The sequence below is a fragment of the Leptosomus discolor genome, chromosome 9 (genome assembly GCF_034619465.1).
Source record: "Leptosomus discolor isolate bLepDis1 chromosome 9, bLepDis1.hap2, whole genome shotgun sequence".
NCBI lineage: Eukaryota > Metazoa > Chordata > Aves > Leptosomiformes > Leptosomidae > Leptosomus > Leptosomus discolor.
The window spans coordinates 35,654,849-35,721,479 of record NC_141399.1 but is presented as its reverse complement, the minus strand read 5'-3'; the positions used below and the strand labels follow the sequence as shown (position 1 = coordinate 35,721,479).

General features: G+C 42.1%; 2 protein-coding genes and 1 long non-coding RNA gene across 9 annotated transcripts; 2 read left to right on the top strand and 1 right to left on the bottom strand.

Moving 5' to 3' along the window:
- Window positions 1-18,328: 18,328 nt before the first annotated feature.
- ZNF711 (ZFX family zinc finger ZNF711) lies at window positions 18,329-39,903 on the top strand. Of its 6 annotated transcripts, none has more exons than XM_086470210.1 (10): window positions 18,329-18,418; window positions 19,976-20,506; window positions 28,060-28,218; window positions 31,607-31,753; window positions 32,346-32,483; window positions 33,889-33,936; window positions 34,505-34,648; window positions 35,119-35,876; window positions 38,702-38,787; window positions 39,825-39,903. In XM_086470210.1, exons 1-10 carry the CDS (start codon window positions 18,340-18,342, stop codon window positions 39,901-39,903), a joined length of 2,169 nt encoding a protein of 722 aa, XP_086326336.1. In that variant the 5' UTR covers window positions 18,329-18,339. The 6 variants fall into 6 exon arrangements, with proteins under 6 accessions (XP_086326336.1, XP_086326335.1, XP_086326334.1 ...); XM_086470209.1 differs by having other exon boundaries at window positions 38,699-38,787; XM_086470208.1 differs by lacking the exons at window positions 38,702-38,787; window positions 39,825-39,903 and having other exon boundaries at window positions 34,505-34,540; window positions 35,119-36,411.
- A 1,878-nt stretch (window positions 39,904-41,781) lies between these two features.
- On the top strand, window positions 41,782-48,300 carry LOC147414908 (uncharacterized). Of its 2 annotated transcripts, XR_015183777.1 has the most exons (5): window positions 41,782-41,815; window positions 42,983-43,051; window positions 44,553-46,188; window positions 46,549-46,660; window positions 48,193-48,300. It is a non-coding gene; the product is annotated as an uncharacterized LOC147414908 (long non-coding RNA). The 2 variants fall into 2 exon arrangements; XR_015183776.1 differs by having other exon boundaries at window positions 44,553-46,660.
- Window positions 46,650-64,914, bottom strand: POF1B (POF1B actin binding protein). The gene is made up of 14 exons (XM_086470211.1): window positions 64,507-64,914; window positions 58,718-58,756; window positions 58,143-58,244; window positions 56,029-56,241; window positions 54,567-54,697; window positions 53,518-53,545; window positions 52,436-52,510; window positions 49,867-49,959; window positions 48,803-48,916; window positions 48,489-48,641; window positions 48,259-48,369; window positions 47,496-47,624; window positions 47,138-47,211; window positions 46,650-46,785 (listed from the first exon to the last, which is right to left on the bottom strand). Exons 1-14 carry the CDS (start codon window positions 64,912-64,914, stop codon window positions 46,650-46,652), a joined length of 1,806 nt encoding a protein of 601 aa, XP_086326337.1.
- Between the last annotated feature and the right edge of the window lie 1,717 nt (window positions 64,915-66,631).

The window sequence follows — 66,631 nt, the reverse complement described above, 5'->3', positions numbered from 1 at the left end:
AGTTTGGGGTCCCACTTGTCCAGCTCAGTCAATTGGTGACTTAGATGCTGCTGGCTAGAAGTGATGTATTGAGAGTACTACAGGAGATTACCCTGTTTGCATGTTTTTTCTTTATGCTTCCATTACTGGCTGTTCTTAGCGTGTTATGTGGCTGGACTCAGTCTCTTCCTATATTCTGTTTCTGTGTGTGCAAAAGTAAATTTTGCAAGTACAAGATGTGTCAGAGTACAGGTAGAGGCGCCTAGTAAAGGTTTGAGCTATGTCATTTACTTTAGAGACTAGAAATCAGGCTTATTTTTGTAATGAAGATGTATGTGGTCACCAGCTGGCACAGAGCAGCATAATTGCACAAATCAGTTAAGACAAACCAGGTGGTACTAGCTGAAAGTCTGACCCTTGGTGAGCCACACCCCACAGTTTGGCAGGCCCAGAGTCTAAGATTTAAACTTTATGAAAATCAAAAGCGTTTGTTTCAAATACGTTTTATTCAATTGGAAGTGGAATGAAAATTCACTGAACGGGTTAAATTGCAAGAATGTGACCCTTCTTTCCTTTTCGTGTGGTGAGCGATGCTTTCCAATGACATTTTTGGAGGCTAGAGGGATCAGCGTAGATGATCAGAAGGATATGGCTGTACCAAATGTATTGTTAATCTTTGTCATCTCTCAGCTGCATAATCTAGGAATGATAGTACATAACTGCTTGTAGTACATGGCATAAGCATTGCTGGCAGAGTTCTAGCCCTCTTTGTTTAAAATGCACTGCCTACAACTGAGTTAGGTTTGGGGCTAGAATATTTAACCATTTCCTAGCTTATTAATTTTTTTTTAGAAAGGAGAAACTCCCTAAATCAAATCTGAAATTAAATTACCTTTGTATCAGAATATTTCACTGGGACCTTTGCAACATTGCTGTGAAACAGAGTAGGCAGACTCATTTATAGGATTGCAAAGGTAATCTGTAACAGAGCTGGGATTTGAACTTTGGTTCCCAAAGGCCGGACGTTGCCTTTTCAGCTAGGCTAACTCTCTGCCGTGACAGTCTTCTCCGTTACGCAAGATGTTCTTTATAGTAGAAATCGTGCCTTGAACTAGGGGGTATCACAAGAAAAGATGGATAAATGCATTTGAAAAACAGATCAGGAAATACGAAATACAAGGAAACATGAAATGAAATATATTTGCATGTGTCGATTTCCTTGTTTGGTACCTTAAGTGATTATTTTACATATTAAGAAGTGCATAGTGTTGGAGAAGGCTGTCTGAGAAAAGAAAGAAAATAACCTAGTCTTATATGTTATTTCCTATTAAATATATTTGTAAAGTATTAATATCTTGGAAATGCAGTGGGGAAAAAAAAATGAGGCATGAGCCTACCTTCACCAGGAGATGGTGCTGTTTAATGTTTAACTAATTCTCAATTCCGCTCAACTGATCCTGTCATTTTCAAGGTGTGAATTAGACCAAATCCTGCACACTTCGTTAGGGAGGAAAACTTACTGTAGAAGGAACTGCTTTGGGTAAGGACTGCAGTATTTAATACTTTCTCATGCTCCAGACTGCAAGTTGCAGCCCAGTCTGTGTGACATTTCTGCCCGCCTCATCTCCTGGCTAGATGTGGTGGTCATGAAAATGTGAGCTTGCAGCAAGCCCGTTGTTAATTGTCTGAGCTTTTGCTTCCATGCCAACAAGGCAGGCTGCTGCTCATGTCACTGTGCAGTCTGCAGAGCCCTCACCAAAGCTGTCTGAGAGAGGCAAGAGAGGAGACCGAAATCTGCATCTGATAGCATCAGCTCCTGCACAGGAGCTACCCTGAACATTGCTTCTCTCCTGAGGGTACCTTAATTTGAAAATTACTTCAGGGCATTATATGTTTAAATAAAGATACCTTTAGCAAATGAACATCACTCAACAGTTTTATGAACAATATAGAATATTTGTTCTGTTTCTTCATGATGTTTTCCTTCTTCCTCTAGCAATATGTTTGGCAAGACAGCAGCCAGTCTTTAAATGACGATATTCAATTGATCTTAATTGTTGAGCACTGTATTTAGTTTTATTTTTGACTCAGTCTTGCGTAGATCAGAGGTTATTTATGGAGTGGCATCTTTCTGAAATGTTTGATCATGAAAGACTCAGCAAAACTTCTGAGCCTTGATAAGACCCCTAATACCTGGTTTACTTAATTGTGCAGAGACTTACCTGGGTGGGTGTTTCTCTGTTATGTCTCAGAGGTACATTTTCTGCATATCTAAATATGTAAAGTCTTTTCTTCTCCTGAGTCTTTTAGACGAATTGAATGTATACATTTGAAAATGTATCTATAACAAACAATGTATTTTGTAGCTGATAAATCGCTTTATACAATTTTTTACACCAAAGACAAGTGCTAACATGCTGTAACCTGGTGAGCTGGTTTTGTAATTTGTTGTTGTCTTGCTCTGTATAACCACCTGATCCCCTACATATAAGATGACTGGGTTGGACAAATTCCAAAAGCTGTAATGAGAAGACTAGATTTTGATGATGTCCCAACCCCAAGTCAATTGGAGGATTACAGGCATGCTGCTGTTTTTTCTCTTTTTTTGCTCATTTTCACCTTATACTCTGGTTTGGAGACTAAGGATCACTTTGTAGCTTTGCCAGTGACACAACAACTACAGATCCAGTAACTGGCTAAGCTTTTGACTGGATTATTCACACGCATTCTGCGGCTTGAGTCTTTGATAGAAAGAGGTTGTTTTTCTGATTTTTTTCTTTATTCTCCTCTACCTTGCATAATTCTAACAACATTGCTGCAAGAATCTAGGACTATTTTGTGCATTATTACTTAATGTGAACTAGCACACAGGACTAAATTTATCAGCTTGGTGTCTAAGACTTAGCCTGTTTTCCTAACAAAAAGTCAGCGTGTCTTTCTCTTGTTTCTCAAGCTAGATCCTAAAATTGTGATTTATCCAGACTTGTATGGGTTTCCTCTAATAATTACAAATATATTCCTTTTCATTATTTTTAGATACACAGTTTCCTTAATTGTGCTTCCACACTTTAATCCTGGGCACTAGCACTAGGCAACTGTTGCAGCTCCTACCCCAGCTTTTGCAGGGAACTCCTTTACTGTGAGGCAACTAAATGATAGCAGAACGTTTTCCTCACAAGTACTAGGGTTCCACTGCAGAAACAGACTGGAGCTTTCTGATATTTTGGTCCATCAAGAAGTTCTGATTTTTTTTATATAAACATTGAAAATGTGGAAGGTAAACCTATCATGAATTTAACACTTTTTCAAAATAATCATAGGAATATAGAAAATAAGATATTACTACACTGTTCAGTGTAACAGTGACAAAAAAAAACCCTCAAAGAATATGTTTCTTCTTTAAATTCACTTTTATCTGTGCTTGCAGGATGAGGGTTTGACAGTAAAGTGAACTTGGAAGACAGAACATGTAGATGTCTTAATGTTATTGCGTCAATGTCATGCATGCAGTAGTGAGCTTTATTTGTTTTATATTTCCATTTAAACACTTTAATGTAATTTGCAGTATATTATTAGGCATATTTTTAATAACCCCCTTTTTTTTTTTTCTTTTTTGCATAGTCCCATGGATACTCAGCCATTAAGGAGACCAGCTGTAGCAACAGACCATTTTTCTAGCCAGTGACCTCAATAGGAGAAATTTGGCTATCCCAGGAGTAATTTGCCTTATGCAGGTTACGCAGGGGACAGACAGCATCGGGTATGTATTAATAACATCCCTGTGCGTGTACATTATATAATCTTCTGTCTTGGTACTAAGTTCAAATTATCATAATTCCAATCGGTAGTATTTATGTCACTAAGTAAAGATGTGAGCTAATAAAAAGCCTAAACCCACCTTTTACTATACGGGTGTTTTCTTCAGGAATATGACATACCTGCTAATTCCATTCTAGACTGGATAAATTTTGCAATGTTTTGATAATTTTCTGAGTCATTTACAGTTAGATGCTACAACTCATATAAACAGGGTTTTCACCAAACTGAGGGATGGCTGCCCAAGACAGCCCCTTAAGAACAGACACTGCAGTCAATATAGAGATATCCCTCCAGCTCTGGCAGAGGAGTTACTGGAATTCTGTGTTCTAACTTTCTGTACAGTGAAGGGAATTTATGTGGCTGACATGAAAAAATAAATGCCTGAAAGCTCTGTGCCCGTATCACCAATACTGCTTTTTCATGCCAGCGTGTCTTGTGATTTCACTGGAATACTGTGTAAGATGAAGGTATTAGTTTCCAGCCGTGCTGAAAACCTCCGTAATGGTAACACAAGAGTGCTAAAGCTCATATAACAACTGTCTGGTTACATTTACTGACAATGGAAACTTTGTAAAATCAGAATAATTTTCCAAACTCTATCCTGAATAATGGTACAATCAAATTTCCACTGATGCATGAAAAATATGACTGTTAACAGTTCTGTTAGTACTTTCTTCTTACAAAGCACCTTTCCTTTGAGAATCTGGGGTTCCTGTTCCCCTCCCTCCACCACTTCATAATTCAAACTTGTTAAAGCTTCATCGAAAGTTGCTATTACATGTTTCATGTATGATGTATGGAGAAATATTTATTCTGGAACTGTGCCTAAAAAATCAGCCTCATCAAAATTGCTGAATGCATTAGTCAACTACCAACGTCTTTCTGGCCCAGAGCTTGATAGATCAGTATTTTGTGATTATAGTTGGTTTATGTAAATGAGTCTTGTGTGCTATTTCTGACCAATAATTGGTATAAACTCAGTGAAAAACAGACATTTCTCTTCATAATGGAGTTTAAAAAAAGATTAAATGGGTAAAGTTTATTGTAAAAAGAAAAATGTTAACATTTTATAAAAAGAAAGCTCGCAGTTCGGAATGGTATGTTTCGACTGCAGAAAAATATTAGAAAGATGGGCCCTTCAGCCTAAGTGAAAAAGATTAGGTAAAAAGGAGTTGTGACGTGCTTTCATTGTCCTTAATGAAGGTGAGAATATTACCTGTGTATTTTATTGTACAAGTCAATCTGTTGCCAGTTATGCATTATATCATAGCCTGCAACCTATTGTACTGATCTGAGGTGGTTTGGGTTTTTTTCACCATGTCATGTAATAGCTACAAAAATAATTTTATGAGTAGAAAAATTTTGTAAGTATTCCAAGAACTATATGTGTGTGCTTGTGTATCTTAGAGTCCTGCATTCCTCGTTGTTTGCTGTTAACTCAGTTGAAAAATGATGAAGGAAAGAAAATACAGCATTTTCCCTACAGAGTAGTGGTTTTGGTTGATGGATTACTTGCAAAGGATCACTGCAGGGTCAAGAGAAATGTAAGTGGCCGTGTCCGGCCGTGTTTTATCTCCCACAGTAGCCCTGTGATTTCTTTGGCCCTCCCTTTTAGGCCACAGAAACTTGCTTAATTTTTTTTAAAAAAACCACCTCAACAGCAGCAAAATGTTCTGCTGCTGCTTTCTAGCTGGCCCTGCTGAGACGTTTTTAAAGTGTTTCAAAACCTGTTTCAGCTTGTGTGCACAAAGTCTTGATATGTTCAGTTATTTGCATGAAAATCATCTCCCAAAGCTATGGATGAGTACACAGTCAGAAGCAGCACATACATTCAGATACTAATAAAAGAAATATATAAATGTAGTTTGATTAGATACAGATTATTTTAATAGCAAGCATGCTGGAGAGCATATGTCGTGCTACTGATTTAATCCTAATCTCTTCACAGAAATACTAAGTACCAGTGCTTCTTGTGTCTGAAATGTCTTGGAATGCTGCCTGATCAATGGACGATCCAAATGCTGGGAGATCAGTAAGACCTTGTGGGCTCGGACATAGAGGAAATAGCCACAACTATTAGAAAGCACTAAAAGTTATTGCAAAGAAGAGGTATGGAAGATAATTATAAAACAAAACATGATAATAGCATCTAATTTGTTTGTTGTGTAATTGATGACAACGTTTTGTGAATACCTGATTTTACAGTTTATATGACTGCTTCTAAGTATTGCTTAAGTTGTGGCACATCTGCTGGGACACAGGGTTCTTTTGTGATTCACCATACGTCGTGTGCCTAAATGACAAGAAGTACCTATTGCAGAAAGCTGCCTTTCCTCCGCAGAAACTCATGAGAAAGGAAGAAGTCTCAAACTTCAGCATGAGAAATGACATATATTCATGCTAACCATTTTTCTTCCTTGTTTGCTTCCCAGGACAGTTTAAATCCATATTGAAGGGAAGGGGGCTGGGGTCAGGAGTTAGTTGCGTTTTTTCGTATTTCTGGGGAAGGCTTGTCAAAGAGAGCTTTCGTCAGGTACAGCTTGCGTTTCTTCGTGCCCATTTGGCTCACCCATTTATTGGTGATGTTTGGTCCACTCTGTGTCTCCCTCTGCGTGCTGGTAAGCTCTGGTTCCAAATCTGATGCTGTTAGTAGGACCGTGAATTTCTCTGAACTACAGTGATGGAAGATTTTTCAGGGCGTTGTAGGATGTAGAGGTTGTTGTGCCCTGACTGGCATTGCTTTGTTTTTCCCCTTAAAGAGCCAATATTTAAAGAAAGAGAACAACAAATGACATAAAATTTTGAACTGTGCAGTAAGAATCTGTATTCTTGTTAACGGCAGTTACCAGAATTACATAATACCTGCAGAATTAGGTAGTATTGACCAATGCAGCAACTTCAGCTTATGAACCCATTCCGTTGTCCCTTGTTTCTTTTCCACTTTGTCTTCCTTTGTCATCTTGTTGATCCTAACAGCTGAAATGGTTTGCTTTTAAAAATGCAGAGGCTTTCTCTGCAGCTTGTTTTGTAAATAATGAAAATAAATGAAGCTATGGAAAATTGACTACCTTACCACTAACTAACCAATTAAGATACCGAAGTCCCGGATATATTTCCAATTTTCCAAAAAGTCTCAAGTGCATTATTTTAACATTTATATTAAATTACTTATTTCCTAAGTATTAGATAATATGTGAAACTGTAAGACAAAACCCGACTCTTAAGGTTTTTTTGAAAGGTGAAAATATTGGTGTTTCTTTTTCATAAATCAGAATGTTCTCCTTGCAACAGCTCTTGCCTTAACTGCGTCCTGGCACTTGCCATGCTCTCCACAACTCTGTTATTGCCCTGACTGCATTGGCTTTCCTATGCAAGTACAGTAGTAGAGAAGCCATAAACTTCAGACCCTTGCATTTTACTTCCTATTCCTTGCAAGTATTTAGTGAATTTCCTGCTGGGGAAAAAAAAGGAAGGCTGGCTCCAAAGCTGGCAGTTTTTCTTGACTCTGTAGCTTAGCTGCCATCCTAGCTGGTATTCTCTAATCTTCAGTCACGATTGCCTTTTTTTTTTCATTTCTCCCCCAATGTAACAAATATCTAAATTATATAAGTTTCACAGGTTTAACTTCTACTGCTGCAAGATACCTGTGGGCATTTAAGTCGTACCTAGCACCTATTGCCAACTGTTGAATCATCCAATGCTGGCAGAGGAATTTTCCATAGGTAGTTGAAATCACAAGCACCAAAATTCATCAAAAAGAACCTGAAGATTTTCTGAATGTGGTCTGCTTGCAAACCTACGTGACAATGCACAGATGAATACCATTTGTTTTACTTGCTTCACCCGCTGTAGGGCATGTTCTGTAAAAGCATCCTACTGTCATCCAGTTATTTTCCAATTTCTATCAGAAATAAGAGAAGTGAAAGTGGTTCTCTGTTATCTTCAGAAGCATACAGAAATGGTGTTAGCACATCTGTTTAGATCCTAAGCTATCCGTTTAAACTATTTTGACCCCTGAAAGTCAGATCCTAATGTGTCAGTGAATTCTGTCAGTGAATTGCTTTTTTTCTGCCACTTCTTAGCCTCTAGTAGTGGCCTAATTTAATGAACTCTGGTTGTTGTTGACCTCTAGCTCTGTTTACCAACCTGAAAGTGATCAGAGAATGTGAGGGTTCAATTCGATATTCCACCACTCCTTTGAAAAGGAACAGAGAATGAGATAAGGCAATCCTGTCAAATATGCATGGTGCTGACAAGAAAAGAGCTATCTGGAAGGTGTGCACTCATGCTGTTTAAATCGAAAGGAATAAAGTTTCACAGAGAATGAAGCTTTTCTCATCGAGACTTTTGCTGTCTGCTGTTCAGTCTCAGGCAGATCGAGAGTTGCAGGGCATCAGCCCCATGGATAGGCACTGCTCCTCGTGTACTTAACCGCTTGTGGTCATGTCATCAATATCAACATCAGGCAGTTGGACGTGAAAGAAAACTGAAGAAACTGAAATACTCTAGTGTGGCTCCTAACAATGACCATAATATTAAGGAACACCTTTTTGAATATGCCATCTGCCAGGTGTTGTGCTTTGGTTGTTGGCCTCTTACCTGGAGAGCAGAGAGGCTCTGCGATGCTTTGAAATCTTTGTGTTCTGAACTGAAGGCTAAGGAGCAATTCTGGCCATTTGCTGGGTATCAGGGTTATGATGTGCTGCTGCCCCGTCAAGTATAAACCGTTTAAGCTGATACACAGTTTGGGCTTTTGTGCATTATTTGTGATTCACTGCTGCCGGTTTTGGTATTTGGATTCCTGTCATCTTGGTGTCTTGGTGGTTTTGTTTCATTCTGTGCTTCTGACCAGTGGTTGGGGTTGATTTTCCTTGTAGTTGGTGCCTCGCTCTGCAAATTTGCATGTTGGGTCTGATGTCGAATGTCGTGTCACAGTGTTGGCAATAGCATTGTTGTTGCTCACTGCTATTTTATGCTCATTTTGCTTTTGAGATTTCCCTTGATAATACTCCAGAAGACAGAACCCAGCACAGAAGGGGTTTTGTTGAAGAAAGGGATAATTAATTTCTCTGTATTTCTGCTTTTCTGATTGTATCACCTTGTGAGATCCTCCGTGACCATTTCCCCAAGTTTTCAGGTATTTTTTCCTCTCATTCCTTAATTATGTTGATCAGTTTGAAATTATTTTCTCATTGGAATGTCTATCTTTTTGCAAGACTTGGAAGAACTGATTAGAATATTCTTAATACTTCTTCAGTGTGTGGCATGTTATGGACAGCTTTACCCCACTATTCTATCATTTACCCCTTAAAAGAGAAAAAGGGGAGGAGGGTCAAATGTAGGAGAGGTCTCCAAGTTCTGTGCTAAGTAGGTGAAAGTCCAGGAGTAACAATCTTTTCAGAATTCCAGAAGAAAAAAACCCCTATAACTCTGGATTTAACTGAAAATTATAGTTGTGTAGTGCAAAATGAGATTTACTTGCATGATTTCGGTATCGAAATATAGGTGCTTGGTGCCATTTTTGACGCTCTGTGGCGTTCCATCCGATGTCCCGCTGATGTTTGAGAAGAAGGCAAGTCTTCTGTAGGTTGTCCTATCTGCCATACCCATTTTGGACATCCAGTGGGACATTCAGGTGACTGAATCCCACTGTCCATGAACAAAATTAATTTCAAATGTAACTGTGAAGGCAAAACTTCATAACGCAAAGATTCATTTCTATGAGTTACCTGCATTTCAACCAGAAAAAGAAAACAATTGCTTGTGTTTCTGTAACGATGTTTCAAATGTGACCATTACAGTACTGTGATCTATTCAGCACAGTACACGTGCGGATTTAACAAGTCAGTTTCAACACCAGAGGTGTGCGTGTGCTGAGATGCTCTTAGCAACAAGCAGGTTTAGGAAAATTAACAGTTACAACCCATTCAGTTAAATCTGAGAGCAGACCTTACGGGCTTCTCTAGCCCAAGTTTTTTGTGTATTTACATGTGTAAATGTATGCCATTTTTAGGTGTTGAACGACTTTACTGATGTGGTTGCTAAGGTATATTCATGCTGACGCTTTAGAAGACTTTTCTTCCTTTTTTTCTTCTTTTTTGCTAGACCTACCAATGTTTTATTAAGGGAACTGCTTGGGCAGAGATGCTGATATTCACACAGACATACCCAAAACGATGAAGAAAAGGTGAAGAAAATGCTGTGGCCAATTTGCCGTCAGTGTTGAGGTTTTCTTTGTTAATTGTATTCTTGAGACTGGCAATACGGGCAAGAATGCATCTTAAATACCAAACCCCGTGTTGTTAATGTCACGGAACAGTAGAGTAACGAAGCAAAGACAGTCACAGCTGCCTCCATCTTTCTTACAGAACTGACGGTGGACGGGAGGGCAGTGACGCTGCACCAGCTCCTTTGGCGTGTCCAGTAACCCTGCTTGAAACCTGTAACGTTCGCACGTGCTTTTGCATTCGCTCGAAACGTCGGTGTAGGTGCAGAAACACTTAACATTCAGTCCCCGCGCCTTCCTGCCGTCGGGGTAGCAGCCACCCTGCCGGTGACACCGGCTGTTCCCCCTGAAAAGGGGGGCGCTGCCCTTTCTCCGGAACCCGAGGCCGGTTCTGGAGAAACCTACGGGAGCGAAACGCGGGGCTGCGGGCCCGCGCCGGCCGCGGTGGCGGTGCGGGAGGCGGCGAGGGCGGCGGGGGGGCTCTCTCGGCTCCATTCCCCCCCTCCCCGGCTCCGTCCCCCCCGGCTCCCCCCTCCCGGCTCCATCCCCCCTCCCCGGCTCTCCCCCGCCGCGCACAGGCGCGCTCGGCGGCGCGGGCAGAGTGAGGGCAGCGGCCTCGGCGCGGCGGGTGCGCCTGCTCGGCGCGCGGGGCGCGCAGTGACGTGCGGCGGCCGCGGCGAGGCCGGCGGCGGGCGGGCGGGCGGCGGGGGGAGGGGAGCAGAGCAGGCCGCGCGCGCTCGCGCCCCGCCGCCCGGCCCAGCCCGTGATTGGTGCAGGCCCGGGCCCGGCGGACCCGAATGCCAGGCCGCGGCGGCGGCGGAGTCCTGCGGCCCGAGCCCCCCCCCCCCCCGCCGGGCCCCAGCCCGCGGCGCGGCCGCCCGGCGCAGGGACCCGCACAGGTGAGCCGAGGCGTCGGAGGCGGGCCGGCGGGGGATGGGGACAATGGAGGCGTCTAGGCCTCACCGCAGGCCGCGCCCGAGGCCTGGCAGCACCGCCGCGGACGCCGCCGTGCCCGGCCGCGGCCGTCCCTCGGCGGGTCGGCGAGCCTCGGCCGCCACCGGCTGCTGCCGCGACGGGCGGGCGCGGGCGGGCGTCGCTGACGGGCCGTGCGGCTGAGGGGCCTTTTCGGGTGGCCAGAAAATGGCGGAAAACAAGATGTCGGCCGGCGGGGCGGGGAAGGCTGCGGCCCCACGGGCCGTCGCGCCGCCGGGACAGGGGTTATCCCCGCCTCCCCGTCCCGCGGCCGCCGCGGGACACGCTCCCGGGCCCCAGGGCAGGAGCCTCGCGGCGGCCTGGGGCGCACAGACGAGGCCGCCCCGCCGAAGGGAGGCCGCGGGGTGCGGCGGCCCCTTCCCTGCGCCCCTGCTGCGGTCGGCAGCCCCGTCCGCGCCGCCGCCTTGCGCCCTCCGCGGGCTCCTTTGTCTCCGCGCTCCCACTCCTCCCTATGCCGCCTCCTCCTCCCGGCGCGGCGGGACCACTAGCCGCATCCCCAGCCGCGGCGGTGGGGCGCCCGGGGCCGCTGCCGGCCGCTTTACGGTTAAGTCAAGCGGTCCGCGGGTACGGGCGAGGTAGGCTCCGCGCCGGGCTGTGGGGCCGGCACCGCGGGCTCGCCCGCCGCGCTCCCGCCGCCCGGCGGCGCGCCCGCTCCTCGAGCACGCGCGGGAGGGCTGCGCTGCGCTGCGCTGCTGCACTCCGCCGCTGCGCTCCTCCGCAGCCGCGCAGTCCCCCGCGGTGCCCCTGGCGCCCGCCCCGCCGGCGGCGCGTCCTGTGGCGAGTGGCAGCCGGAGCGGCGGGTAGCCCCGGCCGTGCGCTGCCGCGGTGTCGCTGTCACCGTGCTCTGCCGACAGCTTTTGTTACGGGAAGTTTTGTTACTGCTGTGGACGTAACACGTAGATGTAAATTCATCCATTTTATTAATTTATTTAAGAGCCTTGAGCGCATTTCAGGCAGTAAAGCGAAAATCTCATTCGCTGGTTTTCTCTTGTCATTTTAAATGGGTTTGTAGTGCGGATGCTTTATAGGTGACCACAATAAAGGACTTCCAAATGGATATGTTATTTTTTAATACCCAGTCTTCTGCGAAGAGCTTGTGCTATTTTGCAAATTATTTTATGAATTGGATTCTTCTGAATAAGATTTCTACGTAAGCAGAAGGTTTCTCATTGCATTTTTGTTCATTGCTGCATTAAAAATCGGGGGGAAGAAAACCCAAACAAAACCCTGAAGTGTTTTCAGGGGCATATTCTCTTTTATTCTTCTTGAACTTGAATGTTAAGAGATAAGATAATTAGAAAACGTCTGGTTTGGATTTTTTGACCACATACAAGTTTATTTGTTGCGTCACATTGCTCTGTGTTGGAGCATTTTAAAGGAGTGCTTCAAGGCTCACCAGGCAAATGTGCTTTATGTCAAAATGTATCACCTGAACATATTGGGAATAGTTGTATGTGTAAACTGGGGAGATGCTTAGCATTTGCAAGACCACACTGTTCAGGATGTATCAAGATGTATTAAACGCTCATTATTTACATAGATTTATGTAGTCATAATTGGTATTTTGTAGAAATATCTTCTCGTTACAAAAATTTTAAATATGGCAAGAATGCCTGGAAGCCAGCATATTGATTGGGAACACCATTGTACCTCTGGGTACGAGAATGACACCTTTTTTCTTGGGAAGGCTAGAAGTTTGAGGCACCCATTTTTTTCACTTCCTAAAATACTTTGCTGAAGATCTGTCAGTGTAAGGTGTTTTCTGAAAGCTTTCTTAAAATTAAGATATTAATAGTTATTTTATGATACTTTTATGGGAAGAGTAAGGTAAGAATACATCAATGTGTATACTAAGAGCAATGTTTGTAAGGGCCTGGGCCTTTGCCAGTTTTTCAATTGAGTGTTGCTATTACATGTTCTTAGGTATTTCCAGACTGTCAACCACTATCTTTGATTTTAAATACCATTTGTAGTAGTAGTATATAGTAGTGTTCCTGCCTGTAGACAGAGAGGTCATCTGTGCCTTTTTTAACGAGCTTTGCTATAAAGAACTGAAATAGGTTAAAAGCAACCTTCTCCTGCAGCTAGTTAGAAAAAGAACTGTTTTCAAAAAAGCAAAACAATATCAGATACATACACATTTTAATAATTTAGCTTTGACACACTGTACTGGGAGTCCCAGTTCAGGTTTCGTGAAATTGTTGGGATCTGATGGTAATGTACTCCTTCCTGGTGCAAGATAGCATGCTGTAATCAAAAAATCAATGAAAATATTAATGAAATGTTGTAAAGTGATATTATTTTATTGGCTGATGCAAATAAAGCATTTTCACAGTATTTTCTTCTAAATACAGAGGAGAAGGGTAATTGAGAGGAGAAACTTGAGATCTTAATAGTTAGAGGCAAGACAGGTATGGATAAATTAAGGATTATGGCAGTATACAGAATTGTGCCTTTCTGCCTTATTTCTCCGTCCTTTCTTAAAACATATGATTGGACCACTTCTCTTCTGATTGTGCGTGTACATAACATGGTGTACTAGAGAAAGAAGCTGTACTACGTTTTTTGCTGTTTCAAGTAATCAGATTTGCACACATATGTAGTGTGTAAAACTAAATCATCTGCACTACTGAAATCTATGAGCAGAAATTGCGTGGCAGAATTGTGGGCCTTATCTCTTGTGATTGTTCCAGCATTAGCAGGAAGGGGTTTTCCTGCTGGCATGGCATTCCTTTAAGATTTGAAAGTGGATTTTTAAAAATTTGTCTGTGATTACATAGTTGGTGCAACTCTGTCCTTTGTCAGCATTGAGTGTTTATTCTAGAGTGTACTTCAGTGATGGTTGTATACCAGCTGCATCAACCGAGGTGCAGCTTCAGCATGCTTACTGCTAGTGTGTCATCATCCATCTCTGGGTTTAGTGGAAGTTTAAGGTACTCGCAGTGCTACGTACACGGAAGGTGCCATCCCATAACTTTGGTCATTTTTATAGTCCTATTAGCAACTGGGGAAATAGTCCTTTTAGTGATAATTTGCTTTCCTTGCAGAAATTTTAATTTAAATTAAAATTATAGTCTTACTTTGTATTGAATTTTCTGTCACACAATATGTAATGTATTTGGGCATCTAATTATATAATCTGAAAATAAAGTAAATTGCTTGTTGAGAAGAAAAGCATAGCATATTCCTCCTGTAATCTCAGTTTGATACAATTTAGGATAATTTTTCATATCCATTTACATTAAAAAAGAAGGCTTATCTGAGTATAAAAGGCTGTGGTCAGGAAATTGTAGAGTATTGCATTAATTCTGAAATTGCTATATTAAATTAGCCGTGTATGGTCTAGAGCTGTATCTTATTTTGTAATAGCAAGTTAGCTACCGTAAGAGTTTCAGATGGCTGTGATGGTAGTTTAGGAGTGATTGAGAGAGCATTGCATTAAGGTTCTGAAGCTACTTTGTAATTCTTACTGTGGTGAAAGAATTTGATTTTGGAGCTAAAACTTAAAAATACATTGAAATTTGATTGTATGGGTGGAATTGGGTTAGTTAAATCCTTGGCTACTTTCCTCCTTGATAACATTTGGCCTGTTTTTATAGTACTAGGTGGTCTGTGGAACTTACTCACTCTGTTATGGCATCATGGGAAATTCTTGTAGCTCTGCAAGAAGGTTAGATCGTTGACATCCCCAAGAATTAGTATTGTAGATTTAAAGACAACTTGAGAGAAGTAGGTTTGAGCAAATAATAAGGGGAGGAAGTGTTGGAGGGATGATAGTGACACTAGGTGATACCAGTTCTTTGGTTCTTTTGTATTCTCAGTTAAGTTGAAACCTCCTTGGGGTGGATTGGTGACTTTTTCTTGAAATTGCCATCATTGCGGGCTGCTTGCTGCTTCCTTCGCTTGAGGATTTCAGGAGTATAAAAGAAGGAATAATCTCTGCTCGGTTCCTTCCTTGACATGAAGATGCAGTAAGCATGGATTGTGTTTTCCACATTCTTTTTCTTTAAGATTATTTATTACTCTGTTTTGTATTTTTTTCATACAAAAAAAACCCCAAGGACAAAATTGTACCCACCTGGCATGTGTGTCTTGGCCTGCACAGAGCAGGAATTCTGCATCACCCACTGAAGTGAAGGCATTTAACACAGTCATAAAAAAGAAGGCAAAGCAACGTAGCACCAAAATTGACTTTTCACATCATCTCACCTTGGTGGCTTTCTGCCTGGCTTGAATGACAGCTGGAGCATCTGTTTCCATGCGCAGACCGAGCCCGGTGCCTGGCAGAGTAGAGACCGCCTGATCCTGGAGGTCAGCCCCATGTGGCGTGGCCTGTGGCACCGACCAAGTGCCAGCATCTCCCTTCTCGATGGCAACTTGGTTTGGTACCAAGGATCCAGTGCTGTCAGTTCTGGTGAGCCACAAGTGTTGCAGTAAATGTAGTAACTGGCATTAAGATGATTTGATCTTAAGGGTCTTTTTCCATGGACCCTAGTGTCTGTTACTGATAGAGCTTCATGTTTTAAGTGAAGTTTATGTCATGTCTAGTGCAGAGTTTAGTTTACTTCTGGGTTAGCATGACAGTGTGAGTTGCATTAGGTCCTGGCTCTTTCTGGATCCCTTGATTCTGACTTAAAGGTATCTCAGAGATTTCAGGCACTGAAGCCTTTTGTTCTTACAGCTTGTCTTATTTTATTATTTGCCTTGCCCGACTGTTAGTTCTTAACTCTGTTGAGGTGTATTTCATTGCAGTAGGGTTCTCAAATATGTTGTACGCCAAAATACTTGAATTTTCTATCATATTTTGGATTTAGATGTGCAGACCTAAACAAATTCTTGTGGAAGGGTAGCGGTCAGCTTTTTATAAGATCCAAAAGAGCAAAATCAAGGTTGGTACTACAACAGTAAAAGTACCATCTATTTGAGACTTGCTTTTGAAAGCATTTGTACTTCCCTGTTCATCTCTGTACCACCCAGTTCCAGGTAGTTCTGACTTAAGCTCTTACTCTGCGTTCACTTCCCACAACTCCTACACCTCTTTGTTTTCTGTGTGATACTGTCACTTATTTCCAGTTCTTGGATATGAGAAAGCAAGAAAGTACAAGATTTTAGTCTTGTGCAACAGGGGTTTTTTAAGCTAGAGATTTTTCACCTTTGAAAGCCTTGCTCTCTGTATACTCCTGTAGCTGCTTCTACAGAGTCACTTCTGTGAAAGTCTTTGCATTGCAGCGAAACACAAAGTAATTCAGAATCCCCATGCTTCAGTGCTTGGTAGCAATGCAGATAACATGGAGGAATGCTCATTTATCCTTCTCTCTTGTATTTTATGGAAACACTCTTGTCAAAGAATTGCGACATGCTTTCCTTTTCTCTGAAAGCAAGTTTGCGTAGCTGTACGTTATTAAAGAGATTCAGCATCCTCAAGACAGATATGATACTGGAAATGGAGATCTCAATAAAATCGATTTTACCAAGAAGCTCAGCATTTAGTCTCCATTAAGTGAAAATTCTTGGATGTAATTGGAATTGCATTTTAATGAATGCGAGAATCTCAGAAGTAAAACTCAGAGTAAAACTAGTATGGCTGTGTGGCGAGGTTTGAGGAACTGGTGTCATTTTAAAAGATTGAGGAAAATAGGCAAGTCTGACAAAAGAGGAATTGGGGAAACGGAAGCCCCTAAGTGTTAATGGGAATTAGAAGAGCCAAAGTAATTGTCAAAAACAAAAAATAAAGAAAGTCAAGCTAAAGATGTAACAGTGAAGGATAGCAGTATGGGGACTTCACAAAGAGTTGGTGGGTCTGTTCTATCAGAAGCTTTAAAGGATCAGTGTTTTATTAGAGGGGTATTGTAGATAGCTGCATAGAACCAGCTTTTCCCTGGCAGCAGAAACAAGCAGCACAGAAGGGACAGTGTTGGAAGATAAGATTTCTAGAATAACCTGACAGTTTCTAAATAAAATGTCAGCCAATAAGGGTAATACAGTCCTAACACTGGGATGGTAAACGGAGGTGTCAGCATGGAAGCCTGTTGAGCACTGTTGTTTCTTCAGTAAGTGTCGTGGCAGTGGTGACATTGAAATAAGTTGGCCTTTCTTACCCTGAGCTGTTGCCTGTTGCAATGGGAGGTTCTGCACTGTGCATGCAAATCTAACTGAGGGCTGATTAAATTTTCTACCAGGCCTTTTGTCAGACTTCATTAATAATATAGAGGGGATCATACACAGCTGTTGGAAAAGAAAATCAGCTTTGGCACCTTTACTTTCACTTTTCTCGTAAATTTAGGGCACTATGCAGCTTTTTCAAAACTTACCTATAATTAAACATAATGTTCAATTAAATTTACACATTAAAATTTGTTTTGAAGTACCTGATAGACACAAAATTGTGAAAGAATCTGAAAAATTGATACTCCCAGTACAATTCTCAGCTTTCTTCGGTGCAGCCTCACACATCCATAATCACCGGTTAAGGAGTGTATACAAACAGGGACGGAGCGAAGGTGGCTTCTTTGTGCATAGCTGCCGATACAGGTTGATGTGGTAAGGCCCATAGTTAGCAGTAACAGCACGTCTGCGCTGGCGGCGCCCAGCTTGTACTTCTTGCTTCTACAGACAGTTAGCTACAGCTTGATTAAGGCAAAGTTAGTTGGCTTCTTGACAAAGTTTGTGCTTCTGGGTAAGAAGTTGCCTGTAACTAGGTTCAGTTAGTCACTAATATGGGGTGATGTTGTTTTGTTACTGTGGCCTGATTCTCCTTGCTGGTGAGATCTTTGCTGTCTGGCAGTGAGCTGTGGTGATAGTCTTAAAATATTTTAATGTTCAGTTTGCAGTGGGGAAATTGAAGTTTTATGCATTTCTTGTGCTTACTGGTCGTAGAAATAAAGGAATGTTAAAGTCTGTATGTCTGCATGCTGAAGGTCACCAGAAGGCACTTTCCAGTTAAATTCTACGGAGTATGAACCAGAACTGTTCTAGGCCAGGCAGTAACCAAAGACCTACATAAAAAAAACCCTTTTAAATCCTGAGCAAGAGTTAATGACTTGTTTGGTTTCACTCATGTGTGTAATTCTTTTGATTACTGTAGGACTACGTATGGATGGAAATATTTTCAGGATTTTGGGTCAAAAAAATATAAAACCAAAAGAATAAAGCAAGATGAATTGTATGAAGTACTGCATGCTTTTTTCTTGGAGTTTTGGATAAATACTTTTATGTTGGTGTGACACATTGATCCAGCAAAGCTAATCAACACAGTAATGCTGTTCAACATAAATTCTGATTTTGCTTTTATTGCAGTTATTTGTGAATGAACTTATCTGAATATGGATCCAGGTGGTGGAAGTCTTGGATTGCAAACACAGGAACCCAAAATGCCTCACACTATGATTATGCAGGATTTTGGTAAACTTTTTAACTATTAAAAATAATGGATAAAATCAAGACTGTTTTTCAGGTTTTGTACTATATATTTGTAAATGATATCAAGATGTAAAGTTGACTGATATAATAATGCTGTTTGCATTACTTTTTGAGAAAATTCGAAATTTACAGTGGTGTATAATATATCTGTGTATACTTCAGTTGCTGATCCTGAAATAGTTGCTTATTCCAAAATACTGAAGTAATTCTGAAACAAAAAAAAAAAGCAAAGCATGTGGCCCAAAGTGCTCTAGCTGAGGCAGAAAACATTATCTAGAGTTCAGTGGTTTTGTGGTATGTGTGCTTCAGCTTTAAATCACGTTGCCTTGTTGTTATATCTCCAACATACGTGTAAATAGCATCAAGTTCAGGCTGTAAACAACATCTGAGCCTTTGTGCACTTACCTTGATTACAGTCTCCACTTCTCCTTGAGGGTGTTTCAGTAAATGTGGTGGGAAATAATGTCTTTGTGTGACAACAGATAACTTACTGCGCAGACCACGATTTACAGATTTAGCTAAATCTGCATGTTCACACGTGCTTAGAAGTCTTCTGTCAAGAGCATCAGTTCTGGAACTGTACTGATATAAGAAAACTTGTTTATAAATTGATTTTTTTTAAAAATGAATACTGTTTCTTTTGGTGGCAGCACTAAATAACCTCAGCAATTTTGAAGGTTCAGAGAAAGGACAGCAAGAAATCTCCACTTTTTGTGGGTCTCCATTTCTGCATTACGACAGGAGATGACCTTCTCAAGTATTGGGAAGGACGATGTCTTTGTCCTAACATTAATTAATATCCCTCAGAGTGTCCCAAAATAATTGCATTTGCAGTACAATGCTGAATAATTTTTTTTTTCATTCTGATAAGAACCACTTTCTTGAGTGTTTTATTCATTAAGATTAAAACTGCTGTTTATGTCTGTGTTCAAATAATTCACTGTGCATTCTTTTTATGTATAGAAAAGTAGTCTGCAAATATGACTGGCTGGTCAAGTCTGTAAATGAAAAGCAGGTTTCTGCTTCTGGCCATCCCTTGCAATGTGTCAAGTTGTTGGAAATTGTACTATAAATATTGCATCCAACTCAGTATTTGCTTTTGTCAAGGCCCATGCAGTCTAAAGGATGAGAGTCCTTCTATTGTAGCAGCAATTATTGCATTGTTGCCACACTTCCAGTATCATGCAGGAATTCTGTGAAGATTCAAACTGCTACTGTAATCGAACGTTTTCTAACCGGAATTTAAAAAAAAGATAAAATTGCAAACTGACCTGTAGTTTTTAACTTACCAGCATTGCAAAAACTAGATCTGGAGCAAACTCCGTTACGTCTTAAAGAAGTGGCATGTTTTCTTAATTTAAAGAATACAGGCTGCTTTGGATAGTCTTTATCGAGTGAAACGCAAAATGTGGATTGTTGAAAAGTAACGGATTTGTACGTGTGTTTAACTTATCTATACAATTATTCCATTCCTTAGATAAACTAATTACTAATGCAATAATTTTAACACTTTTCTCCTTATTCATAATTGTTTCATAGTGGCTGGAATGGCTGGCACTGCTCATATTGATGGAGACCATATTGTTGTATCAGTTCCCGAAGCTGTTCTAGTTTCTGATGTCGTTACTGATGATGGAATAACTCTTGATCATGGCTTAGCAGCTGAAGTTGTCCAAGGACCTGACATCATCACTGAAACTGATGTTGTAACAGAAGGTGTAATTGTTCCTGATTCTGTTTTGGAAGCTGATGTTGCTATTGAAGAAGCATTAGATACCAGTGATCATGTTTTGACTACTGATCTAATAACAGAAACTGTTAGAGTTCCCGATCAGGTTTTTGTGGCTGACCTTGTTACGGGTCCTGATGGACATCTGGAGCACGTGGTGCAAGACTCTGTGTCAGGAGCCAACTCACCTACAATGGTTTCAGAAGAAGTTCTTGTAGCGAACTCAGATTCTGAGGCAGTCATTCAAGCAGCTGGTACTGTTCCTGGCTCCACAGTGACTATAAAAACAGAAGACGATGATGATGGCAAGAGTACATCTGAAGACTACTTAATGATATCTTGTAAGTTAAACAAAGGTAGATAAAACCAGGAGATTATCTGAAGTAGAAGTGGTCTGGTGGGGAGAAATTACTGTAACTGGACTCTTGCTGTGTTCTGTGCTGGAACTCTCAAATAATAGTCTGTTGCACAGTTAATTGTTGGTGTCTAGATGTGGGTTTTCTCCATGAAAAATCCATTCTTGCTGATGCAGCAAGAAAGAGAATGACATTCATGCTGTTGAGTGAATGAGTGTGTATGTTTGTGTTTCTGAAACTAGATATTCCTGAAGACTGAAAAAAAAACACATCAGAAGGTTAAACTTTCCACATTTTTTGAGTATAATATTTTTTTAAAAAAATACCAGGTACATTACGATGTTAATGTAGATTGTGTAAAAATAATGGGTCAGGTTTAATCAGTAGTATCCAACAGAGAAATAGGGTTTTAAGATATCTGACTCGTAAAGTTTTCTCTTACATGTCCACAAACTATTGTTTGGTTAGCTGTATTAAAAATTATAATAGGCATTTTATTGTATATTGTGCTCTTCTGGACTGAACTTCACAGTAAGGGGTTGTGTGCATTAGTTGATTGTCTCTCTACACTGGGAAGTGGTGCCCGTTCCAGTTTCCACACGGCATTCAACTCTGAGGAAACTGTGTGGTCCTATACTACTTGTTGAGTGAGAGCTACTCAGAGGACCTTAGGTATATTGTGTTTCTTCAGTGGTTAAATTATATTCAAGATACAAGTTCTTATTGTTACACAAATGTGGTAAAAATGCATGGTAGTTCATGCTAGATTTTTCACTTTTCCAAGTTGAAATGTGAGTAGGTCAAAACAGATTTTATTTAGTCAGAAGCAATATGTTAAAAAAAATGGCATTGCCAAGTGTGTCAAAGTGTCACTGTTTACAGCAAGCTGCATTTATTAAAGATTTCAAGACAGAGGGGACATGAGTGATTAGTGATTATAATGATTTCAATATTTCATAGCATTTATGTCCCTTATGCAAAATATATTTTTGGTATTTATTTTTTGTTCAGTATAGGATGGACAGCAATGATTTTTTATATCATTCTATCACTACTGTAATGCCATATGTCACTAATAGGAAGTCAAAAAGGGTTTTTTTGGAAAAAGAACCGTAAGAGCCTCAGTCTAAAAGCAAATGTTTGTAAATAAAGGAACACCATTTTTACAGCCAGTTGTTTCATTGAAAAAATTCCTCCTTTCTGACAGAGTACTTACGATGAGTTGTATTCTGTAACTGCGGTATTTCCAACTGCACCTTTGTAATTGTAAGTAAAGTCATCTTTGGAATTCCTTCTAAGATAGATAAGTGTGATTGATAATGATGATCCCTGCACTTAAACCAGAGCATCTTAAACTTTCAGTAACAGTTACCTGGTGACCCCACCTGTGTGATACATTTATAGTTTTGTCAGGTATTCTCAAGCCTACAATGGCTTTTGCAATGTTTTGAAGCCAGTTTGAGACAGTTTTCAGCAAATTAAGGTTTATATATATGTATAATCATTGTGTGCCTGAATAATCACAGTTGGAAACTACATTATTAATCTAGAATTTTGTTTTAAGTAGTAATTTTAGATAAATTAAGGCAGTCATAGAATCATACAATCATTTAGGTTGGAAAAGACCTTTAAAATCGTCCAGCCCAACCGTTAACCCAGCACTGCCAAGTCCACCACTAAACTGGGTCCCTAAGCGCCACATCCACACATCTTTTAAATACCTCCAGGGATGGTGACTCCACCACTGCCCTGGGCAGCCTGTTCCAATGCTTGACAACCCTTTCGGTAAAGTAATCTTTCCTAATGTCCAATCTAAACCTCCCCTGGCGCAACTTGAGGCCATTTCGTCTTGTCCTATCACTTGTTACTTGGGAAAAGAGACCAACCCCCACCTCACTACGACCTCCTTTCAGGTAGCTGTAGAGAGCGATAAGGTCTCCCCTTAGCCTCCACTTCTCCAGACTAAACAACCCCAGTTCCCTCAGCCGCTCCTCACAAGACCTGTTCTCCAGACCCTTCACCAGCTTCGTTGCCCTTCTCTGGACACGCTCCAGCACCTCAGTGTCCTTCCTGCAGTGAGGGGCCCAAAACTGCACACGGTATTCGAGGTGCAGCCTCACCAGTGCCGAGTATAGGGGGACAATCACTCTCCTACTCCTGCTGGTCACACTATTTCTGATACAGGCCAGGATGCTGCTGGCCTTCGTGGCCACCTGGGCACACTGCCGGCTCACGTTCAGCCGGCTGCTGACCACCAGCACCCCGCACTTGGCCTTGTTAAACCTCGGCCCATCGGTCCAGCCTGTCCAGATCCCTCTGCAGAGCCTTCCTTCCCTCGGGCAGATCAACACTCCCACTGAACTTGGTGCTGTCCACAGACTCGCTGAGGGTGCACTCGACCCCATTGGCCAGATCATAGATAAACATGAGGTCTCCTGCCTCTGCTAAGGTTGAAGCCTGTGTTGTGCTGTGTATGCCAGCTTGGCCCAACAAAGTATCTGATTTTGATTTTTTTCTCATCAAAAATTAATCAGTCTTACGCAGTTGTTAATTTTGGTGGGTTTTTTTTAAAATGTTTTTAAATTAACCTTGGATTTGTTATGTTTGTGAAGGTAATCTGTTGTGTAGAATAGATAAATGTCTCAGTTTATCATGCAGTTTAAAACTTTGTTTACTTGTATTTTTTAATTGTCAAATGCTCAGTAAATATTGTAGAAAGTTAATTTTATGCCATTTCTTTTGGGGTGTATATATAGGAGTGTTGAACTTTTTTATAATGTAAATCACAACAAAATGATATTTTTAAAGAATCTCAAAATACTTAGCTGTCTTTTAATGAAATTTAGCATCTAAAAAGTGGGGAACTTTACATAAAATGACAGATAATGCCCTTAGCTGTCTGTGGGACACATTTTGGGAACTTCTAAAATAGTGCATTTTAGGGTGTGAAGCTGGATTGAGTGTGGAATTTTGTCTTACTTGTTTGTTGGGAGTTACAGTTTAAATATACTGTATATACACCGTTTTAAGACAACATTCCCATCTAGATATTTTATACACTATTGGTAATGATATTTTTATGTAAATACTATTTGGAAAATAGTAAGTTTATCTCTATAGTTTTGTAAACTAGCTGTGTATGATTTTGTAATTGGAAATTTTTACTAGATTATCACCTCTCTGCTGTCTCGTTGCAGATGAATTTAGCTTTTTTAAATCAGCCTTATGAGCTTAAAACTTAAAAATCTTTTTTTGATACGTTCACAACCTGTGCCACAGGATATCCATGATCCCTTGTTTTAAATCTCCAGAACACCTGTTTGAAAGGGACTTGTTAAAAAGGAAATTAATACAAACTGAATGCATATGGTGTTGTCAAGAACCCAGTCCATTTCATACTGAGACGGGAAAATTCTGAACAGTACATCCCGTTTTGCCAGGGAGGAGTTGGCACACGTGTAGCTTAAAGCGTACCCTTTTTTGTTTTTCAGGTTTGCGATATTCAGACCCACAGCGGATTGCCAGCTCCCGATCCGTGCGTTGGCCCTGCATGCACTATGTTGGTGACCTCACACCCACCAAAGAACAACACTGGAGCTGGCCTTTAGGGGTAAGGTACTGTTCCACCACCACCTCCTTTTTAGTGTATGACGATACAGTGTTACATAATTTGCTAAACATTTTAATATTAATACTCCTATATTGTAACCTATGGGATATAAAAGAAGTATTAGAGACATTAGAAAAATATGAGCAATTGTAAAACCACGGGACTTATCTTGCCCTCATGTTGTCCCTATGGGCTCCTGTGGTGGGTGTGGTATCACCAGCGTAGTGCATGCTGAGGCATCACATGAATTGGGAGCTGGCAATCCACGGTGAATCTGGACATCACACACCTGAAAACAGCGAAGTAAGGTAAGTTTGAGATTGGAAGTGTGCTGAGTTTTCCTTTAAACCTTGTTTATTCAGGAGGATTCAGCTTATATTTATAAAGGTTCTCTGTTGTGTTTTTTCAGTTAATTTTAAGTGACGAGATAATAATATGTAGTGCTTCTGGTGGATGAGTCAGATCTGGAAGACACTTTTCGTATTCCATTGACATAAAGTAAGCATTCCTGTTCCTGAGAACTGTCACTGGGAAAAGTCACCAGATAATTTGGCACTGATGGGTTAACAGTCTGTGATTGAAGTCGTATTACTTAGACAATAGAATATTTTCACCATCTGTTTTTATAAAAAGTCCTAATTATTTGGAAATTGACAAAGGTTAAGTGTCCTGCTGTGTAGATTGTTTTCCCCTTGTCTAAATGTGTTTAAAAACCAGATTGAAACCATGAAATTTACTTCATATGACAGCAATTTAAACAATAGCAATTGCCGACTCAGTGTCTTTTGTTGAGGTATTTGAAACAAAAGGCGGTGTCTCACAAATGACAGTTTATATCAGTATCATTTTCTCAGTCCGGTTTATATGTTTTCAAATTTTGTTATATTACACTTCTGCTTTTCTAGAAAAGTGATTCCAGAGGCCCTGGGTACACAGGCTTCCTACTATGTTTCTATTACTGTAGCTTAGTAGAGACTGAAGATCTTTGAGAATACACAGGACAGTTGATGATGTGGGAGTAACCGCTAATTTTAAAAATAATATTGTAAGTTTGCCCCTCTAAGACAGGACTCCCTGTTTTTTGAAGGATATTGAAGGTTTGGGAGCTTTACTTGAAATGGTAGAACACAGCATGTGAGTGTGCACACTGTATTCTTGTATTTTACTTTGTATCTTTGGCTGAAAAATTTATTATAAAAGTTGTAAAACTGAAAAATTCCTCTTTTTTTTTTCTTTATGTAATCTTTGTTGTATTGCAGTTGATGTCCTGGTAAGGTGACTGTCTAAAATTGTGTGGGTTTTTTTCTTGTGTTATTTCACCAGATACAGTGGTATACGGTCATTGTCACCCAATATTGGTTAAATAGTTGGAAATTTTTGCCATAAAGAAAACTTCTTGTCACATATATGGCATTACTGCACTGTTCAGTAGGACGTTACTATTGCTAAATAACCTTCCAGTACAGAAATAGTTACTTCCTGTGTTAACCTGATAGTGTGTTGTTTATAAAATTTAAGAGGTTAGGAAAAGTTGGTGTTGCTTGAGTTGCAGATTTGAAAATAACTTGACTACCACCTACCAATTCTAAAATGACAGTAACAGCTCACAATGGGTGATTTCTTCCACCCAGCCTTTAAATAGTCTTTCTGTGTTTTGACAGCATGTCTAGTCATACAGCTATATGTGTCACCACTCCTGCCTTGTACTAGCAGTTACCTCCAGTTCTTGAAAGACTCGTACATGCAGTGGAAATGTTCATTGTACTAAAGTTAGACGTATGTGTATCATTTTGAAGAATATGGATAAGAAACTTCATAATGTATGGAAATACTTTTTTCCATTATAAGTTTCTTTTAGCATCTTCCCTTTCTTGGTAGTGGAGGATGCATAATCCTCTCTTCTAATAACTCCATTCTGGCAACATAAAAAATTCCGGTTAGCAGATGCAGTAACGCTCCCATACAGGATATAAAGATGTACTAATAACCTAGACTGGCATGCCAGAGGAATGTGCCAGCCTCTCTGTGGTGGCTTTCTCACCTGTGGTGTTCACAGTATTACTCTTCTCGTTGTTCGGTGAGATGACACGACCGCCATGCAGTTCATGTCAGATTCGAACAGATTAAGGTGTTGATGTTGCTGGCATCGATTTTAATGGAGATGTAGAATGTTTTTTATTTAACATAATTCTTTTCCTGAGGAAATTTGTATTATTTTCTACTGATCCATGTTTGATATTTTTTCAGCAATGCGATTAATCTCTTACTTACAAAAAGAAACAGCTAAAACATAGCATTTTTTAAATGTTTTCCGTTTAGTTTTCATCAAAATGTAAAATTTTCAGAGGTTCTAAAATACACTTAATTATTCCTACCTACACTATATCTGGTGCTGTCCTTGATAACTTCTGTACTCTTCCAATGCAGTCCAACATTTTTGAAATAGAAATAAGGCTCCTCAATGTGGGGGTGAAAAACAGCGTTAGTTGGATAGGACTTTCTGTGAAATCCTGTCTGTGAGTGGGAAGAGCTTAGTTTGGGATTGCTGTGGTGGATTCACCCCCTGCTGCAGGAAGGGCGTCTGCTCCTTTTCCAGCGGGTTCTGAACCACCTCGTGTCACTGCCCGGAGTATTAAGAAAAGCTTAAACACCTTAATACACCAGGCTGCAGCCTGAAGTAGTTAAAAGCAGCTCTTCAAGAGCCATCATCTCTGCACTGAGGGCAGGAAACTTAGATGGGGTTGGGGAACCATTGCAGCCGCCCTGAGATAAGCCATCCTTCCGGCAGGAGTCCAAGCCCTCAGTGGCTGCGTTGAGTAGACTCTGTTCTTAGTCATGAAACATCCTGTCTCTTTAATATTCATTTTAATGATTTTTTTTTTTTTACCTAGTATGCACATATTTTAATGTTATGTATGCAGTAAATTGCTGTTTCCCTGGGCTGTGTTTATTTCAGATTTTGTTTACATTTTGTGGAATTCTTCTCTAAATAGAGGACTTCAGTGGGTGTTAAGTGTTGCACAGGTTTGTGTGGGCCGTCTGCACAGGAGCTAATTTTATCCACTGAGAGAAGTGTGTTGGCAATACATATGTCAGAAAGATGCTTAGTTCAGTGGCCTCCATATTGGGGTCTGTATATATGGATATCTGCGTGAATACCCTTTTCACCAAAATAGTGTTACTTCTACACTTTTAATAGTTTGAGTGTAATTTTTGTCATATAAATAAAATTAGCATTTTGGATATGTAGACCAAATAATCAGAGTGACTAAGTTACATAAAGAATGAGAAGTCAGTTTCACATAGTAATACTGGGATTTGTTATCGCTGCATCTTTTAATCAGCTGTATATTATACAGTAATCTTCATTAATTTATGTTTTCCAGTGATAAAGTGGATAAAATCATAATTTCTTTTAGGGTGAAGATGTAGCCAAATTTTTGGTGCACACTTCTTTCACTGGCAACATACTCTGAGTCATCACTTTTCATATGAGCTTCAGCTGCTTAATTTTAGTCACCAGTATCTTAGAGTAGTGAAACTTTGTGGGACTCTTAGACTGTAACAGGCAATTCAGGTTAATTTTTAACATTTTTGGGTAGATGTTAAATTTTACTTATTGATACATTTTTGCTTTCTCAGTGAAATAATCTCAGACATAACCGGTTACCACATTCTTGTTGATGACAAGCTCCCTCTTGTGTTCTTCATTCTGTAATTTTTGCTGTGTTTCCTGAGTTGCAATAAAATGAGTGTGAACTTTCGGAATCTCTTTTAAGTGTCTTGATATGAATTGTTTTGTAAAGGCCATTTATGAATACAGACCTTTACTATGCATGGGGATAATAGTGGAGAAAATCATGCTACTGATTACTTTGGCTTTTAAAAGATGTGTTTGAACCTCATTATTATTCTCTTATCTTTACAGTGGATGATGTTGGAGAAAAATTGGACCATATAGGAAGCACTCCCTTGAAAATCAGTACTGAGGTGACAAATGATGATGTTGCTAAAGATGACGGGTTTGGTTCAGAAGTTATCAAAGTGTACATATTTAAAGCTGAAGCTGAAGATGATGTTGAAATAGGTACCTTTTACATTCTGTGTGTTCTTCCACTAATTTGAAGTATTTCAGGATCTTTTTGTTTGTTGTTCTTAATTTCATGTAATCCACTGACTGGAATGTTTTGTAGAATGTGACATTTGTGGAGGCTGCCCATATGCGATAAATACTGGGTCTGTATTAGTCTCAAGTTCTTTTTTGATTAGCAGTGTTTATTTTCAGGCAGTCAAAGCCCAAATGTAGAAGTGGTTGGGTGTCTGCAGCTGTTTTTCAGCTGCTGCTTTTCTCTTGACGTTGCAAGACTGTGTGTCAGCACAGAAAAGCCTCTAGAGTGGATTCCTGTCATTGAACAGTCTTCGGCAGCCTTGATGCAGAGAGAGGGGAAGATTGCTGGGGCTTTAGGTATACAGTCATTTCCAAACCTAACCAAGAAGCTCAGAATTGCTCTGCCGTTCTCTTTTGCAAAGGATAGATCCAGCACTTCAGCTGCTTTGCAAGTGGACGTACAGCTAACCCATGTTCTGTTCTTCATAACTTGTAAAACCAGAGTCCCCCTTACAGTTGTTCTGAGAGCTGAAACCTCTGGCTCATTGCACTTTACGCTTTGCATTTAGGTACTGAAACTCTGCCTCACAGGAACGTACCTGACCTGTAGCCCCCGAGCTATTCACAGGGCAAATCAGCCTGACTCTGTTCTTCCTGGAGTGTAGAACATCTCCCGTAGACAGGTAGCATTGCCCAGGCTATGCGGCCAAAATCTCAAACTTTAGACACAATTAGGGATTAGGTCAGCAAAGTCCTCCCAATTACTAAGAATCCTGGTGCTGTTCTTCAAATATCTTGAACTGCTGCTTCAGGAAATTTTTGGCTGTATGGTGTCTTGATTTTTCTTCTCTGAGAAACAAGTCATCTTTTCAGGTCAAGGTGATGGCGGAAAAGGACTGCCCCAGGGATGATCAGACTGCTAGCTAACAGGGCAGTTGTCTTTGGTTTTCTGTCTCTCTCAGGGTGGGTTAATTTAGAATTAGTTGCTTGGTATCTTTTGCAGGTTGATAGAGTGTAGATTTTGGAGCCTACTAATCAAGTGCTTCACTGGGTTGCCGCAGTAACTTTATGTATTTTGCTATCCTATTTGGAATAGACAGTATCTGATTTGGCCGAAGGTTAGTGAGTAGTTCTGTAAGGCCCTGGGATTTTCAGTGTTTGATTCCTTTCAAGTGTGAGAAAAAGGTTGTGAAGAGCCATGGGGAGGGGATCCAGAGAAGCAGCATTTTAACATCCCTATCTGTTGTGATGTCTGTTTCATCTGCCAATTCCTACGTGAATTGCCAGGCCTTGTTCTTGAAATACCATTTCTTCCTCTGGGGATAGGTTGTCAGTCTTGAGGGACAGACTGCTAATGCAGCAACTGAAAGAATCAAAATCGCTTATGACTGAAAACAAATTTACAGCAGGGATGTTCTCTTGAGTTACTCTCCGTGCTTCTGATGTAGCCATGAGAAGTAGTCCTGGCAAATTACCCCATTCATTACTGGTGAGTACTTCCACTTGGAAAGCGCTGATTGTGTTGGTAGTGTACTTTTGCTGCTCAGACTTAAGGAATACAGAAACTGAGATGGCAGTCTTCACAAAGAATATCTGAGATTCAAGTTTTAGCCATGAGCAGTAGTCTCGTGATCTTTTGGGCGGAGGTGGAGGGCTGTTCTTAGGTGTTGTCCGTTTACATTGCAGTCTAGTTACTCCAATAAATGTCCTAGCAAAGCCACTTTTGACAAATATTGTAACATTTGCTTGGGTGACAAAATCACTTTTGTTTTGTCGTAAATGCAGAAAAGTAAAACTTAAAATACAAGAATAAGTGTTAAAAAATATCAGTAGTTTTGGCATACACACATGTGTATACCAATTATAAACTGAGGATCAGTGACTAAAAGGACTGTGGTCCTGTTTTTAACTGCCAGTATGGAAGAGGTTTCCTCTGCAGGCGTACGAGCAGCAGCATCTGCTATTTTACATGAATTGTATAATCACAGATTATGCACCTTGCAATGGAGATTCTTTCTCTTTTAATTCTTCAGAATTACTCTACCTGTTCCAAACTGTCATAATGACCAAATTTCTAAGTTTCTGGAGTGTTTCTCTTAGCTTCCTTGGGATCTCTCTTGTGTTGTCTGGCTGATAGGCATGCCTGCTGTCTTAGTTGGCCATTTTGGGCACCATTGCCTTCAAAAGCATGAAGGTCTCCATACACTGTATTCCATAGAGACATCACCCATCCCAGTGATTTTAATATTATCTCAGATTTCATCTAGCTTGGGGAAACTGATATTCCACATTTTGATTACAGAGGGAGAGCTGCTTCTGTTTGGTTGGAAGAAGGACGTTTGGCAAAGTTGCCTATTTATGAAACACTTTACAGGGAGTGATGGATCAATGTATTTGGTTAGGACTCAACTGCCTAGCTGAGCATTTTCTGTCAGGACCATTTGTCATAGCAAGCAGGGACACTTGGTGTACCAGATGTTAACTTGTTCTGCCATGATCTGCAGCTTCTCTACTCACTGTTCAGTCCCTGAGATACATGGACAACTAAGCATCAATATTTGTCTGCCATCTCCCTCTGACTCAAGCATCAATGTCAAGCTCCAAGTTGGAACTTGTTCTTTTGCCTCTGTTCAAGTCAGTCGGTGGGCCAAAGCTGGTTAGTCACCCAGAGCAGGACTGTGTGGGCACTTCTCATTTCCTTCTTTCTGACTTACTTTTCAGATTGTGTTGTCTCCAGGGATTTGGTGCAGCACCTTACATTCCTGCTAGTCTTTCTCTTTAGATAATGTTCTTGTTGCTGAAGTCATTGGCAGTAACGTTTGCTCTCTTGTGGTTTGAGAAGTGTGACCCCAGGATAAGGTACTACTCAGTCCCATGTAATGAGTCTGAGACGTAAGCGTTAGAATCTTTGTAGGAAAAATTACCGAAGAACCAGTTTTTGCAAGGTGAGTGAATAGGGGAGAGGAAGAGGGATAAGAATTAGCTGTTCACATCCTAAGAGAGAATTTAAAAGCTATTTTTGGGGCAAGATTAGAATGACAGTCATTTTTTTGGTGGCATGAGCAAGTGTATGTTTCCAGTCATACCTGAGGTCGCTGCTAGCATGCTTAAAAGGCTCTTGATACTTCTTGGGAAGTAGTTGTTCAGTCTTGAATCCACCAGGACACACTGAGAGACCTTTTTCCTTATCTGCCCCAAGGTATCAAACTTGCATGATTTTATGACAGACATGGATGTAAAAACATTTAATTGGAGTTTTATGAAATAACTTTGTTATAGAAAAGAAAAAAATACTTAAATCCAAAAGTAATCTTAACAGTGGCTTTGTTTACAATTACTTAATGTGTTTAACTTCTTTTTGTTACAGGTGGGACGGAAATTGTCACGGAGAGCGACTTTCACAATGGACATTCTGTAGCTGGAGTAATTGAACAAGGAGGTGTTGGTAGAATGCAGCGAGAAAAAATGGTTTACATGGCTGTTAAGGACTCTTCTCAGGAAGATGAAGATATTAGTAAGCATAATAAGAAACATTTTTGTTTCTCATGCTGTTCTGTACAACAATATAAACGTCATTCTCAAGGACTTAATTTTTCTGAAGGATTCTTCAGCCTGAAGTAGTAGAAAACTAAGCTCATCCTCCCTAAAAATAAAAAGCAGGCTATAATTATTTTAAATTGATGTGGATAAATGCACTTTGTGCATACTGTATGCAATCATTTCATTATTTATATTGAATTTAACGTGTCCGTGGATGAAGTTAATGAGGTTAGTCAAGTTTCTCATTTTTCTGTTTTCCTACCGTGAATCACCTTGTTTAATCAGCTTTCTGGCAAAGTGGCAAATAAAGGTCATCAGAGAAGTTTATAAGTTTGTATATTTGAATTTATGTTGCTGTTTGTTTTGGATTTGTATTTATTGATATGTGTTTTCTCTTTTTAAGGAATGTCTGAATAAACAATGATCCCCTAAGGGGTGGTTTCTAAATACCAAAGGAAGAAAAGTAATTTTTAACGGGTATCAATCAGAGTGAGAGCAAAATAAATTACCAAAAATTTAGGATGAGCAGAATAAAAGTAAAGATTTATTCTTCTCCTTTAATCCAGGCTGTGCTGAAATAGCAGATGAAGTGTATATGGAAGTTATAGTAGGTGAAGAAGAAGCTACATCACTTCCAGACACACAGCTTGAAGACTCTGGCGTGAACAAAACTTTTGTCCCTGTTGCTTGGGCTGCTGCTTACGGTAGGGATCTCTACGGTTGTTTTCTGAAAAACCCTTCCGTTATTTTCTCCCTAATCTAGCTTCCAGAATCTCAGTGTGAATGTGATAATCTCCCACCTTGTCCTAGGGGTTTGGGAACAGCTCCTTCTGATCTTTTAGCAGTGTCAGTTAGTGGAGTTGATGAAATGATGTGACAAATCATTTTGATGTCGTTCATGACCTTTTACACATCAGATCTCAGGTTTTTTGCCGTTTGATATGAAGAAAACAATTCCATTTTTACATTGGTGCTTTTTTCCCCAGAGCTGGCCTGTCAGTCATTTAGAGATTACTGATTAGTAGTTGATTGTCTTCCATAGAATGAATGGATTGCTCTATGTTGAGTTTTTTGAACTAGAAAGGAAAGCTGTTAGAAGAATTTTTATACTGTTCTTGATTCTGGCTCAGATGTGCAGAATGTGTGGGGTTTAATGGTTGTTTAAGTTGGCTGTTGAAGATTTTACAAAAACAAGAATGTCCTTAAGTGTTTACATTAGCTAGGAGGAAGGGGAAATAACTTTAAAAAGAGGATAATAGGAATAAATGTGTGGATATGTTCCTTATAATTTCAGTTTATATATGTGTTTTAAGCCTGTTAGTCCTTCATATTAGAAACAAACAAAAAAAAATGTAATTTGTCCTCTGTGGCCATGCTTCAAATAGTAGAAGTGTCCTATCAGGACATATTGTGAATTCTGAATATCCTTTTATTTCATATTTGTTCTTTTCTCAGATTTTGGCATGTTAGGTGTTTATTAAAAGAGTATCAGGTCTTCTGTGGTTTATGTTACAGTTAGTTAAAATTCATTCGTGTAATATTTCTGAGCACAGTAGTTGGGCCGATAAAGTGGTTTAGAGCCACAGAGCCTTGGCACATAGCAATCCAAACTGAGGAATATACTCTTAAGGTATTACTTCTCCGTCCCCCAGAACTTTGTGGTGCCTCATATAGATGAGTGCTGAGCAGCTGATAAGGTACAAGTTTCCTTACCTGCCTAGTTGTACTCTAGAAAGATAAAGTACTTTGATCTCAAGAACAAATTGTGGATTTCAGATAACCTCATTTCTGGATTGGTATCTGAGGTTATTTATGAGGTTAAAAGTTTGCAGAAACAACCGTATTAATTATGAGAAGCAGGAAAGACAGTCAGCATGGTAAGCGTGCAAACACAGCTTTAGTGGATATTAACTATTCACAAAGATGTGATTTTATTTCCTGGGGCTCATAATTATAAAATACTGAACTGATTGTGAACCGCACATCTCAGTTTGGATAGAATTAAGCTGCTCCTTGTTAGCCAAGTTAGTTTTCTGTCATTATCAGACAGAAGCCATTGTCTTCAAAAATAATTTTAATTTATAATGACTAAAATACCATTTTCTGCAGGAGATGAAAGAAGGCTACCCAGAAGATACGAAGATGGTCAAGCGGCAGGTAAGAACGTGTACCTGTGCTTGGTACAGCATTGAAACTAACTTGCTGTCTTTGAAAATGCACACATTTACGTGTCAGTTCTGCTGATCAGTGAATGCAGACGATTATCCCTAAAGTATATATTGAAGGACTTCACAGTCTTTCTCTGTTATTTTGAAGTGAAGACAATTCTAGATGTGTGGTAGGCCTTCAGAGTGGGTGGGGAAGGTGGGAGGGTCTGCCAGGCTTTTTAATGCAATTTTGTGGTCAGATAGTGCAGCTGTTAAGACGTAAACCCAAGTTCATTAAAAAGAAAACACCAGTGTAACCCATAAGAAATGAATGCCTTGAGAAGTATGAGAAATCGAGGAATGTATCAGTATGTCAGTGTTTAAACAATGAAATTCTTGACTTTTGTCAACGTAGGTAGATAGTGCTTTAGACTGGCACTCTTCTATAGATGTTCATTGTAGAGGAACGGGCGGTGTTTTTTTAAAAAGAATAGATGTGCTGCTGTGCAATTCCAGTCATCAGTCCCGAAGAAAAAAGTTGTTTAAGGTTTTTTATGGTGTCTAATTTTTGTTTCTAGGAAATAACTTGGATACACGATTAGAAAACAAAAACGGTAATGCAACACAATACCTGCAGATTTGTGATAGCATTAGCACTAGTAGAGTGCTAAAACAAAAAACCAAGAAAAGGAGGAGAGGAGAGGCCAGGCAATGGCAAACAGGTAAACACTGTATGGTTATGCGTATTGTCATGGAGTGGCACTTACTCCTGCACTATTCTTTTTTTTTTTTTTTTTAAGCTGATGCAGTATTAAAAAAATATAAATGGTGATTTGCATATTTCCTGTGTCCTTCCCCCCTCCAGTTCTGTGCATAGAAAATGTAATAATTTTTGCCATTCAAAGTCAATACACTTAGGGCTGATGCAGTTCATTTGAATTTTGCAAGCTATTAAAAAGTAATCATGGATGTATTCACTGCACATATGGTATTACTGGTCTGTTCGAGCAGTTTCTAAAACAAGACTATATAAACTGTAGGTGCTGTGGATTGGTTGTTTTTAAACTACTGACCCATTCTCTGTCTGCTGCAAGTGTAAGTGCATGAATCTGAACAGCAGTTGGCTGATTTAAAACTTCTTAATCCAGAAATTTGTTTCCTTCATAACTTGTTTTTGTTTGTTTAAAAACAGCTGTTATAATAGGTCCTGATGGACAGCCCTTAACAGTTTACCCTTGTCATATTTGTGGGAAAAAATTTAAATCCAGAGGATTCTTGAAAAGGCATATGAAGAACCATCCAGATCATATGATTAAGAAGAAATACCAGTGTACAGACTGTGACTTTACAACTAACAAAAAAGTAAGTTTCCACAATCATCTGGAAAGCCATAAGCTTATAAATAAAGTTGATAAAACCCATGAGTTTACAGAATATACAAGAAGATACAGAGAAGCCAGCCCGTTGAGTTCTAATAAACTAATACTGAGGGACAAGGAGCCTAAGCTACACAAGTGCAAATATTGTGACTATGAGACTGCAGAGCAGGGACTACTCAACAGACATCTGCTTGCAGTTCACAGTAAGAACTTCCCTCATGTGTGTGTGGAGTGTGGGAAAGGATTCCGCCACCCATCAGAGCTGAAAAAGCATATGAGGACCCACACTGGGGAAAAGCCATACCAGTGTCAGCACTGTGTCTTCAGGTGTGCTGATCAGTCCAATCTGAAAACTCACATCAAAACCAAACATGGGACTGATTTGCCGTTTAAATGTGAGCACTGTCCCCAGGCGTTTACAGATGAAAAAGAACTGCAGCAGCACACAGAATTATTTCAAGGGCATAAGACTCATCAGTGTCCACATTGTGACCATAAGAGCACCAACTCAAGTGACCTGAAGCGACACATTATTTCAGTTCACACAAAGGATTTTCCCCACAAGTGCGAGGTATGTGAAAAAGGCTTCCATCGTCCATCTGAGCTCAAAAAGCATAGTGAAACACATAAAGGTAAAAAGATACATCAGTGTAGACACTGTGACTTCAAAACATCAGATCCTTTTGTACTTAGTGGGCATATCCTCTCAGTTCACACCAAGGACCTGCCTTTTAAATGCAAAAGATGTAAAAGAGGATTTAGGCAGCAAAATGAACTTAAGAAGCACATGAAGACCCACAGTGGAAGAAAAGTTTATCAATGCCAGTATTGTGAATATAGCACTACGGATGCGTCAGGCTTTAAACGGCATGTAATATCAATACACACAAAAGACTATCCCCATAGGTGTGAGTATTGCAAAAAGGGATTCCGTAGACCATCCGAAAAAAATCAGCATATAATGAGGCACCACAAAGAGGCCATAATGTAATATAGGAGCTCGAGAAGGAAGCAATTTAGAAACTGTGATATGCTAATTGGGGAAAATAAAAATCTCATGAACTGTTTCTCCTGGTTTCAAAGCTTGATATTAAATCATAACTTTACATTCTTTGTATTAAAAGTCTTAAAAAGTATTAGGGTTGACAGGGGATCTCATAGCCCTATGATTGTTGCTTATCAGAACCTAAAGAGCACTATAGAATGCAGAAGGATGGATGAATGTCTTAAATTTGCAAAAAGATGGATGAATGTCTTCAAATTGATAGTATTACACATTGTTAAGCTGTAGAAGGCGAAACAGAGGTGATTGTGTTATCCATTTTGTCGGTAACAGCGTTTGTCTCCAATATGAAAACAGTTCAGATATGTGGTGGGGTTGTTTACAAATTGTTTTCAAAGGCGACGAGTCTAACTTCTTGTGCAGTTTTGAAAGGCAAGTATTAGTCAGTCACTTGATCATAACGGTTTTAAATCGTGCCTGGAAATTAATTTCCAGAACTGGTCAAATTTGGGGGGGTGTCCCCTTTTTTTGTTTGTTTGTTTGGGTTTTTTTTAAACATTTCATTGGGAAACTTTTTTGTTTCCGTTATTAGTTTAGGTCCAACAAGTAATTTTTTAATGGTTTTCAAAGCTGCTAACCTATTTTATTGCAGGATATGATGTTTGAAATATAGCATTATGTTATAATCTCAAAGGTGGTGTTCTGGTGCTAGGGTTAAAGATGTGTATGTATATAATTTCCCTTTTTTATCTGAAACTCCAGTTGAATGTTGTTCAGTATGGCACATATAACAAAATTAACTTTGAATTTGACTTTTTTTTTTTTAAGGATAAAATGGATGCAGCTCATAGTGTTGTGACAACACTAATTTTTTTTCTCGCTACTTTAAAATCGTCTCTAAAAAGAATATTTAAAACAAAATGTAGGAGTTTTTTCATTAAAATGCAAAGTACTTATAAGTTCTTTAGGGCAGTGTTCTTAACAGGTAGGACTACTACTGTCCTGCCTCCTGATACGAAATTTTCAATATAGACATAAAATTGCACCTTTTAATCAATTCTTTAAAAAAAATGTATACCATGCTATAAACATGCATTTTCAATCTGTAAGAAAGTATATATGCAGTATTTAACCAGAAAAATCTGCTGCCACTAGAGTTTGGAGGTGGATCTTCAGTTTACGGTGTATACATTTAAAATATGCATCCCTTTAAACAATGCTTTGTGTTAGCATGCTGCAAATCAAATGGCGCTTAATATAACAAGCTGGTCTAGGGCTATTTAATGAAAAACCTGTTCATAAATGTTATGCATATAATGTGTATTTTTTACTTTTTTAGTTGCTTCATGTTTGCACACAGCTGTTCACATGATAAATTGTAACTTCATGCTATATTGTGGCTTTGTGTTTCAGATAATGTTCATATTTTGTTTTTGCACCAGATGAGAATCAGTTCCTTGAGAATAAATTTTTTTTATATTTCTAAACTTCAGAAAGTTAAATTTTGGAAATCTCTTAGGAAAATACGTGTTTTATGTGGCTGTAAAAAATTATGTACACGCTGTAAAATAAGATTGTCACTGTTATGTGGGATTATTATTTCTAAATGTGTTACTCATCGTAACGGGCATACAATAAAACGCATCTCTTGCACTCCAAATATTTTGGAGTTTGCTTTTCATTTATGGTGTTTAGGAAAGTCATTCTGTGTAAACGTGCCTAATATTTTTAATTACATTATTCACTAATTAATATGTAATAACGTTTCAAGTAAACAGGTTACTTGAGGTGTATTTATCCGACTCTTGAGGGGACAGTATTGGGGTTTTCTTTGACTAACCCTTTAAAGTTACAGGTAATGTATTTGTGCTTCTTTCTGAAATAATTATCAAATGTGATACTGACATTCCTTTGAAATTTTTTCCTTTAAGTAAAGAGAACATAAAACTTCTCACATATTTGGGGAAAAGCCAGGTAGGTTTTGTCTTTTTTATCTGTGTAATAACACAGCTTGCAAAATGAAATACTAAAAATGTTGCTACCTTAATTTCCCTCTTGGGTTAGAATACTTGAGTTATGGCATCAGTGACAGATTGAAAACCTTAAGAAGAGGCTGTGATATTAAATGAGCTCTTCATCAAGGATTTCCGACGGGCTTTGAGCCAGTGAACTTGTTGGTGTTGTACTAAAAACCAGAACTGGTGCAGGCGTGAACCTGTTCATCGGGGTGTTGTTCATACGATTCTGTTTTCTATGCCCAGCAATCAAAGGAGGAGGCTGTAGCGTTCAAAAAAATCTTAGAGATTAAAGTTGTGATTTTTTTGACAATTTTAATGCTTTATTCCTGAACATTATATTGAATACATAGAACTGAAGGAGTTTCTTCACAGCAGACTGAAGATGATCATTCTGACTCTGTGACAAAGCACACATCCATGCTGGCTCATTTTTCCACCTTACAGATGGACGGAATAATCAGGTAATTGAGTATTTTAAACATTTTCTACTTTCTACGAATGCTTAATCCCACATTGCCTAAGAGTCCCTCACAGTTCATGGGGTACAGGACAGGACGTGGGGGCTAGAAATGACAGAAATTAAACTTCTGGAGAGCCAGCATTTTAGACAGCGGTGTGAAATCTGGACATAATGCTTTTAAGCAGTGCATTCAGATCATGTTTTGGTGCCTTTTACTATTCATACGTGGTATTTACTGGTGAGCTGTATTAATCTTTACAGTGTATGTTTGAGGATCACAGTGGTGTTTTTCCAAGGTGTGCAGTGAGAGGCTTTGACCGTTACATATCTGATAGTTGAAAATTACGTCTGTGGGTTAATTCTTTCTGTGGTGAACTGTTGGGTAGTGTAAAAGGGTTGTTAGTTCAGAGTCAGTGACTGGGGCATCAGTTTTGTTACCTAGATTTTCTGTTGCATCTAGTTTTTTCTTGCCCTAAAACTACGTACCGTAAAGGCACAGAAGTTTTTAAAACTTTTTTAGGAGAAAGTATATGGTGGATGCTGGATAAAAGTTCAATTAATTTACAGCTTCATCATTATAGTATAGAATGTTTAAGTTCTGTAGCTGTACAGAAGTTGAAATTGGTGTCGAAGTTTAACAGTCTGTAAGGCCACTTAATGAGATTTCTTTTCAATCAGGAAAAAAAGTCATATACCTTTTGGAACATTAAAATCTGTGAGGAACATGTATTTCAAGATGTGAGGGAGGGAATAGTGGTTGGGAAGACTCCAGCTGCAGTGGGCTGTTACCAGCTGAGGTACAAATACGGGCAAGTGTGTGAGGCTTGAAGCAGGTGTGGACTCGTACAGCCGTCTGTGTGAGCCCTGCCTTTTGTGGTGGCTGGGTGCAGAACCCGGGTGGTTGAGCGTAGCAGGATGCTTACAGTCAGCCCTCTCCGTGTGAGGTCTTGAGTTACCACTTCTCTTTGGTTCGCTTACTGCATTAGGATTTTGAATGTTTCCTTCTTTAGAGTAACTGTTTGTCTCTTCTCTCGGCAGCATGCGGACAGTGAAACCTGGCCAAGGAGGAGGACTGGAAATAAGGTCTGTCAAAGAGAGACAAAGCCTTGAGACTTAACCCACACAGTGTTAAGGTTAATGGTTTACTACCCATATGCTGTTATTTTCAAACTTTTTTGTCAGACTTTTTGCTTGAGCAGTGGTTTTAAAATTCAGTAGCTTACGATACCGCTGGGAGAATGTGTGCTTCAGCTCAGCCCTTTGCTGGTTCTGTCCAGTGCTGCTTTTAGAGGGTTATGGCTAAGGCTGGACTTAGGGGTGGTGTTCTGTAGCTTGAAATTCCCACTGGTGCCTCCACCCCCTCCTCCACAATTGATGTCTTTCTGTTCAGTTGTGGATGTTGAAGCTTCTTGTAACTCTCTGTCCAAGCTGGATGGTGAATAGGCAAAGGAGGGGGTTGAAGATGTTAGGAGGGCCTCTGGTGGTTTTAAAAAAAAAAAAGTAATATTGTGGTGGAGGGAAGGAGGACGGAGTCGACAAGAAAGGCCAGGCCTGTGCAGTGTGTTGCAGGTGTGACGTGGGGCTGTGGAGGAAAGGACGTACAAGTTGGGGTTAGGGAAGGGAGAATAAAGGAACGTGCCTGCTAGGCAAAGAGTAACCAGAGAGGAAGTGGTATTACATGCAGTGCTCTTACTTTGCGTAAGTAATTTAGGATCTTTTTATATAGAGATGGTGCATGTATTCATCCAGCAGAAGGTAAGACTCAGGTAGAACCTTTTTTCCCCTCTTTTTTTTTTTTTGCTACAACTGTGTTTCCCTGGTAACTGAAATTCTGTATTAAAGCAAGTGGTTGGTTGGTATTCTTGACGTTAGATTTTACTAGGAAGTGTCATTTTAAGTCTTCTGAAACGTAAGAATAAAATTTCACCTGAATCCTCAGCAATTTGAGGCACAGCTTCTAGAATCTTTTCAGTGTACTTTCCCAGTAAGTATTTAAGAGAATTTGTGATGGCTGTTATATTGTTACCGTGGGGGTGTCATGATTTTAAAAACGCTTCATGTCAAATCCCTGTAAAATTTGTATCGTCTCGGTACTTCCACAGATCCCTGCTCTGTGTAGTCTGTACTTCTGCCCTGCCTGGCTTCCTCCCCGGAGCTGGCAGCAAACCCTTCTGTTACCCAAACTGATGAAGCCTTTAGGGTGGGATGAAGTGCTCTACGGGCAGGTCCTGCTTACTCGTTTTCAAAGCAGATGAGTTCTGTAGGAAGCAAGTGAGAGAGAGATGCTGCCACCTGTAAGCCTTGCAAGTATTTTGACTTCAGTGTTGAATTGAATGATAAAAGTTGATGGTATCGTATCTTATTACTTGTCCTGAAAACTCAGAATGATGCCTCCCCTCACTGTTGTGAAGTTGCATGATCTCTGTGCTTCCAAAGGCACTTTAGTAGGCACGATTGCCTTTTGTGCATAGCTGCATTCCTTAGTGACGTTGATGTATGTCTTGCCTTTTGCCACGTTTCCAGGAAGGGCTTTGAAGCTGTTGGAAACAACCCTTGCTTGTCAGATTACTACAAACCTGCCCCTGCAGCAACGCTAACTAATGGGGTGCATTACCTTGCCCAGTGTTTGTGTAGTAGGATGCCACGCCCCAGTAGCAGGAGCAGGAAAGGTGCCGCATGCTGCATCGCTGTTCACTGCCTGGGAGCACAATGCTGAGGATGTTCAGCTGTTCTTGACCGTGTTTGGATTTCTCTGCCTGCTCCTGCGGTGAGGTACAAACACGTCATGGTTGCTCGAGCAAGCAGTGAGTTTCACAAACCTGTGGAAGGGTTGCTTTAAAATGCCAGATCTGTTTACTGCGCTTTTGTATTTGAATGGCAGACTACGAACTCCTAAAATCCAGGAGCAGGTAAAAGTGATTCGTGTCTTGATCATCATCTGTATTTTATTTTCTTCAGGTTTCAGATGCCCACAATTAAAGATAATGAAGTTGAGAGAAGAACACCAGCAGAGTGCTCTCAAGGTAAAGGTAAGTTACCTTGACGTAGTATTCACAGTCTATGTCGACTCTTCAGAGAGAACGCCGAAGGTGTCTGTAACTTGAACCAGGACTCTGTTTGCCTTCAGTTTTGCAGCTGAGGCAGAGAAACCTTTATTCCATACTGTGTATTGAGTTGGGTGGAAAAGTCAGTAGTAGAAAGGTGTGAGAAGGAGATGCGTGCTGTCAGATCTGTGAGGAGTGAGGGTTTCTTCAGCTACGCTGTTGATAGTCAGCCTGATAGGGCGGGGGGGGTGTTGTTGTCAACACAGGAAGTAAATGCTGGCTTTGATTTTCCTAATTTGTTCCTGAAAAAAATGAGAAGTCTTAGTGGACCTACCTGAAATTGAAGTGAAAAACTATTTAAAGTATACTGTGTATACTTACTTACATAAGTATCATTAGGGTGATAACTAGCATTTACAGAGATGAGTAAATGAGAAAAATGTGTTTGCGTAAACTCCAGCAGAAATTGTTATGTAATTCAGTTTCAATTCAACAGAAAAGAGGCAATAGCAAATAATATGTACTTTTTATAATAGAAAAAGTACTGAATTTGCTTTTTAAATAAACCTGGTTTGAAAACAAAACCAGCCCCAAATGCCCATTATGCTGCTTCTACTGTCTAATTCAGCTTTTTCACAAGTATCTATTGCTTCATGTCATCTGAGTAAGATGTGTTGTTACAAGAAGCATTAAACTGCTCTTAACAAGCCTTAGAGAAGCTGATCCTTGCTACACAGTACAGTACTGACGTCTGTCTTTCTTTCCGGATTAGCAAACGGGGCTTTTTTAAGTAAGTAAGTCGGATGATGTTACCTGTCTCTTCAAGTATGGGGAATAGTCACGGTGTTTCCAAACAGAATCCCGGCTCTAGATGCGTAACAGTTCATTTGCCTAATCATGGCCTTTTGTCATGAAATTACACCCCCCCCACCCAACAGCTCTGACTATGTTCAGAGCCTGCACCTTTGTCCTGTAAGGGCGTTTAGTGCTTTGTGCTGCTGTTACACAGTTGTTAGTCACCCAGAGTTAAAGAAGCGTTGATCGGTGTTGCTGGATGCCAGGGTCCGTCCGTACCCCGCACTGCCGGGGCAGTAGCTGAAGCGAGGGCGCAGGGAGCGTGGCCGTTAGTAACTCCTGTTTCTGCTGTTCTAGCACCTTCCGAGCCCCCTGCGGAACGCTGCTGGCCAGCCGAGCCCAGCCGAGATCGTGGCAAAGCCCACAGTAAGTCACCAAATGGTTCTGCGTCTCCTTCCGTCATGATGACTGCACAGTGTGATGGCATTAACCAAACCTGGTGTTCTTCCTCTTTTATGTCTTTCTGTCTATTGTTTAGGTCACTAAAGGTGAAAAGTCATTAGATGACAGCGTAACTAAAATTGTTCATTATTGGGATGACACCATTCTGTCATCAGTATGTTAGCTCTGTGTTTATAGGTACCTTGTAGCTAGCTGCTACACAGAAATGAGGGGGTTACTTTAGAATCTAATTGTTAGTTATTTATTTCAGCGTGGCAAGGCACTCCTCATTCAAATGAGGAAACTTAAATTTTAGCTAATTAAAACCTCTTTTTATAGAGCTAGGCTGAAGTGAGTGTCGTTCAGTGGTGCAGACTCTTCACTTTTAGCTGCTGAAGGCACTCAAGGAGCAGTGCGAGGAGCAGGTTTTAAGCTTGGCTCCTTCTCCCCATCGCGAAGAGCATGAGGCCGTCATTGACGTCCCAGCATTAACTGGCTGGGGGACTGGCAGCAGCAGGGACCCAACACTAGTCCTTTACTTGTAAAAGTGCATTTAGGGGAACAAGCTGTCTTAAAGAAAAGGCAGTATCACCCCACCTGTAACAACCCCTTCCAGCCTATCAGGTAGACACGAGATGTTGCCAGTACAGACAGACGTGATTCAGGAAGTTACACTGAGGTTTATTTCATAGTTACACATCACCTACAGCGTTCTTTCACCATTAAACATTGTCTATGATATAGGTTATTTGTTAGTAGAAATACAGGACTGCAGAAATGAAGCCAAGCAAGAACCCCGTGATGAAGAGCCAGCACCCTTTGATTGCACAGTTTCAGATTTCCCCTATGATTCTCTGTACTCTCTTGCTGAGACATCTACTTACTTATTAATACCAAATCATTTTGAGAGAATTTTTGTGGTCCTGCAAGGAGCAAAAATTGTACGTGGAAGGTTGGTCTGATAATAAAAGTTAGTCTATGAGCTACTTTCATGCTAAGTTTTTCTATATAAAAATATACCAAGTTCTTTTTTAAGCACTGCAAATAAATACTTGTGGCTGGTTTGGGGGCTTATAAAGGTTCAGCTGAACAGACGTCAACTCGGAAGTCAGTGGCATTCTTTGAAATTAGCATTTGCCCAATCATTTCCCCGAACCGGGTAACCCTGGTAGTCGCCAGTTTGGTAGGTGAGTTTAAGGTCAGTAATCTTCCTTTGTGTTTTAGCTTGCCATACACAGGAGATGCAAGGTAAGTGTTTTTCAGTGAGGTGAAGTTCCCCATGAAGGTTGTTTCTGGGTTTGCTTCATCTTCACCAGGCAGCAGTAGATCAAGCAGCAATCTGTGCCTCTGTGCCGAAACCAGCCTTTCCATGCGTACGGGACGTAAATTCATATCATTCTCGCTTCTCGGCACGAGTAGACAGGACAGAAGAATATGGCTAATAGTACGATGAGGAAAAGGTTTCAGACATCTTTTTGTCTCTTAGATTGCTTCTGGACTGGCTGAAGAACAGACATTAGCCATGTCAAGAAAATCTGAAGTCCACAAAAGCATGGCAGAGTGCTCTCTTCTGAGCAGAAGTAAGCGCATGAGATAGTACAAGTGACATTTGTGCCAGGTGTGGTGGCAGATGATGGACACAGGTAACAGAGTTCGTTCTTTATGATCAGAATGAGACAGGGTTTTCCATCACCTTCATGCTTCCTTGTGCTTAATGTGTTCCTCAGCTTTTCTATCAAGCCTTTGTTGGAGGCAAAATAGCAGAAAGTAAAGCAGTTTTAGTTGTGAACTCCTTTGAGCAGCTCTGATGGCTCAGAGATTTCTTTCATTCCTGAAAGAAAAAAGCAGCTTGTTAGAAGAAAATACACAAACTTATCTCTTACCATCTAAAGCAAGACTGCCTGGTACCTAAAGCACGTCTCATTTAATTACGTATCAGTTTTCTCCAGCAGCCTGACTTTCCAAGTGCCCGAAGGGGCCAGCGAGCCTTCCTTCCCTCCTGAACAAACACCCAGCGTGTCAGTGCTTGCAGCAGCCGGCGCTGGCAAGGTCAGAGCTGTATCATTAAGCCGTAAACGGCTTTGTTCAGCAAGGGGCAGATGGCAGAACTGGCAGATGTCTCCAGTAAACACAACAACAAGGAAAATAGCTTGGTTTTGTACTTGGGAAAACAGCCAAGCACAGGAAGTTTTCAGATACCTAGAGTAGGCAATACAAAATTTCTACCCTAGAAGTTTTCTCTAATATAACCAGGATCAGTGTAACAAAGAACGTTTAAGTACTTTCACTTGCGTATCCTCAAGGGCTGAGCATCGGAACTGATCACTGCCTGACAGTCAGTGTAAAAGCCACACTACCTGGACACCTCTCAGCACTGCTCTTCAATCACAAATGCAGATACAAAGATCTGGCCGACGGCACAGAAATGCAGAAAAAGTACTTGTGAAGCCTGGAGTAAAGGTGAAATTGGCTCTCCTCAAACTTACCAAGTTTATCTTGCAGCAAGGCCATTTGCCCTAGTGATTGATAGAGACCTTGGGAAACTTAAAATATAAGCGGTTCTCATTAATGATACTGATCTCTTCAACTGCAGATCCACTCCTCTTTTCCACCTGGTACAGTGGGAAGCAGGACAAACTTTTCAAGTGAGGAGAGAGGGAGTTTAGCCTTATCAGCGTAATTTCTTTACGAATGGGTAATTCCTTGACATTTCACTAGGTTGCAATGCAACTGGATGAGTTTGAGACAGCAGTAATGAAACTGCTGTTCGCCAGCAACCTCTGCCTTTTAGTGACCCAGTCCTACTCCAGGTGACATTTCCTTCAGAACACGCCAGGTGTTTCACCCTCCCTCTGCACAGGCTGCCCACGTAACGTCTTGTCCTTGGATGAGTCCCCACAGAGCCGCTCTGCCGTACTCTGCACCCGCCATCATCAGAGCCGCGGTTCGGCACACGTGGTTGTGGCCTGGCCCTGCTGATCCTTCTCAAGCCGTTCCTTGCGTTCAGACTCGGCCGCGCTGCCCTGTGCCCTGGAGTGGCACTAGCCACTGCGGCCCTCCTGCTTTTCTGGTTTTACTTTCAGTCGCTCCTCCAACAGTCCCCACTCGCCTGCAGTTCCCAGGTTAGTCACGGCCCTGTCTCGGTGCAAGGGACATGGTGCTTCATATGTTCTAGCAGTAGTTTGGCGTTGTTAATCCTCATGGTTCAGAGGAGCAGGGCCCACCCAAAACACACCCGCACCCGGGAGCACAGCACAGAAGTTCCTGCCCAACTCACTCCCCAGCACGGTGGTGCCCAAAGGCTGCTTGTGCGTGAGGGCAGAGGCTGGTGTTAGAGCAACGCCCCTGCTTTTGTGAAACGTAATTACGTGTCAGCAAAGACAACAAAAGGGTATTTTAGTTATACTCCACCCAGCAATTACCACCTTCTTGGAGCAGACTTACAGTTCCTTGATTTTAATCGGTCTCTCTGCTTCTTACAGCCCAGTTAAATTAACACACTGGTGTTCGCTCAGATGTCAGTTTTGGCTAATCCTGGCTTTGAAGTTAAAGTGAATACTTGGGAATGCCAGAGACCGAACAGTCAATCTCCAGGTAAACTTACCTGTTTCCATATCTCTCCAGTCCTCTCAATCACAATCGTTTGTGATTTATTGACAGGTGATGTAACCTTGTAGTCATCAGACAAGAGACCCAGAATAGGGTACTGGTTCCTGTACCTGTGTTAGAAGAGTTGCAAACCTGTAACCGAACTCTGCGCACGCATACCCAGATCGCTGACTCCAATCTTGCCACATGGCCCTTCCAGTCATTAACCCCCCAAGCGTTCCCCTGGTGACTAAAAGCCCGTACAGCCCTGCCAGTGTCGCTCTGACGTGCTGGCCACCCTGGCAGTTGCTGCTGCAGTGCCTATCACTGAGTCCTCCTCGGACAGGAAACCTGTCTCGACTTTTTCCCCTCTAAGCTGCACAGGCAGCAGTAAGACAGCTGCAGGAATAGGTTGGTTAACAGAGGCTACACAGTGGAGAACCAAAAGGAGGCTTTTTTAAGAAAGGTGAATAGCTACATTACTTCTTCGTGATGATAGCTGTTACACCAGGGGACTGACTGCCTGATAATTTCTCATGCTTCAATCTGAAGAGGTCCTGAGAAAACCAAAAGTAAACATTCAAATTAAATACTGTTTTATGAAGTACTAGTTCACTAAAAACACAACAAAATATTTGCAGAAATTCCTCTCAAAGAGCAGTCAGAAAAAGCCTGTCCTCCCCCAAGGCTGGCAGAGGAATAGCATTCACTTTTAAAAAATCCTAACCCCAGCTCCCGAACCAGGAGAGCACAGTGACTTCCTGCTAAGGTTCCGCCTACACAGTAAGTGGGGACTTAAATACAAAAATTCTTAGAAGAGAAATAAGTTGCGTTATTTTACCTCTTGCTGTTGTTTAATAAAAGCATCTTTCTCCTCCAGCATCGACGTCAGTTCTTGCAACCTTATTTGCAAGTCGCTGTTACTTCCAGCTCTCTCCGATATATCTTGCTGGAATTGGCATAACTGAGACTAGAAGACAGAGGTTAGGGAACAGTCAGGTGGTTGGTGCTCCCTGCAGTCACCTCTTAGGATGTATCTAGGACTCCAGATGTATTTTTTTCATTAAAACCATGAACAGCAAGACCCAGAGCTTTTCCAGTAAGAATGCTGAGCAGCACAGTAAATGCAGAAAGTGCTACTTGGACTGAATTCAGCCCAGTATCAGTTTAACAGTTTTACAACGCAGTAAAGCCAATACAAGACTGAACAAGTTGAACTGTCTTCCCGGATGGTAAAATATTACTACAGTGATTTAAATGAGATGTTTCCTACGTCCAGTTTTGACCGGGATTTATTTTTGTTTTCTGTTGCCTGGCTTTTTGGCTAGTTTCTTACTACAGAAGGTGTCTGTAGGAGAGACTGCTAATCTGATTAATCCCCAATTTGTACATCTAAGGAATTGTACTTTTTTTTTTAAAATCACAGTTTTGAGTTCTAGCATAAGGGCTGCTGAGCCGTCGTTAGTGTCTGCGTCTGAAGTAATTGCAGAACCAAGAGATACCTGAAATACAGTAGTTCTTCCCTGTTCCCTCATTAGAACAGCAGCTGTTTGCCTGCCATCGTACAGCGTGAGGAATGCACACGTGCCAAGTTAAGCACCTACCCTAAGACTGCGGATCTCACGGTCTTTATCCTCTCTCAAGTTATTGATCATCTCTACATAACGGCTGGAGAGTTCATCTGTGGTGGTCTGTAGTGCTGGATTAGCGCAGCTCTGCAGAAAATTATTTTTTTTTATTTTAAAAAGAGAGTTTTCATCATTAATTTTCACATGTCAGTGCATCTGTACCTGTGTGTAATAGCTACCAAACACGGAACAAGTGAGCCCGGTACCTGTAGCCTGAGGCTCTGGACCTCCTGCTCCAAGGCACGCTTGCAGTACTCCAGCTCCTTTAGCTGACAATCCTTCTCTCCCTCACTGAGCCGAAGCGAGAGGAGCTGTTCTTCCAGGGAGCGGCATTTCGCAGTGCTCTCTCGGAGCCCTTGCTGGAAAGCACACGTGGAATGAATGCCTGGTGTCTGGCAGAACTAACACACACACACACACAGCCGCGCAGCAGGCAGCAGCTGCTCGGAGTGCTCAGCAGTCAGCGCACGGGCGAGGTTTCGGCTGACTAATTACACTGAAAAGAGGTTTGTGGATTTACCTGCTGCTGACGATTATTCTCTCTCAGAGAAGTCAACATAGTTTCATATTCTTTTACTTGAGAATCCTTAAAAGCCAAATCCTTCTTAAGTAAGACACCGTCCATTTCTAACTTCTGTAAGGCAAAAGTGTTCGCAGTCAATAGCTGCAATTTTTCAGTAAACTTTTCCCATGTTCAAAATGAAACATACTGAGTAATTAGCAAGAGATGTTTTAGAACTGAGAAAATACTGAATTTTCTTGAAACTATGGGGGTTTTTTAACTACACAGCACACAGCTGCCCATCACTGCAGTAGCTGTGGCTTTGTGTTGTGTGGTAAGCACTGGGATCCTGGACACAGCGCACTCTGTCCCAGAAAGAATTACTCATAGTTATTAAACAGAAACCCAGAAGAACTCCAAACTAAGACCACTTCACTGCATGGACTCCTTGCTCTGTGTGAAAGGTGACAGTTCAAACGCCCCCTCCCCTCCCTAAACTGCATTTTACAGGAGAATGCTGTGAAGTTTCCAGTGGGGCGAGTACTCGGGCCGGCGGGGGCAGCAACGGCTGCCAGGGAAGCAGAAACATCTGCTGGCTGTCGGCAGCCGCAGGGCACCAGCCTCACGTGGGGATGCCCGTACCCTGGAGAGCCGCTGGAGCGGTAAAGCCACCAGCGGATTCTCCTGTGAAGTGGGGAATGGGACTGTCGGGAGCGAGCGGAGCCCAGGCCTCCGACGCCTGAATGGCACTCGTCAGCAGGCACTGGGCGTGCGGGCCCTGTCCCTGGTGCCACACGCCCGGTGTATGCCAGCTCAGAGCTTTAATCGAACGTCACTCAGCAGAGTCTTTCCCTCCTCTGAAAGTATTTGGCTTTTTAGGCTTCAACAAATAGAACCCTTGCAAACCACTGCTAGGAAGAAGTCTGACCTCATCCCCTGCACGAGTCCTGCACTCCGTAGTAAACCATCTCCATGAAGCACCCAAAGTCTGACCCTCACAAGTTAATTTCATCATCACACACTTCCTACAGACAGGTGAAACCAAAGGGATGAGGCCATGGGAACTGAAAAGGACAGCTTACCCCCAAGTCGTCCTGCAAATGGCAGAGCTCTTCACGTAAATTTTTGAAAGTGGAAAGCACAAGTCTCAACGATTTATCTGATGTCACTCTCATCTAGGAAGCGGGAGGAAAGAAAACATACACTCCTGGTTAAATAGCGAGCTTTGTGTACAATGTGTTTGACAACAGGTGGAACAGGGAACTGCCAGACCCCTGAAAATAACTTCCTCTCCTAGAACTACTGCAGGCCGTTCTGTGGCGTGCCCACAGTTCCTGCGAAGAAATACATTTTCATGCACTTAGTTCTGCAAATGGCATAGGTTTAAATTGCTGCCTTGTAACACAGGGTAATGTTCTGAAAATGGAAGGAACAAGAGAGCAAAGAACTGCATTTGTTCACCAATAAAGGGAAAAATAAATGTGGTAATATTGCACAGTCATTTTTTTTTGAGCGTTCAGAGCTTTGTGACTTACGCTGATTTAAAAAAATTACTGCCCTACCTGAGAAGCCACAGAGGAGCAAATCAGTCATCATCTGTGCGATCTGGCAAAGCACACTGTCAGCCCAAGGGCAAGAGAATTTAATTAAAATTTTTTAAAAAATTAAATAAAGAAAAAAGCATACAACCAACTCCTCCCTTTAAAAGGGAAAAGATCCCAAAGATTAAAGGAGTCAACTGCACGAAAAAGGCAGGCAGTAGTGCACGACACCTACATGGCACTGGTCACTCTTCTTTTAATTCATGTCAACAGCTGCAGTGATTCATGTTAAAACACAACTTGTTGCATTTCATGATACATTTCTAATATTTGGAAGAAGAAAAATAGACTCTGAAAGAACACACAGAGCAATTCCTCAAGTTTTGACTTGTCTGGAGGGGCTGGATATTCTGTGCACAAGATGTATTTTTAACTATCCGGACAAAAGCGAAATCCTCCTGCCTGTTTCTCTTCCAATGCTCTCCCTTAACTTTGTTTGTTGGTCATTTAAATGGAAGCAAGCTGGCAAGATCTCCATCAATATTTTTTATCCCCGTTGGTGCTGTTATGTGACTGAGGCTTCAAAAATAACATTTCTAGTGTAAAACTCACCTGTTTGTTAATTAAAGTGGAATTTCAATTTTAACTTGATGGTTTTCTTGGTTTTATTGTGAAATATACAATAAGAGTAGATTAAAAGAAGGAATTAAAGACAAAATGGTTGAATTTAGACTATAAAAATATAAGTAAATCCCCACTCAGCAACTACTTAGTGCTAGAGGTTGCTGAATTCCAGAGGTGTCGTGTACTGCCACAGTGAAATTCTCCGTGCACTTGGACTTGAGGCCCTGGGCACACCCAGCACGGTCTCTGCCTGAGCAGCCTGGCAGCTACCTCAGGATCGTACCGCACCCAGCTCCGGGTGTACGCTGACAACATCTGCTTTCCCAAGAGGCCTTATAGCTGCGGGTTTTTTAGGCATAGGTGAGAATGTAAAACCAGCTGAATTTAGAGAAAACAGGAAATGGGTGTTTCAGCTCGTTCACACGGAGGGGAGCTGAACCAGCTTCCTGGGACCTGCTCTGACATGAGGGCACGGAATATTGCGGTGTCAATGTCCATCGTAAGAGTCACAGAATAATCCAAGTTGGAAGGGGCTCGGGAGGTCCCCTTGTCCAACCCCCCCGCTCAAAGCAGGATCAGCTGCGAGGCCAGACCAACTTTATTCTCATGGATTTGTTTTACCAGGCAGCGATTCCACGCTGCAGCTCCCAGGTGGGGTCCCCTTACCCTGCCGCGGGGGGACCAGACCCAGACCTCACCACGCCTGCCGAGCAGTGCAGATTGTCCGGGATCCTGTTCTAATGTACCTACATGTCAAATGGTTCTGGAGTCGACAGTGGGATCCACTGTTTTTAATGTTTTATCCCAGGCAGGGGCCATTCCCCTCAGCTCTCTTCAGAGCGCTTCACAAAGAGGCCAAGTGTTTTCTACAGAACACGCTGCAGAGAGCGCTGCAGAGCTGGGAAGCAACAAAATGAAGAGCCGTTATCAGACCCTCACGTTCCTGCCCTATCGCCTTCCAGCCAAACCCGTGTGGCTGGTGACTGAAGCGGCAGGTTGGGAGGGTCAAGTAGCTGAAAAGCAAGATTGGAAGAAACGCCAAAGGCTTTAGAAATGGAACCAAACCAGTAATGGTTATGTTTTGTTACCCAGTGTCGTAAGCGTGCCTCAGACTGGCGTGTTAGGTTTGAGGATTTTAACCAGAACTTTTGTAAAAGGTGAGACCTAAGTTACAAGCATTGCATGTAGGTGGCGGCTGATACCCCAAGTCAACATTCAGTAAAGCACCTACTGCCTGCCCTTCGGTTTTGGAGTAAAGCATTAATATACAACACAGACAAGAAGATGAAGAGCTGCGTTCTCCAGTAATTGGTCAAAAGCCAAGATGGTTTCCAGTGGAACGGCAAGAAAGCACCAGTAATGCTTAGTTTAAAGCACAATATAGAGCAAAGTATGTTATGTACAAAATCCTGGGGTGTGCAAGCCAGCTTCCAGTGTTTCAAGTTACCATAGGCTTCCACACACCCCCTCCACCCTGCTCACGTACCTGGAGGAGGTAACGAATCTGCTGCTTTGTTGCCTCAGACAGTCCTTTAGGAATTAAATCTTCAATATCTTCAGTCTAAGCAAAGAAGGGAGGAAAGGGGAGACATCTCGATTAAGAGTTTTGCCTGGTAGATCATAACGTGGTTTCTTCATGAATTGAACAGCTTTACTATGAAAACTACATTTAGTGCAGGGCAAGTAAGAATGAAAACAGCTGAAAGTGCATCCAGAACACTTCCAAAGTCTTACATATGTGTGGCATATAAAAACTGAGACGAAGTGATACATCAAGCAGATATTCAAATCATTGAGTTTCACATTTATTTTAAGAGCAGTATTCAAAACAATCCTCTCTCAAGAAAGCAACAGCTGACACCAAAACAGAACTCCCAGCAGCCTGTGTATGAGCAAATCTCGTGTTTCTGAACAAAGAACAGACTGTGGGCCAACTGAAGATGACCAGTGTGTCACGGTAGATGCTGCCAGCGATTACGTCGCATTGCATCACGTAATTTAATCCTAGGCAAGTATTTCTGCCATACACACAATGCCTTTAAAGACAGCAGAGGTGCTGACGGTTCTGTTGGTGGCCCAATCCACAGAAGTGAGCCTTCTGTAGACGCGGGCAGTGTGTTCTGCCGGCCCCCGTTGCCCTCATTCCCGCGAGAGGCAGCGTTCACCTCCTGCAGGGCCTGACGGCACACGCTGCTGAACGGCAGCATCGTTGGCAAGAGAGTGAACGATCCTTTGCAAAAGACGCGCGGTGAAGACACGCGCAACTGTGTAAGTGTGCTTTACAATGAAACCTTCACTGCCACAGCAGGAAAGACTTTCAAAATTTGACTTGCATACTGGAATAATGCAAATTACTAGAGTTTCCTTTCAATACCGTCACATTTGCAAAGCCACACCTAGCAGTAGGTTTCCGGCTCTGAATGTTATTAACGAGCAGGAACCATTAGCTAACAAAGACCAGCATCCTTCACTTGAACTGGCCTGGCTTAATTTGCTGGAAGATCCACACCGTTGTCAATAGCACTACATGTCAGGGAACAGCTTGTGAAGAGCATGCCCGGTGCTTACCTGGCACGTAAGTTCAATGTCATGGTTCCTGTAAAACAGACAAAATCCAAGAGACCAATTAGCAGAAAGCTTCTTGAGAACTTTAAGAATTCATATCCTCATTCACAACTACATAAAGATTAAAATATGGAGCAAGAAAGGTTCTTTATCAGATTAAGAGCTTTTAAGGTGCCAGGCAACACGAGCTGTTAACTATGACTCCATGTAGAAATATCGGAGGAGACTGGAACACTAATAGCAGTACCGTTAGTCAACACAGGCTAACTACCTCTGTTTCTTTGGGCAGCTATCCCAATTATGTTCGTTAACCCAATTACGTTCTTAAGTGGCTGGGTAATGGTTTACCCAGAACTATGCTGCAATAGATTGGCATGCCTGAAGCGTTTATTTTGCGGCGTCAGGTTTTTTGTGATGCTTATATCCCACTTTTCCCCTGCTATGGGACCACTTACTTCAGTGAACTTGGAAAGCACCAAAGGAGACTGGGAGCAAGGGGGGAAGAACGAAGTGATGGTGATGGTGAGGGAAGGGCAAGAACGCTGTGAAGACTCAGATTACTGGCTCTGTGAGTCTGCATTTCTTTTCAGAGACAATCCGTAGGGCTCAGCAGAATACGCTGAACATTCATTTGCATGTAGATACTAAGCTTTATGCCTTACGGTGGCCATCTTTTAATCCATGACATAACACCACGACAGAACAAAGGAAATGGCAATTTGGACATTTGGTTGTTTCTTCAGGATGTACTAACAGAATTGTATCATTACATGTACGTCAGAGTGTGCTTTTTTGCTCTACGTGTAGACAAGGGATACGTAACTTACTGCGTATTAGTCTAAACAATTTGAGAAAGCAATAGATCTACTTGGCTTATAGAATTTTTATATCCGCAGTTACTCAGCAAATTAGATGAACATGTAAAATACACAATCAATTCTAATTGTCAGGGAATAAAAAGAAAACCAGCTTGCAAACAATACCGTCCTCTCGACTGTGCAATGCCAGATTTCTAGAACACAGAAATGACAGAAGACATGTAAAGCCAATACCTTCCTCCTATCTTTTCCACGTGCTGCAGCAAACAGTTGTACAAGTCGTTGGTCTTGCGGTTCAGTTCAGCGAGGAGCTCACCGAAATAGCGGCAGTCCAGCTGGTCATTGTTTTCCTGAGAGCAATTCACCTGGCAGAAGATACACAAGAAGATCAGAATCCCTTCTTCGGGATGAAAGCTGAACATGAACACGCTCCAAGTATGGTGGATTCAGTTTTGTTTGCTCTTACTAATCTGCCATTTGTTTATGCTGTTCTTTTCCTTGGTATTGAGTCTTCCATGTCTCCTGGTTTTCAGTAAACTATACAGAAATAAATGCGTTCCTTTACAACAAGAAATATGCAACATAGTACCTTCTACAGCAAAGTCATCATCATTATGCTAATATGGAAAGTGCTGAGCATTAGGAAATCTCATTAATATACGCGCTTTGGTAGCTCAAGTGGATAAAACGCCTGTGGGCAGCACCCAGATAAAAGCAGACAGGTGCAGCGTTCCCCACTGTGAAAAAGGAATTTGTCACAGTTCAAACGTTCACTTACACCAACAGTAAGAGTTTTGCCAGCAGCCCAAACTGAGGGGACCTAAGCTGGTTCATGGGAGCATCGGGCTATGGAGGATTCCGTGTAGGTCTAACGCTGAGGCCACCAAGTGCGTTTGTCTCAGCACCTCTGTCCCAAACAGATGCACAGGAAGGGCTGCCGCACTCCCTCCCCTAACTGAAGTAACAGCAGGCATGTGGCGCGAGCTCCTGCAGCCCTTTGAAACTCTCCAGAACCTGCACCCTGCTTCAAACGAAGGCCAAAGGAAGCTAGTTCTGTGCTTCCAGTGAACCTCTGTCAAATCCTTCTTCATCAAACTGAAATATATTTGGAGTCGTTATTGATCAGCTCAGGTAGAAATCAATCCTGAATCGATGTATGTCGAGTTCATAAATTAATGGATCTTTTCTCCAGAACCAGAGGCATATGCCTTACGATACTCAATCTCTGTTGTACAAAGACAGATGAAACCTGACCCAATCAACGGGTAACGCTCCCAGATAAAGAACAAAACCAAACAAACCAGCGAGACTTAACACATCTAAAGGACAGCAGAGCGATGATCAGTCAGTACACCTAAGCACAGGTCTATGCCAACAAGAAGCAGGATACAACACATAAACCAGCACTTTTTTCTTTTCTTTTTTTTTTTTTTTTTCTTAACAGCCTGTTAAGAAAAACGTCTTGGACAGTTCTAGGCAACATCTGCAATCACAGCATACACAGCTACCTGCAACAGACACACAACCTCTGCTGTTTACTTACAAGAGCTGTATGGTGCTCAATGACCCTACTATGAGTTTGAACAAAAACTTCCGAGATTGGGGATTAGCACTTTTACCTACCTGTGAAGTTCTGCACTGCATACAAAATAAAACCACACTGTGAATAGTACAACATTCAGCAAATGGTTCTTACCGGCTCACAGGTCTGAACTGTTACCCTCCTCACTGTACTTCCTCTGCAGTCATCACTCACAGAGACTGGAATGATTTCACAAGGGCTACTGGTCTGTGTCTGTTGGCACTGGTGACTGACTTGGGACTGCTCCGAGCGCTGGCAGGGCTGGGCAGCATGGCATTGATCAGCTTGCTGTGGAATCTGACACTGGGAAAACTGATACTGCTTCTCCTAGGAACAAGAATGCATTTTTCTAAGCTGCTGGACACAGCTTAATGAGATGAAAGCTTAACATAGATATATAAATCAATGAAATGTGTTTGTGCACAGAGAGACTGACAACAGTTTCAGATAATAAAATACTATATTTCCTAATAAAATTGTTTTTTTTTTCCTAATTGAACATGAGTTTGCCTCACACTTTCACACTTCAAGGTTGTAATTCACCAACTCCTAAAATTTTGGTAGCTGCAAATGCAAAGCACAGAAGAGACGCCTTTCCTGAGCTGTATGGTTCATTATGTTATTACTCATACCATACTCAGGCAATGGGACCTCCATTACTGAATTTAACACACGTGTATATCGTCTTTAAGTATTTTAGAGATTAAAAAAGAGCTCCAGTTGAACTACTTACTCAGTTTACAGTATTTCAGAAAAATGCTAGCACAGGAAATGGCTCAAGACCTTCTCCTCTATAAATGCTTTCAGCAATTCCAGATTCAGAGTGGACAATACATAAGGGACTCATGAGCCTTGTTTTCATAATCCCAGAAAAGTGCTGTTTACAAAACCACACACCAAAACAATAAACTAAAAACTCGTTTGTGTTCCAGTCAAAGCACTGGAAGTTACCAACTTCAGCAAACTTAACTGTTCCTCTAAATCACAGCTTTTACAAGTTTGCTTCAAAAAGTACGTATTTTGTGTCCTACGCAGAAGTACATAAATGCACGTCCTAGGCTGCAGGTAACTTTAACTGAAAACTCACAGTGCAGCTACATTTAAAAGGCTGAAACAACATCAGAACTCGGATACTCTGCATTACACAGCGGCACAAGAGGAGCAGAGTGAGGACCCAACGCCGCCATTCTGCGGCTGAGGAGGCCTTACACCAGGTTTCGGTCGGGCTGCCCAGGCAGCAGCAGCCATAGCACACGGGGCGCGCTCCTTCACCACATTGTCATTTCACCTGAAAAGTCTAGTGTGCAAGGTCCAAGACCACGTGCAGTGTAAACCGAAGAGCGGTATGTGGTGGGAGACTGGGAAATGTCCTTCAAAACTACACTGCTGATTTGCCTTAAATCCAGATACACCCTGGGTAACAACAAACCAAAGCAGAAATATGGTTTCTAGGACTAGGCTCCACACTTTTTTTTTTAAATTATTATTTTCTTTGCACACCATCTGTGGAAAGAAAGAAGCTATTAATCATAATTATCTCTTTTTTCCCCTTTTCCACTTCAGAGAATGGGTATCGCACCTAATTTATCTATCTAAAATCCAGAATGGCATGAAAACTTCAGTTTAAAAAAGAAAAAAAAAAAAAAAACAGATAAGGACAATCACTCTGAAATACCCTTCACTTCAATTTTTTTTGCTGTTGGAAGTAAGTGTTCCAGAGCAATAAAAATGGAGTAATATTTTTGCTATTGACAAAACACCAATTCTACAATGAAACTGCAGGCGGCTTTGTCAAATTTATTTTTTTCAAGAATAAGTAGGGGGAATTAAAAAAAAAAAAAGGAGTAGAAAAAGAAAAAAAAAATTGTCTTTTCAATTCATTTGTTTCTAAAAATTGATACCGGTCATTCTGTTGTAAAGCTACTGCAAGAAACTAATTCTCAGTCAATATTCAGATAAAGACCGACAGTGCTAGAGATGCAACAGCAGTTTTCACCGTTAGTCTGAAATAATAAATTCTTAATAAAAATACAGCAAACATTCCAACTTCTGCTATTCTTGCATACAGAAAGTGTTTCCTTTACTTTGTGTACGTGTCCTATACTGCAACAAGGCAATTCTCAGGTTGGCAGTAGTTCCCAATAAAAAATCAAACAACCCAGAAACAGTACTTTTCTAGTACCATCTCTATCTTCCTTTGCAGCAGGTAAGATAAACAACCAACTTACTTGGTGGGGATTTAATAGCTCGTACTTTCTGATTGTCTTTTCATAGATGACATTATTTCCAGGACAGAAATTTGCCCCTCTAAGAAATGGGGATAACGGCTCCTGTAAAACATTTTAATAAAAACATCCATAAATGTGTTCAAACAGCAAATTCAGAATTAGTATAATTTTGACTCAAAAATTATAAGGGTTTTTTTGTAACTCGAAGACACATACACTGCGATATGGTTCTTTAAGATATGTACATTTGAGTTTATGTCCATTTGGAAACATAATGTGCTTCTGCCTAGACAGGATTTGGAATAAACATAGTAGAAACTGAAATTCCTCTCCGCCGGCAATGTGTGAAGCACATTAATAGAGACTCAGCTGCTGAGAGGCAGGAAGCGTGACTGGCGATTCTGTAGTATTTTCGCTCCCTAACAATGTCGTCTCTCCCCATCAAAGGTATGAGCCACGTGATTTCAACATATTTAGCATCCCCAGACGGAGGTTGCTGAGCACTCTGCCCATCAGGATAATGAAGCAGCGAAGAGTTACAGGAGCAGAACTCCAGCACTGAACAGTTTTCCTACCTGATCAGGATTCTCGATAATAATCCTTCGAACAGTGCCCTGCAAGGAAGAAAATAAGCAAAGATTCAGCGATTACTGCACTTTAATCTCTAAAACCTTTTATGCTCAGAGCTCAGGCTTACATGGATTCCCAAAGTACAAACGTATGGAGATCCACAGCCCGAAACCACCTAGAAGTGTTTTAAAGCCAGGGCCTTTCCACCCCAAAGGAACGGACCCACACACAAGGTGACAGTATGCAATCTGTTACTTTCAGCTCTAAGTTGGTTTCTTCTCCGTCACCTCTTCGCAGGTCTGAGGGAATGAGTCCTTATTTTCCGTAAGTGCCAACAGGAGAGGATACAAACGAAAGCTGACATTCTGGGCTAGGTCTTCAAGGATCACACGTCCCTCTTCCACAGACACTTTTACTTACAGGCTTTCATGTTACCTATCAAGGTCAGATGGTGTAAATGGATGTACATCTTAAACACTTTTTGTTTCACCAAGGGAAGAAAATTTGTGTTTTGCTTAAACACCGAAACGAAAGGGCAGAGGAACTGCCGACAAACGCCATCAGGTCACTCCCCAATGCACCAAGCAGTGGCAATTGCTACAAAAAGTGGTCACAAAACTCCATAACTGACACCTACAAACAACGATGCCCACATGGAACATTTGCGCATTCTTGAATGAAAAATGAAATCTGCCTTTTTACATTACAGACATCCATCAGTAGCAGCAGTTTTGTTCATTTTCAAATAGATTTTTTCACCTTTTTTTCCCAGCACTGCCTACAAGCGATTGCGGGCACTGTTTTCCATTTGGTGGACACCACCAGTTACAACAAATCGTACACACTGCCTGAAGTCTCCACATCCAGGTCTTTATCCAGGCAAGCAAAATTGCCACTGAATCTAACCTAAGGACTGGGCAATTTGTTAGTTTACAGCATACTATTTGTTCTTCCTCACAGTACAAACTTCCAATTTTCATAATAAATCACTTCTTCCCTTAACCTGTAGGCAGTGCTCAGGAAGTTTATGTAGCTGCAGCTCAGACTCAGAGACATTCTTAACCAGGTAAGAGCAGCTCTGAAGTAGGTCAGATTTCCAGTTGTGAACTGTTGCATAAGTTTAGGAAGCCTGAAGCGGTTTTCCAAATCTCCCAAGAGTAAATCATAATAACACCAGGAAAGAGAAATCAAAGCAGAAAAGAAACCGGCGGCAACCACAATAATTAAGGAATCTCAAAATTCTAAGTGCTGCAGAAAACTTAGAAAGCTGATTACTCCTCCTCCCACGTTCCGCATACTTGAGGTAGGGCCGTCAAGGAAGGGAACCCACCGGCGCCAACAGAACTCTCTGTATCAAGACATAACACCAAAGAGACAATATGGAGGTCTGGACAGACAGCCCAACACCTACGTCACTCTGACACCTACAGAATTTGAACTAAAAAGTAAAATACTTAAAAAATGAACACCCACTGGTACTTCCTTCGCAGCAGGCGTATATACCCCTGACTCCCAGCACCTCTGAGCCTCCCACCACTGGCTCTGCCTGTCCTGGAGTGCTCTGGTGCTCCGACAATACGAGTACCGTGGGAGAGCAGTAGTTGTTCTGATTCAGAGCTGACTACCACCGTATGGCACGTGAAAACAAGATGACCACTGTACATGAAATGAAAAGACACATTTTCAATTTACTGAAAAGCTGGACAAACCTGCCTGAACTAAATCATGCTGCCACAGGGCTTTAGAATACATAACTCACACTGTCTAGTTTAGAGAGGATAACGTGTAAAGTTATTTTATCTAGTTACCTATGTGTTCTCAGAGGAATACATTCAGAACTGAGAAAACTAGAGCATTTTAAGTTGAAATACACTTTTATAATATTCAAAAGGACAATCTAATCATATGTAGAATATTATACAGAATCTAAGAATGTTTACTTCGATAAAATTATGCTTATTTTTAAGATACTCAAATTCTTTCATTTCCAAAGAACTTTGATGCAGAGACATTTCCCTCGCTCCTGTACAAACACGGATTTGCCTGCCTGCCCTCCCTCCCATACCAGCCAAGCAGGCTGGACTTGCACAGGCTGGGAGGGAGCGGAGCAGCTCGGAACCCTGTGACTGTGCCAGCCTGGACTACCCACCTTGCTCTGCACCAGGGGATGCCACCTGGAGCTGCCGCCCCGGCAGCCCGAGTGTGCTGCAGGAGGTACCCTGCGATGGAAGACAATCTCGGGCTATTTCCATTTTTCCATCATCCCAAGGGGCACGGCTGAGGCTGCTCTCTAACTTCCCACAATGCTTTGGAGATGCAACAGTTTGTAACTGCAAGAAGGAAGGGGAGGGTGGGATTTTAACAGGGAGAGCCTGCTGTGGATTTCAGTGGTACGACTGGGCTTGGGATTAGTTATAGCCTGACCAGTCCTTCTGGGTCTAGATTTATAATAACAATTTAAAAAATCTGTATGCTAACACTTCCATAATGCTTTTTACTAGTCTTTAAGATTTTTAAATTTTAAAATAAGCATCTGATTGATTTATCCAGTTATCATGTGCAAATTTTATGCAAAACCAGTACACTAACTTTTGTTCCAACAAGCTTCCCTCAGCTTCAGACAAACCAGTGATTAAGGTGAGAATTTCACCTATGTCAAAACCTTTTATCCATAACATACTGCCTTGGTAATTACAAGTGATCCAGTCATCTAATCAGAACTTATGAGTTACATTTGGCAGCTGAAACAGGGAAATGGCAGGCTACCTTTGAGGTCTGTTTGAAACAATACAGACAAATCTTACAAGCTGGTTAATATTACACCATTTTCACAACGGGAGGCGAGAGCCCTTGGCACTTCACAGAACCAAGTCCAGCCATGGAAAGATCTTACTCACAAGGTTCCTCACACAGACAGACAACTCCTAACAAAGGCTTTCAGGGGTTTGCCCCCTGCACTGACAGCAGACATCTTGCATGTGCCATTCCATGTAATATTTTTTCATGACCACGGTAAAAGGGTTCACACGAGTAAGCCACACTGGAAGGGAATTTATTCTAAACAACTTTATTCGTTCAGATCAAGCAGATGAAATCAAAATTTGCTATGAATTACTCCAGGTGAAGCTTGCCATGGCCGAGAGCAGCATTTGGCTTCTACACCGAGGATAAAACAAAGTTAGACCAAAAAAAGTAAACTGAATCCTGAAGCACAAAAAATACAATCACGTGTACTATACGCACACACCAGTTTCAAATTTTCCCTCCCTCTAACTCATTAGAAAGGTACATCAACACAACAGAACACACCAACCACGTGACTAAACAGTAAGACAGCGTATCAACAGCGATGTAGACATTTGTTATCATTAATCTACAAAAGCTCTCCAGAAGTAAATTAAATATTGCTCAAAGATAGCCCTTTGCCTTATCAACAGCAAGAAACTTAAACTACAGCTCTAGGCTGCCGTTAACTGAAAATTCTAGTGTTAAGTTAAAACACCTATACAAGATGGGTACCACTATGTTATTCCATTTATGCAGCTCTACATGATCTGCTCAAAGGGCAACAGAATCAACTCGTTTAGAAACTTCCTACACTCTACCCAATGCTTCTTTCTGACAGGTCCCACTCAGCACCAGGTATAGCAACTTCTGTCTACTCCCAGATGACTTCCCTGTTTGTTACTGTTTTCTTCTTTAATGACTTCCTAATAATCTTTATTAAGCACCTTCCCTCTCCACTATTAAAAGCACAACCCACACAAAGCCCGATTTGAACTCCGCCCTTTTTTGTCTTTAAAGTCTAATCCAGCAAAACACTTCAGCAATAAATTATTTTTCATCAGCACAACTTAATGGATTCAGTGACTATAACAGATGTTGAAAATTAAAGCAGAGACAGCATTTGAGTCTATAATCACACTGGTCACTTACTCATCTGAGTAGAGTAAGCCTAGGACTACAGTATCTGTTCCAATGAATATTTAATTAATTGAACGCAATTCAGACTATCATCTAGCCTAGTTGAGCAGATCACTTATCTGGGAGGTGAGACACCAGTGTTTACACTCCTGCCCCACACCTTGCAGAAGAGGGATTAACAGCTTTAGCACAGCAGGAATGAGTCTGTCATATCCAAGCCACATGAAGCTCCCGGAGAAGTGTCTCACTTGCCAGAATTTACAGAAGCCATCCTGAAGAAGAAGGCTGACCTTAAACTATGCAAATATGGCTTTGAAAGGAAATCAGATTTCATATTGTCTTGCTCCCTATTCTTTTTCACTGTTAAATATCTTTATACCACAGAGTTCAACTTGAAACAAATATACGTTGCCATATTGAGTACAGCACACAAATCCTGCTCCTACTGATAGTAAATCAGTCCGATGTATAAGAGAAAAGAATGGTCTAAGAATAAATTCTGATCTCCTTTTATGTTTTTATAGTCAAAGCTGTTCTCAAGTCATTGGTTTCTAGTTTGGTTTTTAAGATTAAACTAAGATATTGATTGCATATGTTAAAATTATATTAAATCCCATCAATACCTTCAAGCCATTCCCTGAGCGTGCAGCAAACCTGCTCACTGACATTCATCGCGAAGACTTCTAAAGCAACGCTAGGTGACCTCTATTACTTCCCTGTGTGCTTAGTCGCATACGTTATTAGCACGGTCAATTCAAACAGAACTACTAAGCACGCACACCTTCATACGGTGTTTACATGAGTAGCATCAAGGAAGCAGAAAAGTGTTTTTACGTGCACCCCATCATGTATGGGGATGGGGGAAGGGGAGCTGCAGCAGCACGGGGCCCCTGCTCCGACTGGATTTTTTACTGCTCCTTTCACAAAATTAGTTCAAGATTTTAAAAAAAGTGCAAACTCCATTTGCCAAACAGGAAACAAACATGGGATTGACCGATCCGTTCAAAATCAAATGAAAAAGCAGAAAATTAAGGAGTTCTGGATTAAAACGGGTTATCGAGATGCGAAGCTTTCCTCACTCGACGGAGACAGGGGTTACTTCGATAGCTGCCTGCTTCACAGGTAAGGCCTTCCCTGCTCGGCCCGGCCCCGGGCTGCGGAGGGCCGCTCGCCTCCCGCCCGCTCAAACCCACCCACCACCAGCAGATTAAACAGATTAGGTTTGGGGTAGACCCGCCGCCAAAGGCACGGCCTCAGGGTGCTCCGAAACCGCCCCGTTCCGCTCCCGGGAGGTGGCGGGAGCTCGCAGGGAGCGGCCAGGCCGGGCCCTCAGGGAGCGGCGAGGCCGGAGCGGCTCAGACCGGCGCTCGCCGGCGGGCCGCGCCCGAGGGACTCCGCCGCCGGGACGGAAGAGCCGTGGCTTTTCCCAAGACGGGTGTTTTGTGGAAGGGCCGCGTGTTTTTAAAGGCCGTCAAGGACACGGACGTGTCTCTCGGCTCAATCCGAGGTAAAACGGCTTTCCCAAGGAAAACCCCCGGGCACACGCGGGGCGGGCTGCCGAAGGGTTCGGCCGGGCCCACCCCCGCGGCCAGATGCGGCCCGGGGCTCTCCGCAGCGCCCGGCCTCCTCCCCCGCGGTGGGAAACCCGTCCCGTCCCGACCGGACCCGACCCTCACCGGGAACCAGCCGCAGCCTCCCCGCCGTGCCCGGCGGCACAAGGGCGTCTGGCTCATGGCCCGGGGCGTCCTTTGGCTTCGACGCCGCCTCAGCCCAGGCGGGAACAGGGCACCGCGGCGGGAAGATCCGCGGGGCGGCCGGGCGGGCAGGAGGCAGCGGCGGCGCAGCGCGGGAGGCAGGAGAGCCGCCGTACCTGTTGCGGCGGGTCGCAGCCGGAGATGACCTGCTGGTAGCCGTGCGAGCACTCCAGCGGCGAGGCCGCCCGGGAGGAGCAGGACGTGCTCACCCGCCGGCAGCCGGGGCCGTAGGTCCGCACTCGGTCGTACGCCACGCTGCTCTCCTGCTGCTGGTGGGGCGCGGGCTCGAAACACGGCAGGGGCCGCGGCGGCGGCGGCGGCTCGGGGCACGGCGGGGGCTCCGGGCAGGGCAGGGGCCGGGGCAGCGGCTCCGGGCAGGGCGGCGGGTCCCGGCAGGGCAGGGGCCGCCGGGCGGCAGGGAGCGTGCTGTAGTGCTGCTGGCGCCGGTAGTAGTGGTGCTGCTGCTGCTGCTGGAGGTGCGGGGGCAGCGCGAGGGGCTGCAGCTGCTGCTGGCCCCCGTACATCCCGGCCGCGGGCCGCGCCGCGCTCCGGGACCGCTGGCTCCGGAGGGAGCGGGCCGGCAAATGCAGAAGGGAGCCGGGGCAGGGCGGCGATTAGTACCTGCGAGAGAGCCGCGCCTAGGGCGGGACGCACCTTCGGCGGCGGAGCCCCGCGGCCGCCTCCCCCGCTCCGGGCAGGCGGCCAGGCGGGAGCGGACCCGCCGCCACGGGCGCGCAGGGGCGGCCGGGGCCGGGGGGCGGCGCGGGGCCGCCGCTCGCCTGCCCGGCGGCGAGAGGGCGCAGCCCGGCGGCCCGGGCTGGTTTCCTAGGAGATTGACCTTCCTCTCTCGCCTTCGGGTCTTGCCCTGGCAGATAGCGCCCTCGGTTCGAGGCTTCTGAAAAAGTAGAGAAAAGTAAAGCATAACGCTGCTTGATAAAGCCATTTGTTGTTAATCTGTTTACCACGGGTGGAGGGGGAGTGTAAACACAGTTACCTGCCATTTAATGAAATGACTCAAATACTTTTTGCAGGAGATTATGGACTTTCCCGCAGAGGTCCCGGCAGGAGCCCTCGCCTTCGCCCCCATGCAGCAAGCGCTGCCCGGAGCAGCCGCTGCCTGGGGAACGCGGGTGTTTTCTAATAGCACGCGTTCCTGCAGCTGCAGCACAGAGGTAACCGGATTGATCATTACAGACGGACTACAGCACGGCGCTTATCTAGAAAGGATGGAGGGAGTTAGCCAAAAATCTCACTCCCTAGAGAAGAATGTGGACTCCAGTTAGTTTCTCAATCCAGCATATTTTGGTTTAGGTTCCTTTGGCTGCGTCAGGCAAGCCCTCACTGAGAACTTCGTTCAGCAAGGTGATGTGGCAATAACATAATTGTAGAATCTTGTGTAATAAATATTATCCTTAATAATAAACCTCAGATTCTTAATTTTGTCAGTTTGTTTCCCCTGTGCGCGTACTATGCTTTCAGGTCACACAGTACAGTCACACAGAACAAAAAGTAGTTTCTATAGTACCATGTTATGGCAAAACACCTTTGACATAATGGAGCAATACCGGCTGCGTTGTTCTATGTGGCCTTACCTTGGCCATTCACTGAAAGCTCTCAGAAATTAAAAAGTGCTCACAATATCTGCTCAGCAGGTGGTTGGGAAGGTATGAACTTTAGGATGACGTCCTACAACAATTCAGTGTGTTAAGATACTGTGACACCTGGAGCCATATTCATCAAATACAAAGTTTCACTTCTCCTTCAGACATTAAACCCAAACAGACATCTAACTTACATGTAAGTGTACATAAAAAGCATTTGAGGTCAGTTCTGTCCTGCTGGTTTCAGAAGAACTCCATGCAAAGAAAACCTATGTTCTCTTGAAACCTCATTCTGGGTTCATCAGCTTGCAAAAGCTATTGATGGCTTCTCACAAAACAATTTTTAAAAGGCCATCTCTTCGAAAGCAATGAAATACAGTTACAACAGCCTGGTCTCCTACACAAACCATCAAAAATTGTTTTATGCTTCAATAGGAAACTACAGAAACTACAGTAATATTCCTCTGGGGGGGGGGGGGAGAAGTGCTGGCATATAAAATATGGAAAACACGTTGGTCAGCCATCTCAAGAATCTAACCAGCGTGCAGTATGCTGCTCTGTTTAATGGAGTGTCTTGGAAATTTCTTACAAGTGTCAGCAGAAAGCAAGCCCTAAGCCATCCTATTGTAATGGAAATACA

Bases quoted from the DNA above. Each gene is read 5' to 3' on its own strand.
- POF1B (XM_086470211.1), bottom strand. From the start codon at position 64,914: ATGTACGGGGGCCAGCAGCAGCTGCAGCCCCTCGCGCTGCCCCCGCAC. The intron at 58,757-64,506 runs GTACGGCGGCTC...TCTTCCTTGCAG, and splicing joins GCTGCGACCCGCCGCAACAG to GGCACTGTTCGAAGGATTAT. The intron at 54,698-56,028 runs GTAAGAACCATT...ATCTTCTGCCAG, and splicing joins CAGTTCAGACCTGTGAGCCG to GTGAATTGCTCTCAGGAAAA.
- ZNF711 (XM_086470207.1), top strand. From the start codon at position 18,340: ATGGATCCAGGTGGTGGAAGTCTTGGATTGCAAACACAGGAACCCAAA. The intron at 18,419-19,975 runs GTAAACTTTTTA...ATTGTTTCATAG, and splicing joins TATGATTATGCAGGATTTTG to TGGCTGGAATGGCTGGCACT. The intron at 31,754-32,345 runs GTAAGCATAATA...CCTTTAATCCAG, and splicing joins TCAGGAAGATGAAGATATTA to GCTGTGCTGAAATAGCAGAT.